The sequence below is a fragment of the Lissotriton helveticus genome, chromosome 2_1 (genome assembly GCF_964261635.1).
Source record: "Lissotriton helveticus chromosome 2_1, aLisHel1.1, whole genome shotgun sequence".
Lineage (NCBI taxonomy): Eukaryota > Metazoa > Chordata > Amphibia > Caudata > Salamandridae > Lissotriton > Lissotriton helveticus.
In genome coordinates, this window is record NC_136059.1 from 720,540,151 (window position 1) to 720,612,239 (window position 72,089).

Genomic DNA, 72,089 nt, shown 5'->3' on the forward strand with positions numbered 1-72,089 from the left:
GTGGTGTGGAGTGGAAAAACGATGGATTTGGGCCCAGATCTTTGGACTGGGGTGAATGTGTGACATTGATCCACATTCTGTCCATCATTGTTGTGTTTGCAGTTACCGCTCTAAGTGTACTGGGGATGCTCAGACGTGAGTCCCAGTTACTCCACACCACTGGAATCAAGCTAGCCGGGCTGATGAGAGGTGTTACCTCGAAACCGGGCCGGTCCTCGGATGCTTGTTTCCGTTCTGGGAAGGACATGGCTTTTGTAGTTCTGACTGGACTGTTCCCATGGGGCACAGGGTCAGCGCTGATTTGCATATTGCCATTGTCTAACCCAGGGTGGTGTGGAGTGGAAAAACGATGGATTTGGGCCCAGATCTTTGGACTGGGGTGAATGTGTGACATTGATCCACATTCTGTCCATCATTGTTGTGTTTGCAGTTACCGCTCTAAGTGTACTGGGGATGCTCAGACGTGAGTCCCAGTTACTCCACACCACTGGAATCAAGCTAGCCGGGCTGATGAGAGGTGTTACCTCGAAACCGGGCCGGTCCTCGGATGCTTGTTTCCGTTCTGGGAAGGACATGGCTTTTGTAGTTCGGACTGGACTGTTCCCATGGGGCACAGGGTCAGCGCTGATTTGCATATTGCCATTGTCTAACCCAGGGTGGTGTGGAGTGGAAAAACGTTGGATTTGGGCCCAGATCTTTGGACGGGGTGAATGTGTGACATTGATCCACATTCTGTCCATCATTGTTGTGTTTGCAGTTACCGCTCTAAGTGTACTGGGGATGCTCAGACGTGAGTCCCAGTTACTCCACACCACTGGAATCAAGCTAGCCGGGCTGATGAGAGGTGTTACCTCGAAACCGGGCCGGTCCTCGGATGCTTGTTTCCGTTCTGGGAAGGACATGGCTTTTGTAGTTCGGACTGGACTGTTCCCATGGGGCACAGGGTCAGCGCTGATTTGCATATTGCCATTGTCTAACCCAGGGTGGTGTGGAGTGGAAAAACGATGGATTTGGGCCCAGATCTTTGGACTGGGGTGAATGTGTGACATTGATCCACATTCTGTCCATCATTGTTGTGTTTGCAATTATTTATTTCATAGCATGACAATGCCCCAAAAGTCTGAGCTTCCGCAAGAAGCTCCGGGATGGTAAAATTAACATTAGAGGATAATAAGATCAAATCATCGGCATATATTTATTTATTTAAAGTTTTGTGTAGCGCAAACATGACCCATGTGGGTATCAGAGTGCTTCACATAGGATTAGGTAGCGAGCGGGACAAGTAGGGCAATATACATCAAGAGCAAATCAGATACAGGAAATAAAAAATATATAAATATTTAAAAAAACAGTCATTTGTAGGCAAGTTCAGCGCATTGTTCATTGGAGGAGTTTGTTCAGTAGCAGAGATTTGACTTCCTTTTTGAAGGCAAGGGTACAAGGAATCAGTCTTCTTTCCACTGGAAGGGAGTTCCAGAATCTCGGTGCTATGCCAGAGAATGAGTGATTGTAGGTTTTCAGCTTATTACATTTCTTGGGCTTGAGCAGCAGAGTTCCTGAGCTCCTTGTGGACCTGTAACCACCAGATAGCTCAAGCTTGTTAGTCGGGTAGAGTAGGGTGTTGAAGTGTAGTGCTCTATGCGTCATACATGCAATCTTTAATTGTATTCTAGCTTCAAAGCGAAGCCAGTTGAGGGGTTTCAGGTCAGGTGATATGTGATTGGTCTTCTTAGAGCCCGTGATTAGTCTGCTAGCAGCATTAAGAGAGGCTCTGATGGGAGCTAGACTGAGTTTCGGCAAACCGCAAAGAGTGGCACTGCCGTATTCTAGCCTGGAGATGACCAATGCTTGTACAGCCGCTTTAAAGTCATCATGTGGGAGGAAAGGTTTGAGTTTTCTTAAGATGCAGAGTTGAAAGTTTGCTCGTTGATCTGATGTGGCCTTGCATGTTTAGGTTTTTGTCTAGCACAACTCCCAGAGATTTAGTGGAGTTAACAATGTGAGGTGTACCGTTTAGGGCGGTGAGATTACAAAGCGATTGCAGCACAGTAGGGGATTGTGTAGCGGGTGCAATGAGGAGAAATTCTGTCTTGAGGGCGTTTAATTTGAGGTGGTTGGAAGAAAGCCAGTTGAGGGTTTTGAGAAGGGTTCCATTGAGCGATATGATGTCCTCGGGGAGAAGAGATTTTCATGTAAAGTTGGGTGTCATCAGCATACATGTGATATTGTATGTTGGAGGTTTTAAGAATTACAGTCAGAGGTCCCAGGAAGACGTTGAAGAGGGTGGGGGAGAGTGAGGATCCTTGGGGGACGCCGAGTGTGCGGGGACTCAGGTTGGAGAGAGATTGGTTGGATTTGACTCTCTGGGTTCTGTTGTCGAGGAAAGATGCCAACCATTTAAGGACCGTGCCAGAGAGTCCCATTCTGCGTTCAAGTAGGTAAAGAAGATTGTCGTGTTTGACAGTGTCAAAAGCGGAGGAGAGATCGAGCAGAATTAAAAGGCAGGTTTTCTTTTGGTCAAGTAAAGTCAGGGCGTCATCTACAATGTGAGTGATGGCCGTTTCGGTACTGTGGCCACTGCGGAAACCCGATTGGAATAAGTCAAGAAGCTGGAATTGTTCAATGTGTTTGCGGAGTTGTTCATGAACACATTTCTCCAGAAGTTTCACCAGGGTTGGAATGTTTGTGATTGGACGGTAGCTGTTCAGGTCATCTGGGTCAGCCGAGGGTTTTTTAAGAATAGGGAGCATCAGGCCTGCCTTCAAGCAGTCCGGGATCTTACTTTGAAGAAGTGAGGCGTTGATTATTTTGGACCAGAGTGGCGCAAGTGAACCTATCATTTTTTTAAATAAGTTGGGGGGCAGGGGGTCATTGAAGTGGTTTGAAGGTTTAAGGGTGGAGAGAATGTTTAGGATGGAAATGTCATTGAGGGGAGTGAAATGACTCATTGAGGCATTGTTCTTGAGTGAGAGGACCTGATGTGGGGTCAGGAGACTGGAGACAGGGTTGTCAGGAGGGGACGCGAGAGTGAACACAGCAGACCTTAGGTTAGATTTGATTTTGTTAGTCTTTTCCAGGAAGAATTCAGCCATAACATCACAGTTTGGTTGTGTGCGAGTTGTGAGCCGAGATTGGGTAGCAATGTTATTGAATTAAGATTTGATAAGCTCAAAAAGTCGTTTCGGTCAGTTTTTGGCATTGTCCAGTTGATGTTTAAAGAAGTTGGATGTCGTAGATCTTATGAGTTTGTTGTATCTACTTCTTAGTGATCTAAGAGAATTTAGTAGAGCTGTGGAGGGGGAGGATCTCCACTTGCTTTCAGCTAGTCTAAGACTGCGTCTGTCAGCATTAAGTCTGTCATTGAACCAAGATTTGGAGTCTTTAATGGGAATTCTTTTTAGTTGAAGGGGCACCGTATCATTCAAGCCAGAAAGCATGGTGTTGTTCTAATGGTCGTTAAGGACATGCACGTCAATCATGTTGGAGGGCGGTGGAAGGGAGAGATTGCATCGTTCAATGACCTCATTAACGCTTGTGGTGTGGAGCGGTCTTTTCCATTGTTTAAGTTTGAGTGGTTGCCCCGATTTGTGGTTCCAGCTTTCAGTTATCAGGAAGTTGATAAAAAGATGGTCAGACCAGTCACAGGGGAGAATGGATTTGAGTTGAATGGAATTGTGGTTGGAGATGATGAGATCAAGTGTCGAGCCTAATTTGTAGGTGGGGGAGTCACAGAACTGGGTAAGAGACATGTCAATAAGGACATTTTTTAGTGTTGTGACAGCCTGATTGTGTGTTTCATTCCAATGGAGGTTAAAGTCACCAAGGAAGATCTGGGGGGAGTGTCTGGCAAGGTTGAAGGAGATGGTTTCCATAACCTGTTCGATTAGAAGGAGGTTATCACCAGGGGGGTGGTAGAAGATGTGGAGGCTGCATAAAGGTTTGAGAGAACTGGAGATATCTATGCAGAGGTATTTGCAGGAGGAAAGATTGGTAGAAGGGGATTGTTTGGCTGAGAGAGAGTTGAAGAAGATGCAGGCAATGCCGCCTCCCAATTTTTTAGCTCAATCGAGTCTAGTAATGTTTTGATTAGAAGGGACTAATAGGTCAATGATCGGGCCAGGGGAGTCGTTGAGCCATGTTTCTGTGAGGATAAGGTGGTCAAGGTCTTGGGCTAGGATGAGATCTGCCAGGTCTCTGGAATGTTTCACAGCTGATCTGCAGTTAATTAGCAAGCTTTTCAGATGAGATTTGTGCAGCGTGTCAGTGGGGTGAGTGGTGGGGATCTGCAGGACGTTATTGGTGTTAATGGTATTGGCGTTGAGCCTGGGCATTCTATGTGGGTTGGGCGAGATGGTGCAGATGGGTTCCAATATACCATATTTAGGAAGTGTAGGGTTATGAGCAATTAGAGTAGGTGTTAGAGGATAGAGCAGAGCCAGACATGGTCGAAGGAGGGGTGGCGTAATCGAGGAGGAGGGAGAGAATATCATCTTCAGAGTATGGGGAAGTGTACTCGTGGAGTAGGGAGAGAATATCTGGTTCTGGATAGGGATTTAAGTATCTGGTAGGTCGAGACGGGGCGTTAGGGTAGGGGGTGGTGTTCGAGAAAAGGGCGGAGGGTTTCGGGCTAATTTCCTCACAAACCCATTTATTTGAAAATAAGTTATCTTCTGGATTAGTCTTAAACTCTGGGCTAATGGTTCTATATAAAAATCAAACAAAATGGGGGACAACAGACAACCTACCTAGTACCGCACCCTATTTTGACAACAGGGGAAAGGCTACCGTTAACCATAATCCGCGCCCGGGGGGACTTGTATATTTTTTTAAGAACCTCCCTGAAACCTTCGACAAAGCCAAGGATCTTCAAGATCCTATCCAAGAATTGCCAGTTCACACGATCAAAGGCTTTGGCTGCGTCAAGGTTAATGATTGAAAGAGGAAGATCCTGAGATGAAGCCAAATTGACTGCCTCAATTAAAGTATGTATCAGGTCGACATCTGCCGTCCCGGCAAGAAACCTTTTTGGTCCTCATGAATTATTGGACCTATGATCTTACAAAGCTGATTATTCAAGATTCCAGCAAATACCTTATAGTCAGCATTTAGTAACAAAATCGGCCGATATGACTGGCACTGAGTAGGATCCTTGCCGGGCTTTAGAATCAATGCAATAACTGCCTCATTCCAACAGTCGGGCAGGGGAGATGTACCATCCAGGATTTCATTGTACATTTTCAACCAGACAGGGATCACCTCCTGCCTCAAAATAGAGTAAACCTCAATCGGAATCGCATGCGGCCCTGCCGCTTTCCCTTTCTTGGCTGAATCTAATGCTGTTAATATCTCGCTCCCAGTTACTTCTAACGTGAGGCTTTTCTCACTGTCCTCAGTTTTGGGAGCTGTTTTCCTTTGAGCCACCCATCTATATGTCCCTCCTCCACCTGAAGGTCTTCCTGATATAATACCTGAAAAAATTGTGCAAAAGTTTGTTCTATATTCTCTTTAACTTCCAAGGTTTGTACGTCTACTATAATCTTTGCAATATAGTTATTAGATCTATTAACCCTACTCTTCTTTCCAAGATGTTTACCACAGATCTCCCCCTGCTCGAAATCCCTCATTTTACTTGCCTCCCATTTTTGGAGTAAGATCTCTTCAGACTTCAGTCTGCACTTCAACTGCAACTCCTCAACTCTCTATATTAGATTCTCGTTTTCTGTGCCGAGGGAGCAGCTCATCTTTAAATCTTCTTCTGCCCCTGCTATCTTTAGTTCTATATCGGCAAGATCTTTCCTCTCAGCCCGAACCCACCCCACAGCCGCCCCTTTTAGTATCCCTCTCAGCCAGGCCTTGAAAGTAACACAAACCACGAGTAAGGGAGCTGACCCCAAATTATCCCCCAACAAGTTGGATGTTTCAGATTTTTTTAAAAAACAGAGGTTGAGGGTTGCAGAAGAAATCTCCTATTTAAAGTCCACCTCCTCTGGGTGGGTGCTGTGGGGAGGTCTAGATTAAGAGCTATGGTACCATGATCAGATAAGTGGTGTATGGGCAGGTATTCAATTGAACTGGTCTGAGTGTTCCATAAATATATAGTAAATTCTAGAGTAATGGGAATTCTTCTTGCTATAAAAAGAGTATTCTCTACTCTCTCCCATATTTTTTCCGCCATACATCACAGAGATTGAAGTTTTTTAATATAGTGCATGAAATACTGTGGTGGTTTTGATTGAAAGGACGCATGGGTAGATAAATGATAAATGTATGTTGCTGAAAGGTTTGTTGAGAGTGAGACAGAGAGCCATGTTTGGATGGATGGCTAAATGAATGGATGGTGTCAGTGGTGAAGACTGGATTGAGAGAATGTAAAACTTAAATGGTGGTGAGTAGCAAAGCCAAGGGTGAAGAATAAAATACTAGAAGAACAATGCAATGATGAATGGAAAAATCCTTGGGAAGGAGAATAAACAAGGGACTCGGGTGCTCCTCTGTAGTGGTGTTTTTCACACCTTACTGGCTTGAAATGTTTTTTTTTATGTGTTTTGATTCAAAGGGTTGATGTGGTATTTTAGACTCCTCCCTGGACTCCCAGTAATTTTCAAGCGCTATATATTATGTATCCTTCTTACCTACCCATTATCAATCATCTACCTCCCTCCATACCCATGGCATATTTTTATGTGTTTTGCTAAGAGCATTGTTTACAATCTCTCTTTTTTCTCTCTCTTGATATATAGCTACTCCTGCTTATCCAAAACCATCGAACAAGCAGGAGATTGCAGCCCGGACCCGGCACCAGAAACTGGATGCCATCTGGGCCGAGTACTGGCGGCTGGTGGCCTTGAAGGATGAAGAGGCAGTAGCTGCTGCAAATGACCTATGACCCAGTCAGACCACAACAGCACACTGTCACTGCTGTCCATTGCTAGGTGCCCACCACCATTCCACCATCACTGCTGCTTTCCCTTATTTCCACAGATTTGAGGACTGCTTCAAGCTGAGCCTGGCCAATATTGAAGCCAGCCAGGAACGGATGGAGGGGCACCTTATGAAATTCCTAGCCCACCGTTAGTGGCCTCTTCAGCCCCTGTTTTAATACTTTTTTGAGTGGGTGGGACTTATTGTGGGGAGAGGATGGGCATGTGGGAGTTCGGGCATTGTTGAGTTTTATCTTTATTTATGGACAATTTTGTTTTTGGACTCATGGACACTACTTGGACATTGGTTGGGGTTAGGGAGAGGAGTGGGACAGTTGTGAGTTTGGCCGTTTATATTTGTTCAGGGAATACATTTTTTATAGTTTTACATTATGAACGATTAAAACAAATAGTGGGGTTATTGCTTTACTTCACACTGCTGCCTTCACCACAGCCAGTTTTTTAAATCTGCTGATACTGTAAACAACAAAATAGTTATGCTGTACCCTCCCTTGATCAACTACTATCTCTACCTAGTCTCTGCAGTCTGCTACTATATATTGTTAACCCCTAAGGTAATTTCCAGTGTGTAGAATGATTGCCCTACAACAATGAATCAATCAACCACAGTTCACTTCTTTTATCTGATTAGATAAAGTGAGGGCTGCATGGCTTCCCAAGGAGCCATGGTGGTGGTAGAAGTAGCAGCATGCATTGCTAGTGTTTTGGTATTGAAAGCAAAGCCATCAGAACTGAAGCAAGGTCTCACTCCCTCCTAGGTGAACTCGAAATGTAGGATAAGAAGACCGCTCATTGTAAGGCACTTAAAAATTGAAAAAAAGGTAAATTTTTTTATTTATTTTAAAAGTTTTGTACAGCGCGAACATGACCCAAGCGGGTATCAGAGCGCTTTACATACAGGTTGTGGAAAACATAGTAAGATAGCTGAAGGAGAAAGGGAAGAAAAAGAATATAAAGCAGGTACAGGAAAAGCAATATACAACAGGTATAGAATGACGTAGTGGCGGGCAGCATGGGCTGTAACAAATGTCAGGTAGTAGCTAACACAGGTAGTAGCTAACACAGCTAAACAAGATCGGAGGCAAGAGTAGAAAAACTTCTAACACAGCGCCTTGTTCATGAGGAGGGCCTTAACTTCCCTTTTGAAGGCAAATGTTGAGGGAATCAGTCTTGTTTCCACAGGTAGGGAGTTCCAGATTCTCGGGGCAATGCCAGAGAATGTACGATTGTATGTTTTCAGTTTTTTAAATTTCTTCGGCTTAATCAGCAGTGTGCTGGTGCTCCTTGAGGGCCGGTTGCAACCAGAGAGTTCAAGCTTGTTTTTCAGGTATAGTGGGGTATTGAAGTGTAGGACTCTGTGGGTCATGCATGCAATTTTCAAATGTATCCTTGCCTCAAATGGAAGCCAGTTGAGCGAATTCAGGTCTGGAGAGATGTGGTTGGTTTTCTTGGAACCAGTGATGAGTCTGGTCGCTGCATTTAGAGAGGCTCTGAGAGGGGCTAAGCTGAGTTTTGGCAGTCCGTAAAGGGTAGCACTGCCGTATTCAAGTCTAGAGATGAGTAGTGCTTGCACCGCCGATTTGAAGTCATCATGGGAAGGTAGGCTATGAGTTTTCTTAGGCTGCTCATTCGGAAGTTCGCTCCTTTGGTAGATGCTCTGATGTGATCTTGCATGTTAAAATTCCTATCTAACACCACTCCAAGGGATTTAGTGGAGTCAATTATGTGTGGTGTGCACTTGAGAGCGGTGGGTGAGGTTAGATATTTCACAACAGTGGGGATTTGCTTAGTGGGTGAGATGAGAAGGAATTTTGTCTTGAGGGTGTTTAGTTTGAAGTGGTTGGTGGCTAGCCAATTTAGGGTTTTGAGTAGGGTTCCGTTGAGTGAATTGATGTCTTCGGGGGAGGCTAGTTTCATGTACAATTGGGTGTCATCTGCATACATGTGATATTGTATGTTTGATGCTTTGAGGATTACAGTCAGAGGTTCAATGAAAAGGTTAAAGAGTGTGGGGGAGAGTGAGGAGCCATGGGAGACACCCAGAGCGCAGGGGCTGAAGTTGGATAGAGTTTCATTGGATTTGACTCTCTGCATTCTGTTTTTGAGAAAAGAGGCAAACCATTTAATGACCATGCCTGAGAGTCCAATTCTGCATTCCAGGAGGTTAACTAGATTTTCATGTGTGTCGAATACAGATGAGAGATCAAGTAGTATTAGTAGGCAGGTTTAATTCTAGTCAAGCAGAGTGAGAGCATCATTCATGATATGAGTGATGGCCGTTTCAGTGCTGTGGCCCGTGTGGAAGCCTGATTGGAATTAGTTGAGAAGTTGGAATTGCTCAATGTGTTTGTGCAGTTGTTCATGAACACATTTCTGTTTTGCAAGGGTAGGGGTCTTTGTGATTGGACGGTAGTTATTCAGGTCTTCAGGGTCCAACATGTTTTTTTTTAGAATAGAGAGCACAATGACAGTCTTCAGGCAGTAGGAATTTCACTTTGAAGAAGGGAGGCTTTGATGATCTTGGTCCAGAGCGGGACTAATGAGCCTATCATTTCTTTGAAGAAGTTAGGGTGCAGAGAGTCATTGAAGTCATTAGAAGGTTTCAGGGTCGAAAGTATGTTGAGGATGGCAGTGTTATTGTAGGGTAAGAATTGACTCCAGCAGGCATTGTTTGTGGGGGAGAGACATGCCGGTGTGAGAGGAGGCGTGGGTAATGTCTTTATTATATGCAAGCTTTGAAAACAAATGTCAATCACCAGAGACTAGACTACTAGAACAGACTCAGACATGAGAAGAGAGACAATAGAAATATAAGCAATGAAAAATGGTATTAATCAGAACAATAGTGACCTAGTGAAAGTTACAAAATTAAGTCGATTCAAGCTACGAATTGGAGAAGTTTAACCTTGGATGCAAATGAATACAGTGCCTAAATGGCGATGCTGGCAATGAGATGTTCCTCTGAAAAAAATATATTGTACACTGTGCAGGGGTGGCTAATATAATTTATTTCCAGTCTGGGCTATATAACCTGAAGAATAAGATTGTCACCCTGCACTGAGTTGGTGTTGCTTCCGCCACATCTGCCTTACCAAGTGTGTGATCAATTAATAGTGTCACACCTCAAATAAATCAAACACAAGGAGATGATGAATGGAGCACTGAATCTTTTCAGACACTCACCCCCAGATTTGGGTTAAATCCATCATCATTCTTTAGTTCATGTCGCCACCCCAGTTCAGACCCAACTATATGCAAATCAGTCTTGACCCTGTGCCTCATGGGAACAGTTCAGCCCAAACTGCCAAGCCAGGTATTCCCTGGACTGGAAACAAGTATCATGGGGCCGGTTTCAGGGTAACACCCCTCATCAGCCAGGCTTGCTTGAATCTAGTGGCAAAGTGAGCAACGGGCCCACATTTGGGCATACCCTGCCAACTTAGGGCAAACATAGCAACCACAAGGAGATAATGAATGGAGCGCTGAAACCTTTAAGACACTCACCCACAGCCACAGATTTGAGTTGGATCCATCATCGCTCTTTACCTAATGTCGCCACCCCAGTTCAAACCCAGCTATATGCAAATCAGTCTTGACCCAGTGCCTCATGGGAAAAGTTCAGCCCAAACTGCCAAGCCAGGTCTTCCCTAGACCAGAAACAAGCATCCTTGGACCGGTTTTGGGGTAACACCCCTCATCAGCCACACTAGCTTGAATCCAGTGGCAAAGTGAGCAAGGGACCCACGTCTGGGCATACCCTGCCAACTTAGGTGAACAAAGCAAACAAAACGAGGTGATGAATGGAGTGCTGAAACTTTTCAGAAACTCACCCCAGTCACAGACCTGGGTTAAAGCCAACATCGTTCCTTAGCTCACATTGCCACCCCAGTTCAGACCCAGCTATATGCAAATCAGTTGTGACCCTGTGCCGCATGGGAACAGTCCAACCTGAACTGCCAAGCCAGGTCTTCCCTGGACCGGAAAAAAGCATCCTGGGACCGGTTTCGTGGTAACACCCCTCATGAATCCAGTGGTCAAGTGAGCAAGGGACAGGGCTGTCTGGGCATACCCTGACGACTCAGGGTGAACAAAGCAAACACAACGAGATGATGAATGGAGCGCTGAAACTTTTCAGATGCTCAACCCCAGTAACGGATCTGGCTTGAATCCATCATCGTTCTGTAGCTCACATTGCCTTCAGACCCAGCTATATGCAAATCCCTGGGTATCATGCCTGTGAGCAGGTGGCACTGGTGATCACAGGCAGGGGTGAACCTTGCACCTCGCCCTCCACTCATGCCACTACACATGAGACAGGTACAATCAGTAACAGGGAGTAGGCACAGTTGGAGGACCACTGTATCACTCCAGCCGTAGTCATAAAGTGTTCTCATAGTATGATGTATGCGTCAGTGTATAGTATTTTATAATGATATAAAAAACACTGTGTGACACAAGAGGGGCTGTACTACTTTCCCTTCATTCATGACTACATAAAACTATTCAGTGGGCAGTCTCAGCCCAATTGGTAGCCTTTAGTCTCGGCAACAGGATTTGTAATCAATACTCCATCCGTAAATGTTTCATTCTTTAGAGCCATTTCTGCATGTAATCAACCCACTCAAATAATCAACCTATGCTGCCTTGCAGCTTCAGTGACAGCAGCCACTTGTGACAGGCTTTAGTTTGTACACAGCAGATTCATTGATTGCACCACTCTAGCTGAAGAAAATTGATATAATTAAACTATAAATATACAGAGTCACTATAAGGCTCTCTACATATAGAATAATCATACACGATATAAAACATTTATATTTTAAAAGAAATATGATTAGGTTTGATCAAATTATTGTGATGAGTTCATATTTGAATATTATTTAAAAATAAACATGAAAAAGTCATTTGTATTTTCTATCACCAGTACAATTGTTAGTAAATTACAATTTGTAAGTTGGTATATTAAATGTAAAGATATGCTTTTAAAGTGGTTTCTATCCTGTCCTCTGTACAGGGCCTTGTTATGTTACATTGCTTCCACTGATGTCACAGTGACCCTGAACTTTCCATGATGGAACTGCATCACAACTACCTGTGGCATGGAGCCCATTCCTCCTCCCCCTGGTAGGTATCTCTAATGGGCTCTTTCCCCGTGTCCCTCCATCTCCCACATCAGAATTAAGCCCCCATCTCCCCTACACCCTCATATGGCCCTTCCTATGCCCAGCTCACCTTTGGCAGTGTCATAGACAAAGAAGTAGGCTGCCCTGTAAATGATGATGCTCTGGACTGAGACGTTGAAGCCTTGTTACAGCCCCCTGGCCCCATCTGACTTCCAGATCTCGGTGAGGCAGTTGCCCAGGCCTGTGAACTCCCTCTGGCTGGGGCCCTAGCCCATGTCAGCAGCCAGCATGGTCCTGACAAAGTCCAGCAGGTACAAAAAGCAGAGAGTGGTGGCAACCGCTGCGCCAGTATAGGCCAAGTTGTCCAGGAAGAAGCACCAGAACTGGGTGCGCTTGTCTATGCCCCCCAGGAAGAACTACTTCTACTTGTCCTTGAAAGCGAAGTTGAGGGCCTGAGTGGGGAAGTAGCGGATTACGTTGGCCATGTTGCCCCTCCAGAAGGAGAGGAAGCACTGCTCCTTGGGAATCCTCCACACACAGTCCATGATCCCTTTGTACTACATTCAAATCCTGGGCACACGTGCGTAAGTGTACACATATGAGGTCACATGAACATAAGTGAATTGAAGAGTAAATATCATAAAGTTCACAGAAGTGTTGTTTCTTTTTCCTTTTAATTCATATCATGTAGAACAAAAACCAGCGAAAGCAACCAGCCGACACGTGTTTCGTCTAATTGGATAGTCCCGACGTCTTTTTCAGGGCTGGGAATGATTCAAGTAATGATATGAAAATATATATATATATATTTACACTTGTTGGGTGTGGTGATTCACAATGGAGAGTAAACTCTCACACAAGGTGACATAGGTGAAAGAACACCCATTAACTGTGGAAACCATGTACAACCCATTTATCATTACATGGTTCAACATATGGCATTATAATGTTACAGAATTATTGCTGTAAAGGTGATGTGATGCTCAAAATTGTGCATTGGCGAAGTGCAGAATACCTGACTGTGCAGCAGAAAAATATCACACGTAGGCTATATAAACTTAATATCATAGGGTGGAGATGCGAATCAATACAAATGAATACAGAGTAAGATCACAATGTATGTGGGATAGGATGACTCAGGCCAAAAGCTGCGAGAGAAGTGCTGAGTGTTGCGACTGACAATGAGTGGCCCAAACAATTTGATCCGAGATCTATATACCCGGAAGTGTGTAATGAAGAAAATAGAATGTGTAATGCAAGACGTAAAAAAGGAATAGGACTAAGGGCCAGGAAAAATGACTATGTGAAAAGGCAAAGGGACCCCTTGGAAACGTTCGATGGAGCTAGCAAGCGTGAAAGAGAAACTCTTAAGAAGGAAAGATAGTAGGAGGAGCTTGGCGGGCATCCGAGATGGCCGCGTGAGCACAGCGCTCCCCGGACCCCCGCCACTCCCGGCGTGATATCCTGAACTTATCCTGACTTTTTACGAGGATTTGTATAGAGGACACTGGGCTGATTGCCCTGGACTTTTTGGAATTCGATTTGGACCCGGGGTTCCGGAGATACGTCTGTTCGAACTTTCGGGCTCCACTCTCGAGGTACGCCCGGGACTGGGTGAGGCTCAGTGGCCGTCTTGAAGTTGAACTACAACGGCAGGGGGATTCGACCTGTGGGTCCCCCTCTTAAGTTTCGGTTTCGTTTCTGCCTCAGACTGAGACATCTGGCAGAGGAGCCTGGCCTGGGCTGCAGTCGGGGCACGGAACGGCTGTCGGGCCTTTGGCTAGCTTATTCTCCTATCTGTTGGCCCTTCTACTAGTGGTGCCCTAGCTGCGGTTCTTTGGTCCCGAGGCCCTACTTTCCTGTGGCCACTCCATCCAGCCTGGTTAATTGCCTGGTGACGCAGTTCTGATATGGCGGGCAGAGGGGACCGAGAGACTCGGAAGACCAAGACGCGCCTGCGTGGGGGCCCGGTCCAGTCTAACGTGATGGACCGCTACACCCATTCCAAGGGGTCCCCCGGAGCCGCCCTGCCCGGAGCCAGTAATGCTGATCTCACTGTGGACGCGTCAACGGAGCCTTCTTTACAGGACATCATGGGCGCCATTTCTGCTATGAAGGAGTCGATAGGCCAACAATATGAAGCTTTGGCCCACAAAATCGACACCGTGGCCATCGAGGTCAACTTGATTCATGCTGACCTGTCGAAAACCAATGAGAAGGTGAAGTCACTGGATCTTAAGTCATCCAGTCTCACGGAGGACGTTTCGGAGATACAGACGGAGGTCGGCAACCTTCGCAGGGTGAACGACTTCATGACCCGGCGCTTGGAGGACTTTGAGAACAGGGCACGTCGCTGTAATGTACGAGTGGTCGGAGTTCCGGAGAATCCAGAACCTCACTCTGTTGATCTCCTTGTTGAGGATTTGTTCTAGAACCACCTCTCTCCGTCTGGTCTGATGAAGTTTTTCGCTGTGGAACGTGCCCATCGTGTTCCGGGGGGCAAGGGTAAACCAGGTGCCCCGCCGAGACCTATTGTTGCGAAACTCTTCCATTATAGGGATCGGGACGCTATCCTGCAAAGCATCGCGTGTGAAGGGCCCGGTGGCCTTTGAGAACGCCACGGTGAACTTCTATCCGGACTTTTCTCAACAGGTCCAGAGACAGCGTATGGGCTTCCGTGATGTTAAGAAACGTCTCCGAGACATGGGGCTTCGCTACGCCATGCTTTTTCCGACCAGGCTGCGCGTTGAGTACAACGACCGAACCTTCTTCTTTGATCGGCCGGATTCTGTAAATGACTGGATGGACTCTCTGCCTGATCGATCTCCTGAGACTGAGTCCGCCGCCCACCCGGGTGGTGCTGAGGGTGGTGTGGAGAGCTGAACAATCCGCCTACGCCTGGGCCCTCGAATAGAGTAAACTCTTCAGGGATTTGATGCCTCAGTGCCTCTGCTGTTTGTGTATTCTCCTCATTATTTGTCTTACTCGGGGTGGCGGGTGGGCCGGAGCCTTTCCTCCTCCGGGGTTCTTTTTGTAGAATGGCGGTTCATGGGCAACAGGCATACTGCATGTTGGGGTGGCTATTTAGCATTTTGCAGGGGTGCAGGGTGGGGGGTGTTTTCTTGCTTGTTGGGGGGTGGGTGGTTGGGATGTTCGATGTTTTTGTGTTATGTTTTCAAGGCGAATCAATCTGGCTTCTGCTCCTTTTTATGTCATGCTCATTGCGGGGGGGTTTCGGGGTTGCTGTGTGGGATGGGGGGTAGCGGGTTGAGGCTGGTTTCGTGGAATGTTAATGGTCTGGGAGATCGCATTAAGCGGAGTGTGGTGTTAAAATGTCTACGCCGTTTATCTCCCGATATTATTTTCTTGCAGGAAACTCATTTGGTGGGCAATACTTGTCGTGCGATGAATAGGTGGGGGTATCGCCTTGCTGCACATTCGGGGTTTACCACGGGTTCCAGGGGGGTGGGTATCCTTATTCGGGCTTCCCTCCCCCTAACTATTGATGATGTGATCCTTGATGATCGGGGGCGTTATGCTGTCCTCGTGGGTCGCTATGAAGGTCGTACCCTCTCCTTGTTTACTGTTTATGTGCCCCCCGGCCTACAGACTTCTACCTTTGCCGATTTGGGCCGTGTGTTGTTGGACCTTCCTGATAGTACTCTTTTTCTTGCAGGCGATTTTAATTCTGTGATCTCTGGTCTGCAAGATCGCTACCCCCCTAGGGATACTCCTTTAGCCCAACAGTGGTTAGGTGGGTTTTTGGATACGTTTGGTTTGGTGGATTGCTGGAGGCTCCTGCATCCTACCCAGCTTCAATACACTTTCCATTCGGGGGCCCACGGGAGTCTGTCTAGACTGGATTATTTCCTGATACCCGCGGCGCAGACGCCGGCGGTGCGTGAGATCAGACACCTCCCCCGGGGCATCTCCGATCATTCTCCGCTCTGGCTTTGTTTTGAGTTGGGGGTGGAGGCGGTGGGCCGAGTGGCTCCAATTAACCCCTGGTATATTGCCTCCCCTGTGACCCGGAACCTTTTGACTAAGTCTTTAGATGCCTACTTTTTGGACAACGAGGGGTCGGTTTCTTCGGCGGTATCCCTGTGGGAGGCCTTTAAAACAGTGATTCGTGGGCAGGCCCTTTCTCTAATTGCTGAATCCAAGAAGGCTAGGAATCGGGAGGTGGTGGACCTTGAGATAGAGATTGCTGAGAGGGAGGCCGACTTAGAATCTGAGATCACCTCTGATAAACTCCACGCCCTGGGTCTGAAACAATTTGCTTATAAATCCTTGGTCACGGATGCGGCTAGACTGATGTTCCGGGAACAGCAGGGTCGTCTGTATGATGTGGGGGACAAAGCGGGTAAATTGTTGGCATGGTTGGATAAGAAAGAGAGAGCGAATCGTGTGGTGCCTGTGATTCAGTCGTCGAATGGTGTCGGAGTGACAGACCCGGTTGGAATAGTTGAATGTTTTGCTGAGTATTTTCGTGTGGTGTATACCCCTGTGTCTGGACGAGATGTGGCTGACTCTCGCCTTTTGTTGCGCGATATAGCTTTGCCCAGTGTTTCCGATCTGGACCGTGTCTCGTTGGAGTCCCCTTTTACTACGGATGAAATAGCGACTGCCATTCGTTCGCTCCGTTCGGGCAAGGCTTTGGGCCCGAATGGGTTGCCAATTGAGCTGTACAAGTTACGCCCTGACAAGGTAGCGCCCTATCTTCGTGCCATGTTTTTGGAGTCCCGGGAACGGGGTATTCTCCCGTATGACCAGCGTCTTGCCACGATAGTCGTTATTCCCAAGGACGGGAAACCGCGGGACCTCTGTTCGTCTTATAGGCCCATTTCCCTGTTAAATGTTGAGCCTAAGGTCCTGGCTAAGCTCCTGGCAACCCGCCTGCTGACGGTCATTAGCGACTTGGTTCATCCGGATCAGTCCGGATTTATCCCGCATCGCAACACGGCTCTTAACCTACGTCGTCTTCACGGCGCTGTTGCGAGGGCGGGGCTTCTGACGGAGCCGGCCATTTTGGCCTCGTTGGACGCCTCGATGGCTTTTGACACGGTTGAGTGGCCCTATCTTTGGGCAGCTCTCGAAAAATTTGGTTTTGGACCTGAATTTATTGGATGGGTGAAGTTGTTGTATGTGGAACCCTTAGCGCAAGTGGTGGTGAACGGTAGAGTTTCTGTCCCCTTTAGCCTTGGTAGAGGGACCCGTCAGGGTTGCCCCCTGTCTCCATTGCTTTTCGCGCTGGCCTTGGAACCGTTAGCGGCGTGGCTTCGATGGGAACCCTCCCTCAAAGGGATCCGTTGGTCACCGGACTTTGAAGACCGCGTCTCTCTTTACGCGGACGACATTCTTCTTTATTTGACATCCCCGCGTAAATCTTTGAACGTCTTATTTGATGTTCTTACTTCGTTCGGTGCTAACTCGGGCCTTGTTATTAATTGGGCTAAGTCCTGTGTGTATGTTCTTTTGGGTGTTTTGCCCTCTTTGCCGGCCAGATTCCCTATCCAGGTGGTCCAGTCTGGCTTCAAGTATTTAGGGATTTTTATTACCCGGGATTCCTCCCTCCGGTTTGAGCGTAATCTCCTCCTCCCGCTTCTTAGATTGCGACTGGATGTGGCCCGTTGGCGTAAGCTGCCCCTGTCTCCTCTGGGTAGGGCTGCTCTCTTTAAAATGATGTCTTTGCCGCGGTTCCTCTACGCCCTTCAGAATTCTTTCGACGATGTTCCTGCTACTTATTTCAGAGAAATCGAGAGTCTGCAAAGACAATTGATTTGGGATGGGCGTCCACGTATAGCCCTTGCGAAACTTACTATTCCTTGGTACGACGGGGGCATGGCACTCCCCGACATCAAGAGGTACTACTGGGCAGCCCAGCTATCGGCCATTAACCATGCGATGTACTCGCCGGGTCGCGATCCGGCGTTTGAGATGGAAAAGCTCCAGTTGCCGGGAGGGGACTTTAATAGAGCGCTATACTCCAGATCGGCCGGGCGCCATCTTGTGGGCCTGACCAGGGCAGCGGTCAACGTGTGGCGCGCAGCGAATGTGAGTTTGGGATGGGAGAATCGGCTGACGCTGGCGACTCCGCTTTATGCTTCTGAACGTTTGGGATGTCTCTGGTCTTCTAAGGGCTTTGACCGCTGGGATGTGATCGGGATTTGTAAAGTGGGTGACGTTTGTGTGAATGGTCGCGTGAAATCATTCCAGGCCCTTAAGGCGGAATACGACTTGAGTGATAGAGAGTTTTTCCGGTATCTGCAAGTCCGACATGCCTTGGCCTCGGTTCTGACTCCTGATGTGGCCCTGCCCGAGTCTTCCCCCCTTGAAGATCGTATACTAGATGGACATTTGCCCGACAGCACCATCTCTCTCATCTACAAGAAGCTGATTCATAATCGCGCTGATTTGTTGGTCCGACTCCGAAGGAGGTCGCCATTCCCGCCCGTCTTCGTTTGGTGCAACTTAAGATCCTCCACCGGGTGTATGTGACTGGTCCGCGTCTGGTCGTGATGGGTTTTTCCCCGGATGGCTTGTGTAAGCGTGGCTGTGGGATGAGCGCTACCTTTATGCACATACTTTGGGAGTGTCCTGTGGTGGCAGCTTATTGGGTGGATGTGCTTGCGTTGATGACTGAGGTGACTGGTGTTGACCTGCGGCCTGAGGCCCGTCGATGTCTGCTGAATGTGTGGGAACCCTCCAATTACTCTGTGGCCCAGACTAGATGGGCGACCCTGGGTTACATGGTCGCGAAGCGTGACATTGCGCAACTCTGGGGCGCGTCCCGACCTCCTGATGTTTCAGTGTGGGAGGACAACATGGACTGGTCCATGTTCCGTGAGAAGACAGTCTACATGGCTAGGGGCAGGCCGGGGGCGTGGACGAAAATTTGGGGTCAATGGAATGCGTACCGTGGAGAAATGTGTACCCCTCCCTTGGTTGCCACCTCCGATGTTACCCTGTCTCCTTAGGCTGACGTTCCCGAAATTTTTCGCTCTGTTCTAGGATTTTCCTGTCCTCCCTGCTCCCCCCCCCCCTCACGGCCTTCCCGACTCTCATTGATGTATTTTTGTTCTCCTGTTTCGTGACCTCCCCCTCTGCTATTTGGGCTGACTTGATTATTGCACTCGCCTTATGTTTGTGTTGGTTATTTTCATGTTTTATATAGAAAATTGTTGTATCCTGTTCTATGTCTGTAGCAATTTCGTTCTACGATTTGGCCTGACCTAGGAAATGATTGTTTATTTCATGTGTCGTACTATGCGACTTAGCGGCCAGCCCGTGTGGTTGTGGGCCCATCTATGTAATTTTATGTGATTGCTCAATAAAAGTTTTTAACCAAAAAAAGAAGGAAAGATAAAATTTTGCAGTGGTGTACTAATCTCCCAAAACCAGAGGTGAAAACAACTGCTCAAAGAAGAGTGATGTATCTGATTGTGTGACTACAGAAATGGATAATGAACGGAGCATGCCAAGTCTACCTATAATCATGGTGAGCGGATCAATATATTCTGCAAGGAATATGAATAACAAGTGACATCAGTCCGATTTACATGTGGTGATTAATGTATAAAGAGCCACGTACACAACATCAATTCATTTGGCAGCATGCGTGATTGTGGCAGGTGCAATAGTGAACGGAGAGTTCAAGTCAAGTTTTGTACACACCCAGGCAGTAGGATACTGTGCCGCCCAATTAGCTGAGCTGTGCGCTCTCGTACTTGTCCTTGAGTTTTCAGATCCGAATGTGACTACTCTCATTGTAAGCGATTCGTACTACTGTGTTCAGTCTTTCAATGACGACTTACACTTTTGGTCTCAAAACGACTATTGTGATTCTAAAGGCAGCGCAATCCAGCATAAAATGCTTTGGGTACGAGTTGCAGATCTTGAAGGACGTCTGCCTCTCACAAATGTAATATATACTCTTGGCCAGGAGCGTGTAGGAGTACATGTGGTTGGCAAGAGTTTAGCTGATGAGGCAGCTAAATCAGCAGTAGCCACATTTTCAGTTGCAGCGGTTACTAGGTCCATGAATAAGATTGATAATGACATATTGGCAGCTATTGCTGCTACAGAGAAGGGCTTCAATTACCCACAGGGTTTCCCTTCGAGATACTCTTATCACTTAAGTCCAATAAAGTCTCTTATGTGAAGATTAATGACGTTGGTGACAGGTTATTTGCCAACGTGGACCGCAGACTTTCACTGATAACAGCCGCACACAAAGGTTTAGCTTCGGCCCATGCTGGCATGTCTGTGACTGTCTCTATCTTACAGCAGCGTTACTGGTGGTGTGGGTTGTATAAACAAATCAGTCATTATGTGCTTTCATGTGACATTTCCCAACAGATGAAGCTGTCTACAGTAGCACGTCTACCACAAACACCGCTGTGTATTTCTAATCAACCTTTTGTATTTTTTTATTTTGATCACTGCGGTCCATTTTCTTCAGATACTGCCTATAAATTAATCTTAGTTGCAGTTGAGTTGTGCACACGTTTTCTTTGGGTGTGGCCTCAACGAACTGCTGACGCCCGAACTGTCATCAGGGATTTGATTGTCTTTGTGGGAATTTTTGCATGTGGCATTTTCCATTCTGACAAGGGTCCTGCGTTCGCCTCTAAGGCGTACAAGGAGGCCATGGGGTCTTTGGGAGTGCAGGTCAAATTTTCGTCTCCAAACAGACCTGAGGGTGTTTCAGTTGTTGAGCGAATGAACCGTGAGTTAAAGCAATCCTTGACAGGACAGCTAGGGTCCTAGGTACTAGTAGGAACTGGTTTGCCCATTTGTATAGCATACAACGTGCACTAAATAATCTCCCTAGAAGATCTCTGGCTGGGCGGAACCCATACAAAATGCTCTTTGGCATAAAAATGTTTGTGCCAGACCGTGACGGTCTAGACATGGCAGCAACTGCCGCATTCTTTGACATGGATAATCATTCTGGTGTATTGCAGAAGCTACAAGAGACAAGGGACAAGGGACAGTCTTGCAAAGGAACATTTACCCTCTGCCACAGATACAGCACTGCAGATTCTAGTAGTCCTCTGGCTAACCAAAGTCGGAGACATGGTCCGAGAGAAGGTGGAGAACAAAAAAGAGTTTAGCCCCTCTTATCGTGCACCTGTACCAGTGCTTGGCTTGAAGGGAACTTGTACAGTCATTTTACCACCACTTCCTGGACGAATAGACAACAGAAACGTCTCTGTGGGCAATATCAAGTTACAACATCTGGCCAATCCTGGATAGTATAACACCCGCGTCTTCATGTACAGCGATTTCCAGGAATCCAGTTTTGGGTGCTTCAGACACCACTCAGCCCGAAACTGCCATAGAGGTGGACTCCGTCAATGACCCTTTGCTAAACCTCCCTACTTCCGTCTAAATGAAGAAACTGAATGTGCTTATCCCGCAACCGAGTCATTGCCTGGTTTGCTACCAGATAGCCTTCAACAGTCCTGTTTCTCTTTTGACTTGAACTCAACATTATCCTTGACCCCTATCAAATTCTCTATTTTTGTGGCCTGGTTTAAACAAACGTACTTGATTCCACCTTGTACATACATTTGGATGGTCCTTTTTGTCATTTTTCTTTTTAAGGCGATTGGATTTGTGACATTCTTTTTCCTTCTCATAAATGATCACTAAATTCCTGAACCCTCTGCTGTGAAACTGGTCGATGGAACTTTGGCCCCACATTCGTCTTCACACATCATGAAAAGGGACATGACTTTTGTCAACATTTCCGCATGACCAGTTGCGGATGGCATAGTTTGGGATGCAGTAGAGTTTTAAATCCATGGCCCTACAGAGATAATGAATGTACCAAATGTAATTCGTGTTTCCATGGGTGATGTAATTAAATACAATATACGGTCTGATGATTGGGACATACATGCAATAAAATATTTGTTTTCAGATTTACATAAAGCTAATACATTTAGAAATGTTTTTAATTACACACAATGGGAGCATTGCCCAGTTCCATTGGAAGGTAGCTCAAACACTTTCTTGAGAAAATTTACATATTTTACTGATTTTTATACATCCAAACCTGTATCATTTTATTTTAACCGAAATGTTTCGTCCAATTCTAATGTCATGCTCATCCACACCAAATGAGTGTATTCACAATCCTTTATTAATGAATTGGCAGTGGGTGGCTATGATCTGTGGAAGGCAACAGTAGATCTTAAGTCTTTTTGGGGTTCTAGATCCTGGCAGGTGCAGGGCACTGAAGCTCTACATCGTGTGTGCCTCATTTTGACTCAAATGTTATTTTTAAATGCTTTGGTCTATCAGACTACGTGTTTTGGATTGGCTACTTCAAGACAAATGAATGCCCCTGCCATTCCTGCTCTGTCTGACTATCTAAACTGAACCAATCATACTGATTACTACAATTGATAACTTACGATCCCTAATTCAGAATGTAACTTTTGATAACACTCAACACTGTCGTCAGTAAAACAACATTTGTTGTTATTATCGGGTGACATTGATTTAACAGATTTTATAAAGGGGCCTGCTGGTAGTAGATCAAAACTATTTATGTACGCAAACTTCAATGAAATATGGATGCTGTCCCAAATAGAGGCTGCTTCCCGTTTAAGGGTGAACGACCAGGCTAATTTGATAAAAATCCTTGCTGTTGTGGATAATAGTATTAACACACTTTCCTCCCGCATTTATGCGTTGGACAGTATTGTTCCTCCTGTTGTCTATATTGTGCAAGATGATGTATCTGTTTTGTATTATGGACAGAATCAATTGTGTTCAGTGATGCAGTTTGCATGGACGATACATACTCTTAAAATGGGGAAAGTTCCTTGGGATTATTTAAACAAATCATTTTTATTTTTGGCTTTTAATTTAACAGACAAACTGCGATTTATGTCCTTTGAAGGATGCTACATACACTCTTTTACATATTGAAGAATTTAAACTTTTGCCTTTGTCAGTGGCCGAAACTGAAGCTACTGTCTGGCTCATTCACAGGGTAATAACCTTATTGTTAGCTTTGTTTGAATGTACCTCCTGCGTGACACATTACCCCTTAGGCCACTATGAACCCCTGGGCAGTGCTTTCCTTCATGAGATGTGGTTGTTACCATTCACTTATAGATGCTTGCTAGATGATAAAGAGGTTTATTTAACTGGGGAATCATGGGATTCAATTATAGGTCATTCACTAGTTTGCAAAATGATACAGTTGCACGGAGACTGTAACTTGAAGGCCCTGAACCTTGCATGCGTTCTGAAATGTAAATCAGTGGCAAGTATTACACCAACTTTTACTCTGCTTGCTAACAGTAGTTATCTCCTTTTGATTAATGTAGACTGCTGCGGAATGCTTACCGGAATCCCCTACATTGTGACAGTCTCACAATGTGTGGTTTGCTGTAGGAATGTGCTATTTCTACCCCCACACGGTAGGCTCGATAACTAACCCTGGGCGTAGTGGGCGTAGTGGGGCTTCGCGAAGCTACGCGAAGTGGGCAAAAAACTACGCCCACCCGCGCACTTCGCGTAGCCCCACTACGCGCCACCCGCCTACCTCCCGCCCTCCCTAAATGCTTACATTAATATATAAAAGAATTATAAAACCACTTACCTTGTCCTGACGCGTCCCCAGGGCTCCCGCTCGTCATTGCGCCTCCGGCGCGCGCGTCTTGGATGCTAATGCGCATGCGCGGCCGCCCGCGAATGCGCATTTCTTGTGAGAAATGCGCATGCGCGGGCGGCCGCGCATGCGCATTAGCATCCAAGACGCGCGCGCCGCCGGCGCAATGACGAGCGGGAGCCCCAGGGACGCGGCAGGACAAGGTAAGTTGTTTTATCATTCTTTTATATATTAATGTAAGCATTTAGGGAGGGCGGGAGGGAGGCGGGTGGCGGGCAACTTCGCTACACCCACGAAGTGGGCGTAGTGTTGCATGCTTCGCCTACTTTGCAAAGGGCGAAGCATGCCCACTTTGTGGGCGTAGCGAAGTTGCCCGCCCAGGGTTATCGATAACTTGGTCTGGCCTTCCATTCCGACCTTGAAGGCAGACTTCGACAATTTGAGCAAAATTAGAGCATTTTTATCCCAAAAAGAAGTTTTTCTCACATTCGCATGTGAAATATTCATCCTTCATGTGGCCAATACCCAATCAGGGGTGCAAGCTCTTCCTAATAAAGACCTCCCACTGTATTTTGGTGCTTTGATTCATACTATTTTCAATGCCTCTCATACTACCGGCTTGGCAATTTGTTTTTAAATTGTGGGCTCTGGCCTTGGGTCTTCTTTCTTCATTCTATTTTTTCCAGCGTCTTCGATGGGTCACCACTATTACTTGCCTTAGCTCCCTGGGTACTGCTGCTGATTTTCCTGCTACACAATGGCTGTTTTTCTTGTGGCCCTACACAGTCAAGACCGGGTGCAGATGCTTTGTAGCCGTATGCTTGAATGCTATCGTACTCTGCCCCTGGCAACACTGAGTGCGGCTTACTACTTGCGCGCAACCTGTTTTCACCTGCCTTGATTGCTCATTTGAATGGGCCTTGGAACTTTGCCTCTCCAACACGGTATCTCCTACACCAGATTTTGATCTGCTGATGAGTCCCTTAGTGTCCCATGAGCAAGAGTTTTCCAGTGTTGGGTGTTGGCCTGCGCAGCCATGCTGGGAGTCTTGGCACAATGGGATATTTGTGCAGCAGCACAGGATTTCCTACAGTGAAGTTACATCGAGTATCATGCAGGTTTACCTTTGATGGTGCTCGAGGCACCCCTGGTTGAGGACCATGTTTGCTCTTTCACTTTGCTTAAATGGATGGCCTCTCTTTTTTCTGACAATAACAATGACTTCCTCTTGGAGGCTGTTGCGACTTACTGCTCATACACTCTGATGGATTAACCTGACTTGATTTATTTTAATTCTCTTTCCACTTTTGTTGATATTTTGTATATGTCAACCTTGTTGAAAGACAAAATATATATTTTTTTCCTTTCCTACCCAAAATTGAAAAGCTGTCTTTGCAAATTTAACACGCTTCCCGGATTTGCAACACACTTCATAATTAATGCGCTAGATTCTGTGTCGGACTTCTTTAATTCTGTGTTCTGCATAAACTTATGTCCGATGGACAGACCAGGGAAGGGTGTAGTGAGGTCATAGAATTAACTGCAGACATTGCTATGTTGGCAGCCATCTTGGCGCTATTGCGCACGTTACTATTTGGCTTTATTCTCGTGGCTAGGCTGCTGGTGCATTCTCACATGAGAACCGTTTGCTTTTCACTCATTAAGCTACACAATGTGCTTCTAGTCTGCACAGCGTGTTCACGGTTGAAAAACAATGTATGCTGTTGATTCACTTTGGTCAGCCCCACACCCATAGACATAACATCGAACACAGCTGCACTTCTGAAAGTCAAGTGCTTTTAATATGGCATTGCATGCATGAAAAGGCACTTGGAGAGATTTATTCCAACGGCAAAGAGCTGTGCTTGTCCTGAGATGTAATTCCTTGCATCTAAACATTTAGTTATGGGGTCACCCTGACAAGGATCACTGACATAATATCGACGACACAAATATCGAGATACACAAATATCGAGTCAAAAATATCGATTGACAAAATATCGACTCCCTATCTTCAAACAGGTAAGTACCAAAATATCGACTCCAAAATATCGACTTACAAAAATATAGACTGTCAAAATATCGATTTTTTGAAATGTCTTAAAATTAAGTTAAAACTAATATAGTAATACATATATTTAATATAAACTTAGAAATAATTATTAAAAAAATATAATTTTAATAAATAATTTATATAATTAAAAAAATTATATCACCAAAAATTACACACACACATATATATATATATATATATATATATATATATATATATATATATATATATATATATATATATTCACTGAAAAAACCATAGGTTATAGACCATATATAGTTAGGAATTAGCATTTACAAAACCTTGAAAATTCACTGAAAAAACCATAGGTTATAGACCATATATAGTTAGGAATTAGCATTTAAAAAACCTTATTTTACTCACACAAAACCATTGAAATTCCATATATAGTTAGTTGCACTAACTATATATTGCGCACCCGCAATCCACTGCTGATCATGTCACATATTACATCATTCATGACATGGTCAGTGACATCACTGATGACATCACTGATGACATCTCAAATGACATCACTGATGACATCACTGATGACAACATCCAGTGACTATGTTTCTGTAAAGTTAAAATATGTCTTACATATTGAAGAATGAGTGGATGTATAAGTGTCTGGACGAAGGATTTAGTAGGTGCATGACTGAATGTATGAGTGAGTGATTAAATGTGTCTCACTGAGTGCATGGGTTAGTGACTAAACTGTCTTAATTTGTGCATCATTATGTCTGTTGTTCTGTAAACTGCTGCATGTGTTGATCAGTAGCTATATGAGTAACTATATGGGTTATTGATTGATTGCCCAAGTATTTGCATGGGAGACTGAGTGTGTGTGTGGCTGGATGGGAGGTGTGTGACTCTGTACAGATCAATGTGTACTTGTATCAATGATTGTATAAGAGAGTAAGTATGTGTTAGTATATGGTTGAAAACGTAAGGTGCTCTATGTTTAACTGTATAGAGTAGAAAATGGAAGTGTGATTGATTCTTTACAGGACTGACTAGGTGTGTGAGTAACTCCATGGATGAGTGGCAGAGTGTGAGTGTCTGTATAGGTGTATGAGTGCATATGATTGTGTTGTAAACATGAGTGATTGTATGTATGAATGATTGTATGGGTGAATGAGTGAATGTGTGTGTAGACGTAGGAATCAGTGAGTACGTATGTAGTAACTAGTATTGGTGTGTCAATGGTTTCAAAAATTATACTCTGTTTTTAACACTGGGTGAAACAGAGGTTATATTAAAATGTGAAGAGATGCATTGTATTGTCACATGAATAATATCATCAGTGATGTGGTCATTGATGTCAAATGAGATGTCATCAGTGATGTCATCAGTGATGTCATTTGAGATGTCATCAGTGATGTCATCAGTGATGTCACTGACCATGTCATGAATGATGTAATATGTGACATGATCAGCAGTGGATTGCGGGTGCGCAATATATAGTTAGTGCAACTAACTATATATGGAATTTCAATGGTTTTGTGTGAGTAAAATAAGGTTTTTTAAATGCTAATTCCTAACTATATATGGTCTATAACCTATGGTTTTTTCAGTGAATTTTCAAGGTTTTGTAAATGCTAATTCCTAACTATATATGGTCTATAACCTATGGTTTTTTCAGTGAATTTCAATGGTTTTTTAATAGCAAATATCATAAGCTGTCGAATGTCAAGTACGTGGTAAGTGAAAACATTTTCGTGTTTATGCACACTGATCTGCTTTGAATGGTGCCCCCCCCCCCCTCATTTCTATTAGGAGTACTCTCTCTTTGCAGATAGTGAAAGGTAGTTAACGCAGGCCTTTGCCCCCGTTGTAATCCGTCGTGCCTGCTTCTCTCTCCATTTGATTGATTGTTATCCAAGTATTTACTGTTTTAGAATTAGTTCTCTTTGGTTCATTCTCTATTTACAAACAAACACAGAGTCGCAATACTCTGTTTAGTCTTTGCAGATAACGAAAAATCGTGTAAAAAAAAGAAAAGGAATCGAGCAAAATCAGTAGGCCACTAATGGGATCTCTTTTTGACCTCGCTAAAATAGAAACATTAGGAACAACCCCTCATGACAAATACAAAACTAGTGAGATGAACTGAACTCCACACAATGATGGCTGCAAAACAGCTCGGCTCCGCCACCCACCCCGCCCAAAATAACGATAAAGAGCGGCTGCCATGATTGGTTGCGGAATGGCCACGACGGAGCTACGAAATGATGCTGCTCTCATGCTAACCCCAGCTTCAGTCTGAAACATCCAGAAACACTGTAGACTACCAATTCGATCAGTTCCGGTAGCGCCCCAATGTAACCCGGTAGAGAAGAACTAGCCCTCCCCTCTTTGACTGATGGTTCTTGTTGCCTGTCCCTTCTGTTGTCATTTAACAGAACTATTTAGCCTGCTGAAAGGGGTTGTGTTCCGACCGCTGGTTGGTGGAGACATTTTGACTATATTCTGGACCTGCGTTGTCGCGTAATGCGTCATATGACGCGCCGCGTTAGCGCATCCGGAAGTCATCCGGGGCGCGCAGCGCGTAACGTAAGCATAACAAGTCATGTGACTTGTTAATAAAACTTTTCATTGGTTCATTTTACTTTTCTTATTGTAATGATGAAAGGCTTGGTCATATGACCTAAAAATTACGCTTTTCATTACTTCCGAACATTATTTTTTCTTAAATATATGTTATAATGTTCCAGACTAATGTACTTTCCCGGAAATTTTACAACTGTCCTGCAAGTAAAATATATTCTTTTTTCGAGAAAAAGAGCGTTTCTTCGTCCCATGATGGAGCCGTTGAGCAAAAGAGGGTCGACCTGCTGTCTTAGTCGCCGATACGCCTGAATATGAGATTCTTATCGATCACTTTATGTTGCAGGAATAGAAAACACAACAGCCCTTGACCATTTATCTTTACTGCGTTCCTTCGTATTATACCTTTTACCCTTCATGTAATTGGTCTGCTTTATTTCACTTGCCTTTTAATGATTCTAAAACAGTGACTATTATTACAAACTTTACCAATGTATATACTACTACCATGTTTTCTTTTAAAAACCTTTATTGTGAAAATTTCATTATACAAATACGAGCCTATAACCACGTGGGCCGGCCACGGAGCAAACTGTAATCGTATGTGATGAGTAGACATTTACACTGTAGAGGAACGTAACGGGCGGGCCATTAGGTTGCAAGTACTAAGGTGTCTAACAGTTACGGAATCGGTGGACGTACATTTTATAATTAAAATACGACAGGGCCAGTTACAATAAAATTATCTAGATATACATTTGCGGGCAAGTACCATGGGTGACGTTAATTCGAACTTTCAACAGTACAGTAATCAATAACACATCAGAACTTAATATCAATAGGGATGTCGAAATATTCAATCAATTCTCGTCCCCGCCCGCCATGTGCTTCAAAACTGCATACGTATCTCGTGATTTCAAGGTTCTGCAACCAGTACACAACAAGGAGTTACGAGTCCCATTTATTCCGGCGCCATTTTGGGCGAGGACGGGCAGGTCCAGGATATAGTCAAAATGTCTCTACCAACCATCGACTATGATGATGTTCATATGCTGTATTTATTAGAGTAACACTCATCTGTCCACATGAAATTAATTTGCCACAATCTAAACATGTCATTTTAATCTTTCCAAAGTTCTTCTAAAAATTTGGGACCGTTTCCCTTGCCTCTGAAGCTCTCAGTGCCACTTCTTTGATGAATGTACTAGCAGGTCAGGGGTTCTCCTCCAAATCTCTCTTTTATGCAGCACTATAATTAATTGGTGCCACCTCTCCATATGACGATGCATGGTATAGTTACCACAACTACATTTTTTTTCGGTTCCTCTGGAGAGTTCATCGTGGCAGATGAAGCGTGTAACGTACCGGGCATTTACCTTTTTTTGCATGTACAGGAAAGGAAAAAAAAATCGAGCGTCCGAGTTCTAATGTGTCCCAGGGCCATTTTAGTGGAGGACATGATACAGCGATAATGCCCTGGATAAGGACACTTCCTTCGGGCACCCCACGCCGTCTTTCGGCGCAGCATTGTAGGATGGCCACACCAGTGCGGCAACTTGCTAGACACCACCTCGGTGCCATCCGGATCTCGGCGCCCCACTGCAGATGAACTGCCTCCACATGGAGAAGCGGGAGAGGCTCGTTTGCGCCGCCTCCCCCCCCCCCTTCGGGCACCCCACGCCGACTTTCGGCGCAGCATTGTAGGATGGCCACACCAGTGCGGCAACTTGCTGGACACCACCTCGGTGCCAACCGAATCTCAGCGCCTTGTGTTGTCTTCCATTCCGAAAATATTGTTGGCAGCATTTTGAAAGGAAAGACAAACAGCCGTTTGTGGCCCTCACTACACCGTTCTCCTAGTGAGTCTCACATTGTTACATTTAGGAAGAATGTTGAAGAGTAGTATGTTGAAAATCTGAAGCCATTGTTATACAAACTCTCAACCAGCCTTGGATGGAAAAATCCTGAAGAATGTACAAACTGAAAACCAGTTTTTCTCTGTATAGCATCAGCAGCAACGCTTGAGTCAGCTTTGTGTGAAGCCGCCATTTTGATTCAATCAATAGCGTCCCCCTGCACACATTCAGGGACCTGGTCGTGTCTTCAGGTCAAACGGATTGTGGGACAAGATGCACAAAGGAAAAGGAAAAAAGTTCCGCCGGACCCCGGGAGGTGGCCGCCTATGTCATGGGCGATCTTAGGCCACACCAGGGCAATAGTGAAGCTGCAGCAGGTGCAAATAAGCTTCAGACAGTGTTACAAGCGCTGCTCAGAACTCTCAACTATGACACCACCTCGGTGCCATCCGGATCTTGGCGCCTTGTGCTGGTTCCGGCCTATTCACACATCGGTCCGCTACTGACGCCACCTCACAGGCCAACGGGGCACCCCACGCCGACTTTCGGCGCAGCATTGTAGGATGGCCACACCAGTGCGGCAAATTGCTGGACACCACCTCGGTGCCATCCAGATCTCGGCGCGTTGTGCTGCCTTCGGCCTATTCGCCACAAGTGCGCACGCAACTCAGCTGCATAGCGAGTGAAACACCAAGGGGCGCCCCACTGCAGCCGAGGAACCTCCATCTTGGGGGCGACGCACAGCATCACATTGCTTTCCAATGCAGTCAGATCCTCAAACAGCCCCCACTGACTGACGCGAACTCACAGGCCAACGGGGCGCCCCACGCCGACTTTCGGCGCAGCATTGTAGGATGGCCACACCAGTGCGGCAAGTTGCTGGACACCACCTCGGTGCCATCCGGATCTTGGCGCGTTGTGCTGCCTTTGGCCCCATTCGCACATCAGTCCGCTACTGACGCCATCTCACAGGCTAATGGGGCGCCCCACGCCGACTTTCAGCATTGTAGGATGACCACACCAGTACAGCAACTTGCTAGACATCACCTCGGTGCCATCCGGATCTCGGCGCCCCACTGCAGATGAAGTGCCTCTCAACTATGAAACCACCACTGTGACATCCGGATCTTGGCGCGTTGTGCTGCCTTCGGCCTATTCGCACATCGGTCCGCTACTGACGCCATCTCACAGGCTAATGGGGCGACCCACGCCGAGTTTCAGCATTGTAGGATGACCACACCAGTGCAGCAACTTGCTAGACATCACCTCGGTGCCATCCGAATCTTGGCATCTCAACGCCTAGTGGTATCTTCCATACAGAAAATATTGTTACGCTACCTTTGGCCCCATTCGCACATCAGTCCGCAACTTAGACATCACCTCGGTGCCATCCGGATCTTGGCATCTCAGCGCCTTGTGGTGTCAGTCAGAAAATATTGTTGCGCTGCCTTTGGCCCCATTCGCACATCAGTCCGCTACTGACACCATCTCACAGGCCAACAGGGCGCCCCACGCCGACTTTCAGCATTGTAGGATGGCCACACCAGTGCGGCAACTTACTAGACACCACCTCGGTGCCATCCGGATCTTGGCGCGTTGTGCTGCCTTCGGCCTATTCGCACATCGGTCCGCTACTGACGCAAACTCACAGGCCAACGGGGCGCCCCACGCCGACTTTCAACATTGTAGGATGGCCACACCAGTGCTGCAACTTGCTGGACACCACCTCGGTGCCATCCGGATCTTGGCGCGCTGTGTTGCCTTCGGCCTATTCGCACATCGGTCCGCTACTGACGCCGCCTCACGTGCCAACGTATTTTCTCCGCATTTTATACCCTATGCCGCATAACAGGTCATGTGACTTGTTTATAAAACTTTTCATTGGTTCATTTTACTTTTGGTTTCCTAATGATGGAAGGCTTGATCATATGACCTAAAAACAACACTTTTCATTGGATGAAAACTTTTTTTTTTTCCAAACGATGAAAGCCCCACCTTGTTTCTGGATGTTTCAGTCTGAAGCTGGCGTCAGCATGAGAGCACCACCATCTCGTAGCTCCGTCGTAGTCATTCTGCGAGCAATCATGGCAGCCGCTCCCCACCAGAAGCCTGCAGGAGTCGGGGCCCCCAAAACTTTTGATGAATTCTCAAGGTGGAGGGGACGCTTTCGAGAATGGGGTCCAAGACCTAGCAGACAAGCGTCCGATTTCCAAGGTGTCCCAGGGCCATTTCAGTGGACCAGGCCCAAAAAGGAAAGAGCCTGCCGCCATTTTGAGAGTCCTGTGACAGCCGCCTATCGCTGCACCGCAAGAGTGGGCGCAACTCAGCTGAATTGCGGCTTTTGACACAGTGGACCAAAAACGGACGGAATGGCAACTGAAACGGTAAAGGGGCGCCCCACTACAACAGATGACACTCCACCTGGAGAGGCCCGTTCACGCCGCCTCCCCCGGGGCGCCCCACGCCGTTATTCGGAGCAGCATTGTAGGATACCAAAACCAGTGCGGCAACTTACTGGACATCACCTTGGTGCCATCGTTCTGCTGCCTTGGAACTATTCGCACAACAGTTTGCTACTGAAGACCCACCCCCCGCGACGCCCCACGCCGTTATTTGCTGGGTGGCAACTTACTAGACATCACTTTCGTGTCATCTAGATTTCAGCGCGTTCTGCTGCCTTGGAACTATTCGCACAACAGTTTGCTACTGATGACCCGCCCCACGCCGGAAATCTGGACGTTGTGCTGCGTTGGGACTATTCGCACAGCCGACCGCTACTTCGTTGTTTTTCCCTAAAAATGTTTATATGTTATTACTATTTTTGTTTTCTTGTATATATTTATAAATTATTAAAGTTTTATAATCTTACTACTTTGTCGGAGTGCTATATATTTTTAATGTGACACATAATTGTAAAAACTTTGATGTACAAAGAGTCATCCCTGGAATCTTCCGCTTCACGCTCGGTCCCCTCCCCAATCACAATACAGGATGGTTTTCAGATAATAGCAACGCTTCTGCTGTGACGGATCTCATCGAGTGTGGGCCTTGATCTACTATAACTCCTTTGAAGAGGGGTGAATCTTTACAGCTGTGGCCATAAACTACATCTGCAGGGCTAGCTGATACCCTAGGACCAGCCTGGACAATCGGACACAGAGGAAAAGGAGTGTCAGAGGGTGCAGTAGTGAATAGGGCGAAAGGGAGGTGTCGGGCGGGCACAGGGTGTGATTCTCAGGAAAGAGCAGCGCAGATGGGGGGAGGTTTATTACCCATACATAAGACAGAGAGCGGGGGTGACCACTGCCTGGGGGAGATGCTTGCGAGGGTGGGGAGCCATGCTAAGGATCGACAGCGTGCACAGAGTGGGTCTGGTCAAGGCATCTAAAATGGCTGCCGTGCACGACAAAAGTGTGGCATTTGAAAAAAGACAAGATGGCGCAGACAATGTTTTTCAACACTTCCTGATTTCCTTCGAATCGAACGTTAACAGACGTTGGGGCATATTACCAAAGTTAAGCGATATTTATCCCTAACGATGCATTGCAAAGATTTTTTTACCGTCAGAAATTATCGCAGATAAACCTTGCTATTATCAAAGTTTATCGCAAATACGATAAAAACCGACCGCAATGCATTAATATCGCTGAAAACTCAGCGATATTCATGCATTACCGAGCTAATCCTCTTAGCCATGTTATCCACCTCCCATAGGATAACATGGCTAAGAACTGCTCAGGGCAGCTGTTACTTTTTGGAGATATTCGCGCTTATCTCGAATATTTCCAAAAGTTGATAATAGGAGATAGCGATGTTAGCGACTGTTTCCAGTCGCTAACATCTTGGCATGCCCACTTTGCATGTCATTAGTGATAAATATCACTCACATGCAAAGTGGGGCCCAAGATGGTCGCTATCTCCTACTAGCCGTCGCTAACTGGTGTTAGCAACAGCTAGGTAATACAGATATAATTTTATCTCCGCGAAGCGGAGCGCTGTTACAGATATATATCTTGTTTTTGAACGTTAATTTCTCAAAATGCACTGAAGCACATATATTGAGACCTAGCAAAGGCACATCGGGCTACCAGTCCCTAATATTTTACCAAGTTTCGTGCAAATCCATTCAGCCGTTCGATTATTATTATTATTTATTTTTTTTGCCCCGCGGGGCACTTTTAAAACCTCCACATCAAACCTAGGGGATCAGCGAGGATCTACTATGCCCCCTTATGGTCATTTGCCCCTTCGCTTTGGCCTCCTCTTGTCTCTCGATCCTACCGAGAGACAAGATGGCGGCCGCTACGGACTGTTTGGAATGTTTACAGACACCGGAGAGCCAATCAGCTTCGCTTCGCAAAGCTCCGTAACGCGAAAAGTACGCGAAGCGGTGCGCTGTTACAGATATATATCTTTTTTTGAACGTTAATTTCTCAAAATCCACTGAAGCACATATATTGAGACCTAGCAAAGGCACATCGGGCTACCAGTCCCTACAATTTTGCCAAGTTTCGTGCAAATCCATTCAGCCGTAAGATTATTATTATAATTTTTTTTTTTTGCCCCGCGGGGCCCTTTTAAAACCTCCACATCAAACCTAGGGGGTCAGCGAGGATCTACTATTCCCCCTTATGGTCATTTGCCCCTTCGCTTTGGCCTCCTCTTGTCTCTCGATCCTACCGAGAGACAAGATGGCGGCCACTACGGACTGTTTGCGGCCACTACGGACTGTTTGGAATGTTGACAGACGCCGGAGAACCAATCAGCTTCGCTTCACAAAGCTCCGTTGCGCGAAAAGTACGCGTCCTAGGCCGCTGCCCGGTCCGCGCTTACAGATATATATCTTTTTTTAAACGTTAATTTCTCAAAATCCACTGGAGCACATATATTGAGACCTACAAAAGGCACATCGGGCTACCAGTCCCTACAATTTTGCCAAGTTTCGTGCAAATCCATTCAGCCGTTCGGGCTAAAAGTGAGGCCAACCGCCCTATGGAAATTAACATGGGAAAAACGCGTTTTGGGACCCCCCTTTTTTCTCGGCCCCCCCTTGACGAACCCCCCCCAAATTTTCAAAGGCTGCTCAGAAACAAAATGTGCCATTTTCCTGAAAATTTCAGCCAATTCCGTCCACAAACGGCAAAGTTATTAGACATAGAATTTTCAAAAATCCCATAGAGAAAAAATCCTAACTATATATACCTACTGGCGACCGCCAGTAGGTATTATATATATATATATATATATATATATATATTTAAACATATTATTAAATAAACATATATAACATTTTAGAAAATGTTTAAAATTTATTGTTACAACTATAGTGAGTTCAACATTAGCAAAAGTGTTGGATAGCGTAGAGGTAAAATTTACTACTCCCACTCCAGTGGGTGCAACAGTAGGGAAAGCGTTGGATAGCGTAGAGGTTAAAATTACTATTCCCACTCCAGGGATGTATGACGTTACAACGCATACTTTTACAACGCCTACCATTACAACAAAACTTTTACAACGCAAAAACTTTTACAACGCATACATTTACAACGCAAGATTTTACAACGCATATACCTTTACAACGCATACCATTACAACATAAGTATTGGTAAGTATATAATAATTTTTTGAATATAAATTAATAAAAAATATTATAATATAATTTAATATAATTTAATTGTATTAAATAAATGTAATTTAAATGTAATTTTACTTTATTTTTACAAAGTACCCCTGTACCCCAAAAACCCAAAACTGACCCTGAACCCTAAAAATACCCCTTTACCCATAAACTGAAAACTGACCCTGAAACCTAAAAATACCCCTTTACCCGAAAACTGAAAACTGACCCTGAACCCTAAAAATACCCCTTTACCCAAAAACTGAAAACTGACCCTGAACCCTAAAAATACCCCTTTACCTACAAACTGAAAACTGACCCTGAACCCTAAAAATACCCCTTTACCCCAAAAACTGAAAACTGACCCTGAACCCTAAAAATACCCCTTTACCCAAAAACTGAAAACTGACCCTGAACCCTAAAAATACCCCTTTACCTACAAACTGAAAACTGACCCTGAACCCTAAAAATACCCCTTTACCCCAAAAACTGAAAACTGACCCTGAACCCTAAAAATACCCCTTTACCCAAAAACTGAAAACTGACCCTGAACCCTAAAAATACCCCTTTACCCAAAAACTGAAAACTGACCCTGAACCCTAAAAATACCCCTTTACCCAAAAACTGAAAACTGACCCTGAACCCTAAAAATACCCCTTTACCTACAAACTGAAAACTGACCCTGAACCCTAAAAATACCCCTTTACCCCAAAAACTGAAAACTGACCCTGAACCCTAAAAATACCCCTTTACCCAAAAACTGGAAACTGACCCTGAACCCTAAAAATACCCCTTTACCCAAAAACTGAAAACTGACCCTGAACCCTAAAATTAAAATATTTATCAATTAATCAATTATAATTAATTACCAATTATATTTTAATTAATTACCAATTAATAATTAATTAACAATTAATTTTAAAAAAATATCAATAAATAAATTAACATATTTAATTAATTATAATTAAATTACTTCCCACCCTATTCCCCTATAAACCCACAACCCGCTACAGAAAATAAATTACTAAAATTAAAATATTTATCAATTAATCAATTATAATTAATTACCAATTATATTTTAATTAATTACCAATTAATAATTAATTAACAATTAATTCTAAATTATTATCAATAAATAAATTAACATATTTAATTAATTATAATAAAATTACTTCCCACCCTATTCCCCTATAAACCCACAACCCGCTACAGAAAATAAATTACTAAAATTAAAATATTTATCAATTAATCAATTATAATTAATTACCAATTATAATTTAATTAATTACCAATTAATAATTAATTAACAATTAATTCTAAATATATATCAATAAATAAATTAACATATTTAATTAATTAGAATTAAATTACTTCCCACCCTATTCCCCTATAAACCCACAACCCGCTACAGACTTATATTACACAAAAAATAAAAATTATTATTAACTTACCTTAAATTCGATATTTTTGTTGTCTATATTATGTCTAGTTGATATTATGTCCATTCTATATTTTTGATTCGATATTATGTCCATTCTATTCGATATTAATTTTCTCTAGTCGATATTTTTGTTGTCTATATTATGTCTATTCGATATTATGTCCATTCTATATTTTTTACTCGATATTCTGTCCAGTCGAAATAATTGACTCGATATTATGACTGTACACCCCTGACAAAGCCTAGAGGTCTTCTATACTTATAATAAACTAGCTTATAGAACGGGGAAGGTGGTAAGGCACAGTAGTCCTGTTTCCACTGTCATTATAATATGATTTCCCCTTTTGTGCTTTATGAAATTGTAACCATGCTAATTATATTATTCATAGGCATTTTGCTGCTTGTGTTGGCTAGTATACTGCATTGTAGAGCACGTTAGTTAAAATAAACATTTTCAACTATATCGTGTCTCTGTTTACTCACGTTGTGGACAAGTATGAGTGTATAAACAAAAGAGTGCTCTTCTTCCTGCCATTCCTGAGAGGGACAGGGTGTCGTTTTCCAGGATGTTTAATCATTGGTAGCTTCGCTGTAGTACGGAGAACGAATGAGACCCTATAGCTAGTCGGATTGGGGTTCTGGGCACCGAGGTAGGTTTTCTGGTACACCACTACACACCGAGGTCCTGGTTTCCTGCGCATAGTTCTGTGTATGTGCAGAATCCCTGAAACAAATTTACCAACAAATAATTTTTTCAAAAAAATAAATAATCATAAGTAAAGTTACCCTCAACGATATAATAAATTATTATTAAATTGCTATCTCATTGCTCAACCAAAACAAACAAAGAACATATGCAGTCCTACAGCAAAAGCACACTAGATGCCTACACAAAATGGCGACCAGCCACATGGTCACTCACAAGTCACAACAACAAGAGGCAGGAAGTCTGTAAAACAAACAGGACATGCAGACCTAGGGACAGTCCACTGACTATGCAAAATGGCCCCTGGTAAGTGGCCACATGGCATCTGGAACAAAGGCAAATGGTGGCCTATGGCAAACACACAAACACACACACTGGCCAGATAAAGCAGGCTTGGTAAAACAGAGAAAACATCATTAATTCAGCAGTGTCAGAACCGAAAATTATTGGGTTAAATATTTTTTTTACAACCACACACATCCTTCAAAGGCATTACCCTTACCCCACCTAGACCTATACAGTGTTTGCATGGAAAAAAACAATAACATGACACAGAATATGTTTTGTATTTCAATCCAAATCCACCCATGGCCTAAATGCTGCAAACACCACAGACACAGTTGTTTCATGCACCCCTGCCTAGCACTGTGCCTACTGGTTGGAAGGCCAATCGGCAGACTAGGTCACATTGTGAATTCAATCAATATTGCAAATGTATTAAAAACATGGAGAACATGTAGTAAACTGTGAAACATTTTTCTTTAAATAAAATGCAAAGAAATCAGTGACAATACGCCCCTACTGAAACAACAGACCATCCATCCCAATATTGGTTTTTTTATCCATCAACAGTACTAATAATAAATCCAGGTGCATGGCCCCAGACAAACAAACACCAGTTTTTTAACTTACTTGTAAAATCTCAATTACAAAAGTCCTTAAATCCAATGGTTTATGTATCAGCAGACACAAAGAGTGATCCTTCCAGCTCCAAATCCAAATGGAAAGTGACCAGTAGATGGACAAAGCACTGGGAGGAGCCTGCTGGACAGGAACAGGAAGTTGGAGACTCTAGAGCACTTCCTTCAAGGTTTAAAAAATGTAAAAAAAAAACAAAAAAAAGACCCCTTGAACAAAATAAACACAGCCAAATGTCAATTCAAGGACGTTTTTAACTCCAAATCATCAGTTTGGGACACTTTTGATGCTTCTCAAGGAAATAATCTTCCCCAGATTGCAGTTGCGGTAGATCCTGCACATTCAGTATCGCGTACAGCAGAAAACAAATGCAGGAAGTCGCTGGAATGCCTGAACGATGTGTTGGCGACTGTGAAATCTTGTGGAAACATGCAGTTGGCTAGCAAAGTTTGTGGCACCCGTGAATGATCCTAAAAATCTCATGAATGATCACGAGAACTCATCATGTTGCTCCCGTGCACATGAAAAGACATTTCAAGTGTGCAGCCCCAAAAAAACTCTGCTATATTGCGGAGTGTGAAGTTTAACGGTAACTCCGCATTCTCCGCGATACGCAGAGTTGCCCAATTCCTCAAACTCCTGAATGGAGTGGAGTTTTATACCTGGGCTTACTTAGCACCACATTAAAATCATTATCCACATACAACCCTTGCAGCAGGTGGGGGTGCATGGTGGAGAGGGAGTACTTCTCAAGTGGGGTGAGGCCGAAATGGGTTCCAGTTGGTCCACCATGAAAAGCTCTGGGCACCTGTATCCTGGTGAACATCTCTTTCACCCACCTCTTCTCATCCTGCCACTTGTTCTTGATGTGACATTCTGGACATCCTTTCCCAATGCACTAACTGAAGTTGGCAACTGGTGCTATAGGGCTGCCATCTGTGTTGCTCTCCTGTAGTATGGAGAGGGCCCATGCTGCTTTTTGTAGTTCCTCATTACGAATGTGGCAATCATATTCGTCTCCTCCTCAGTGTAATTCTTCTTTCACTTTAAATGTTGCATGCTGAAAGAAAGGCAAGGCACAGAGCAGGCGGGCGAAGTGTTGGTGTGGAAAAACCAGAGCCTCAAATGTATGTGCACTGCTTTGATGTGGTTTGTACAGCAGGGGTTGCAGATGGTATTAATTGTCTGCAGTTGTATAAAATGACACTTGCTCCACCCGAGTGAGAAGATTCTGGTCCAAGTGCAGCGAGTCTGGAGCAAGTGCGAAACTCGTAGTTGTAAAGACACTGCTCGTAAGTCCCTTTGTGAATACCAAATGTTGTAAACTTGCATTTTTGGTTTAAGTTTACCTTTGTGAATCGAGCTCTTTGTTTATAGAACTGAATTTCCAAAAGCTGCCAATAATACTTCAAAACACCTAGAATCTGCAAGTGCACAAGATCAATAAGAACAATTCAAATAGCATAGAATACTACACAACACAGTCAATCTTAAATGAATAATTGTAGAGGCAAAGATGCTTGCAATGGGCAGTTGAATCAAATAAAATCTTATATAAATCATTGTGTGACAGAAGCCTATAAACAAGAATCTTACTATAGTTTATTACAGATAATGCATAAATTACCTGGAACACCAGATTCCAATTTCCACAATGGCAACAGAATCATTGCACCATATTCACTATGGAGCACCGTGGTACTGCTGCCACAGGACATCCTTCAGGCAATGACCAGAACAAAGACACTACTCTGGTGACACAATGGTAAAATAAGTTGTGGTAACCTGCATTTGTAGCTAAACCACTCTAGAGGGACTACTGTGAGCACCAATCTCGAACAAGCCATTACAGAATGCTAGCATGTCTGTGATTTCTTAGACGGCCAGTAAATAGTGGCTTCCATGGATGTACATTTAAGATGCCCATTAGAAGTTTTTGTGGTGAAAATTTCAACGGAGGCTATCCGGACAGGTTGCTGGCGACATTCCGCCCTGAGTTAACGCATACTGACCACAAGTTAATGGTGAGGAAGAGTGATTTGTGAAGAACAAGAATAACAAAGCCCCATGAGAATCATTTCATCAGGCTGTTACTTCACTGCGGCATACGTTCTAAACCACACCACACTGCACCATTGGTTGGTCTGACAGAATATCAAGGAAACAAATATTGTGTGCACAGAATATTGTAACACAAATATTGAGAACCTACATATCATAAGTACAATGAGGTAAGTATATATTTATTATTCTTAACACCACATCTATAGACCTTGACAATATCTATTTCATCAAGGTACATATGTGAAGTTAAGTTTAGTTAAAGTTTGCTTACCCATAGAAACTTACCTTCACAATATTTTAGTCCTCGATATTCTTGACACATATTTTGTCCACATGATATTTTTGCTCCGCTATTTTGTGTAAACACCACACCATTGGTAAGGTCTGAAAAGTGATTTTTTTTCTAGGAATAGTGAAAAATTTCAAAATATCACAAATTGTGAAGGCTGCCTCTGCCAAGGGCCACCAAAACAATGATGAAAAAAAGAAACTGACAATATCTAGCAGGGCATTCGAGTTCTATGTGCTGATCCAGCCAGGGAAACAAGTACTGCTCCCTTGTAAATACTGACTCACCAAACTACAACTAACACATGACCCAAAGTCACTTTCAGTTTGGCGCATGCACAGAATTCTGGTGACAGCAGAGAGGGCTAGTTAGATGCAAACAAAAACGTATCTTTCTTCATAACAGAAAGGTGTTTAACAGCAGAAAGACCAAATGCGGCCCGCAAAGGAAGACTCTAAAGCCCACTTTGGCAATTAGGAAATATGGAAGTAAAAGACAGGAGGGGTCTAGTTAGTCCGCCTAAGACACCTCAGATCTGCCAGGGAATGCCACTATTTAAACAGTACCTGGATTCCCAAAGGAGCTATGGTTTTAACAAAAAGCCACATCTGGCTTCAGTACCTGGAATCCTATGAAGCTAGGCTAGTTTTATGTGGAATTTTCAGGTAGTAATGTTATTTGGGTAATGCAGCATACCCCATAGGAGCACATGCAAAGCTGAATGACAAAGAAGCGTACTGCCTTCTTAGGACACTCGATTGCCAGCAATCACTGTGTCCTGATATGATCACTTTGTTGTCCCATCAGTGACCATCGGTTACTTGTCCTTACCATTGGTATGCCACCATCATGCACCCGTCACACCAACTAATGTTGTGTGCAGGGCCGGACTGGCCGTAGCCGGAAGAGTGGGGGGCGGTTTTGGAGTGGTGGGGGACATATTTTTTTTACTGGTGGTCGGTTTTGCTGCAGTGTGGCAATATCGGCCCCCTGTAACAAAATAACAATAGCAGTGTTTCCCACCAGCACCTCCTTGCTCTCTGCCCCTCTCTCTCGCAGGGACCAGTCCAACTTAATTGCCAGGGATGGTTTGCATTCTCAGTACGACTGTGGTTGAGTGCTCTGGGCTGCAGCAAAATAGACAGTGTTCAGTGCAACAAAGATATTAATTACCAGCAGAGCTATAGCAATGCAAATTAACACTAAAAATCAATACACATGACTCTCACATGTGTCATTAGATAATCTCTTGAGTGAACTTGGCATTCTGCAACCCAGCATGCTTTAATGCATTGAAATATACTTTTTCTTGCTTTACTGTTCAGCTCAGAGAAAAATAGATATTTTGCGATACTACCTGTGCAAATCTATTCATCTGTAAGTATCATGAAATATTATCAATTGGCAATTGAGATAACACCATAGCCGCCTGTTTCCAATTACCTATTATAGTTTATAGCACGCTTCATAAGTTTTAATGTTTCCCTCTTTTGATGATGAATTATAAGACAGAGGCTTTCCGCAGGTAATACTCATCCACAATACAGCTCTCAAGCTCTAGCCTCCAAACAATTACAAATGCAGTTGTTATGTATATATGAGTATCTCAGCTGCAATCCTGCAAAATTAACCAGGATCGTAAAAATGTAGGATGTTTTATTTTTCACTCTTCCTTTTAACCTATTAGCAAAAAATCACATAATGTATTTCCTATCTCTTGTCCTTCTTTAACCAAATCCACTGAACGACCCCACTGCCCTTTTAAATTTGTAAAATTATTCACACTTTTAGCCATTTATAGGGGTATATCAAGTACAGAATAGTTTTTCATTTGCCTCCTTTACAACAGTTGTTATGTTGGACCGGAAACAAGCATCCTGGGACCAGTTTCGGTGTATTACCCCTCATCAGCCAGCCTAGCTTGAATCCAGTGGCACAGTGAGCAAGGGACCCATGTCTGGGCGTACACATCCCACTTAGGACGAAAAGTGCAACGCAAACAACTGATGGACACCATGCCGAACAAATCATACGTTCAACCCCAACAAAGAGATCTAGGTTAAATCCATTGTTCTTTTCTCAATATGCCAAGTCAATTTAGACCCAACCATATGCAGATCAGTCATGACCCTGCTCCTCATTAGAATAGTCCAGCCCAAACTGCCAAGCTAGGTCCTCCCTGGTCCAGAAACAAGCATTCTGGGACTGAAAATGTTTCTGCTACTATATAAATTGTTGGTTGTTATCTGACTCATATATTCTGATTTGTGAAACAACCCCGCAGTACTTGGTGAGAGACCCAGCCCTCAGGCTCCAATTGTACATGACCCAGTGTGTGTGTAGAGGATGGCGTTGAACACGTGTAACTATACATCAACACATAGATGTTGGATACTAATTCACTGTGTTCCTGTGAGTGAAAACTAAATCATACAAATAAATCACTGCATGCTATCTTGAGAGGTTTGACTGCTTGTGCATTATTTTATTTTGTTAAATATTTGCTTCTTGTAAAGATGGAAGCAGTCAAAATACAAAATTACAACAACATAAGTGAATACCTATGAAAAAGGATTGCAATATTAGAAGATACATCTGTGAGTAAAAAAGATAGATTTTTGATATTATATAAAAAAGGAAGAAAGAAAGAGGGAAAAGATTAAAGAAGAAGAGAATAGCAAAACGTATAAAGACTAGGAATGAGATGAGTGCAGAAAAAGAAAGTTTGTGAAAGGTAACCAGTATATATCAGAGTTAATCTTTTAATGCAAAGTAGTAAAAGCAACAAGATATATTATATGTTCATCACATACAAAATTAATTATGTAAGCATAGACAAGTTAGAAAAAATCTTTCCAAATTTGGTCTAGGAGTTAGAGATTCAAAATAAGATGATAAAAATTCTAGGAAAACAGTTTGAAATGTAAATCGGATGCTATATTGAAAGATTTGTTAACCTTTAGACCAGGCTGATTTCCAAAAGCATTAACATGGCAACAATTGTATAACATGTAATAATGAGCCATTTTCTTTAGAGCAAGACCAGCAAGAAGGCAGGGCAGAAGCATCAAATTTAGCTAATCATTCTGGTGTGATGACATATTTATGGTAACAAATATCAGTGACTGGGTGATGTGAGCATCTTTGGAGGTTGTAAATAATCAAAGTCATATTTTATCCAAAATTTGGGGCATGAAGGTATTGGACAAATTAGTTTCCCATATCAATTCCGAAGAACTTTTAGTTCCAATAGAATTTGGAAAAGGGGAGTTTCTCTAATTGAGTGCAGCGTTTGGAACTGCACCATGCTCAATGAAATCAATACACATATCTGGTACTGGTTTAATGGTTCAGGGTTCATGTGGTATTTGGAGAAAAAACATTAGAGAGAACATGTAGTCAATGTGTACTCCTCTATAAAGGAAGGAGGTAAGTGGTATTGTGTTTGTATGTCATCAAAAGTAGCAAAAGTATCATCATTGATCAATTGATGTACATAAGTTATACCCCTTTCTTTTCAATGTTTAAAATCGAAAGACCTATTACTAAACAAAAGATATTTGTTATACCATATGTAGAAATGTAAAAAACATCATGGAAATGTACACTTATCAAATAACAGTCTTTTGAATAAACAGTGATAATATTTTAAAACAGGATTTTTAAATATGAAAGTACAGTTAGACATAGAATTAGTTTCTCTAAAGGAAATATTATCAGTACAGGATGTTCAAAATGTATCACATTGATATAGGTTGACATACAGAATCCTGGGTTTAGGCATACATTTGTCTGATTATAAAAGAGGAATTGTATAATCTGAAATCTGATAATCGAACACCACCTTCAGATTTTAGATATTTGAGCTATACAAAGGAATTTTTTTATTCCAAAGAAATGTAGTGCAAATAGAATCCAGTAGCGTAAAATAATACTTGGGAATCTGAAATGGCAGCATGGAAGTAGTATACAAAATATTTGGGAAAATCATAATTTTAATAATGTTTAGCCTTCCCTATTATGATAAGAATAATGGGGACCAAGGGGAAAGCAACATTTCTATTTTTGATTTCAACATAGTGAAGTTATGACCTAGTGTTTCTCTTAAATTGGAGGATAACCAAATGCCAGGGTATTTACATTTTGAGGTACACCACATAACATTAGTATTGGGGAACATGTAGTGATAACACAGGGAATTTAGGAGTAACATTTCAGCTTTATTAAAATTAATTTTTCAACCAGAGATACTGAAATGTAAGGATATTTAATTTAAAAATAGGTCCAGAGTAATATCATCTGTGTAAGCAGACAGGTTAACTTCCATGGTTCCTTGTTTGAATCCTGAGATGAAAATATTGCACCAAATTTGTTCTAAGAATGGTTCCAAGCAGAAAGCAAATACAGGAGGGGAAATTGACAGCCTTGTCTAGTACTCCTATGTAAATCAAATAAAGGAGAAAAACAGCCGTTGACAAAAACACTAATTTGGTATTAAGAATGCAATAATATGATATAGTAGATAAGTCTTGGACCAAACCAATAAAGACTGGTAAACATAAATTGCCATTTAATACAATCTAAAGCTTTCTAAGCATCCAGAGATAGAGAGGCGGGAGTGGACCCACAATATTGGAAAACATTCTAGCGTTATCTTGTGAAATGTATCCCTTAATCAAACAAGATTGATCAGATTTAACAAGAAGAGGGACAACAGACTCTAGTCGAGAAGCAAGAATCTTAGAAAAGATCTTACAATCACAATTGAGAAGGAAGATAGGTCTATAGTTTTACAAAATCAGGGGTCCATATCTTGCTTAGGATTGAAAGTGATCAAGGTCTCCAGAAAAGAATCACTAGCTTTGGAGTCGGAAATAAAAGAATCAAAATGTTCTAGCAACTTGGGAGCAAAAAAGACAAAGATGAAAAAAGTTCAATAGAAAACCTATCAGGTCGGTTTTTTTTCAGGGCTATAATAGCAGCTAAGATTTCCTGAAGGATAATGTCTGCTTCCAATTCAGGAAATGTATCTGGAATGCTAGGAGGATGGGGAGATATTGAAAAAAATCTTTGGAGAATATGTGTGGGAGGGGCGATGTGCTCAGTGTATATATTGTTTTTAAATGATTGAAAAGAATTCGAAATATCAGTATTAGAAACTAATACTGAGCCATCTAATTAAAAATGGATCCAATAGCCTTTTTAATTCTTAAGTAGTTAGCAAGCATTTTACCAGCTTTATTGTGGCAACCGTGAATTTTCAGCAGTAAATTACAGGCATCAAATGCACTCATATAGAAGGAAATATGCAAGAACTTTTTAATAGAATGATGCTTCCAACCCTGTGTAGCACTGTGCACTCCCTACTATGCTTGCACTTCTGGTCCCTGCTGTAGACCAGTGTGGCCTATCTGGGTATAGCCACATTCCACCAATATCCACAGCATGATGCTGAAGACTAGGGACTGCTTGAGTTTGGGGTTGGCCATTTTAGTTCTTGGATAGTTGACTTTGGTCTACATTTGGCAGCTGGTTTTTCCCCAGCTCTGGAATATTAATTGTCTGAAAATACCTTGGCACTCTGCGGCAGTGACCAATGCTCAATGAAAGATCCATGGAAGAGATAATGTAGTTATGAAGGGCAGGTTGCTCTCCACTCAAAATGGACTAAGCACTTTAACTAGCCCTGGGCTGTTTAGTACCAAGACTACTAACTGTGTCACAATGTTCTTCAACCTGTAACTGTTTGCTCTCTGCCACCAAAGTCCCTTTTCGTCACTTCAAAATTATCAAACATTCCAATGTATCCAGCTGCTTAATAGCAGTAATTGCCCCAATGGAAGGAACTAGGGAGATTGAAAACGCAGGGGCATATTTATGAAGGCTTTGCATTACCCTTTCACCACACATGGGTGCACAAGGGCGACACATAACCAAAGTCAGATTTATAAAGCCACGCAAGGCCACTTTGCATGGCCATGCATAGCCTGATAAATCCAGAGTAACGCAATGCAAGGCAACGCAGTGTAAATTGCTGTGTTGCGTTACTCAAGCCCAAGGACGCATTCTAGGTGTGGAGTGTGGGTGTTCCCAGGCATACACTCTTGGATTCTGGTGTCATGGTTCGCGGCGCTGGCCGCTCCCTGCCATCCCCGCATGCACACACAGAGGCACCGAAACACTCACTTCCGGGTGAGGGTCCGACCCGGTCTAGTCGTTGACAGCCGGCCTGAGGATCCCGAAGCACTTCCGGGGGAAACGCTTAACCATCGCGTTTCCCGCCGGTTCAGGGCTTCGAATTCTACCCTGAGGAGTTTCCTGTGTCACGGCTTGGATGGAAGCGCCGTTTCCTTCCGACCATCGGAGCCGCGCTGGAGCGCTGTCTTGCCGACTGTTGTCACCGCGCTGCGCCGTCTACCTCAGATGGTAAACGCGGCGCTGGACTTTGTTCTTCGTTTGTTTCTTTAGCGCAGGAGCGCTTTTTTACTTTCCGTGTGCACCACCGCGCTGGAGCGCGAGATAGACATCTGTGTCTACCATCAGTTACCTAGTCACGCAGGAGTTCTGTGTGACAAAGGGTAAGAGCTCAGGAGTGCTTTCATTTTGGGTTTTTCTTTTCGTTTGAACATTGAACAGTACACTCGTACTTTGAGCATTGCACTTTGAACATTGGCTTCTCCATCGCGCAGGAGAATAGCTCTGCTGGACTGAGCCTTGTAAATAGTATAGTTGTTTGCTAAGGATGCCAACAAACTAGAGACGGAGACTTGCTTTATGTTCACGCGCAGGAGCGCTTTCCTTTTAGTTTCTTCTTGGTTATATCGCGCTGGAGCGCCTCCACCTGGTTATCCTTGTCAGAACCTGATTGATGCCAGAACACCACAAGCAACATAATCACTGGTGAGTTCACGGCAGGTTGCTTCTGTGTGTGCTTGGGGGGTCTACGCAGGAAGTGGGAAAGGTGGTTCCTTCTGACCTGGTTCTTTTCTGCTTTCCCAGCTGACCCTGAGATCACCGCAAGCTCCACCCCTTTACAAGCCTCTGCATCCTGGCTCCCTTCCCTGCGTCCATCTCATCCCTGCTGGTTCTTTCACTCCACGAGGGTCAGGTGGGTACAGGGGCGGGCGCTCTTGTCGTCTCTGGGGAATAGCTTCACAAGCAAAGGTAAGTCTTGTGAGGCACTTGACGGAATTCGAAGACCACGTTACCAATTCCGCCCAGGCGACATGGGCGACCCGGAGGTCACCTTGCAAGACATAGCTGTCATGCTGGCTGCCATGCAGACCGAGAATCTTGCCTTGCGCCATGATATAACAACCCTACAGGGCCAAATGGCAGCTGGGGTCCCCAGTCCATGGGGTACCACTCCTAGTCCTAGAGTCAGACAAGAAGGTCTGCTGAGACAGCCTACGTTTACCTTTGGGGGGTCCTCTGCCGCCACCAACCAAGACACGGCCATTCAGGTCGTCACTCCCCACCCAGTACAGTTGGCACCACCCGAACGCTTCTATGGGGACAGTACCAAGTACGGAATATTCATACACCAATGCCAATTGCATTTCATGGCCAGGATTGCGGCCTTTCCCGATGATGCATCCAAGGTCGCATACATACTGTCTTACATGGGTGGAGACGCCGCTCAGTGGTCCATTGCAATGGTGGAGAACGACGATCCCATGCTCAACCATCTGCCAACATTCAAGGAAGCTATGCGGCGGATGTTTACTCGCCATACCTTTGTGCAAGCCGCCGACAATGAACTACTCAGCCTGAGACAAGGCAACCAAGACCTGCTACATTACATCACCATGTTCAGCAGGCTTGTCATCGAGGCCCACTGGCCTGAAGATAAGAAAGTATCTGTGTTCTATCGGGGATTACGTGACGACTTGAAGGATCTCATCTCGCAGTATCCCAATCCGCCTGACGAAATCGGTCCTTTCATCGCCATGGTGGTGAAAATGAACTTCCGACTGCAGGAAAGAAAGACAGATAAGGGGAAAGGCAGCGACAACCGTCTCTTGTCCTTCGGGGACAAGGGCTTCGAGAAGGCCAAAGAAGAGCCCTCTCCCCAGGGTGAAGCGTCCGAACCCATGCAGATCGGCGGTATAAGAGGGCCCTTGACCAGTCAAGAACGGGAAAAAAGGAGGAAGCAGAACCAGTGCCTGTACTGCGGCAAAAGTGGACACTTCGTAAGGGAATGCCCGGCGAAACTAACGAGACCTCGGGCAGAAGGCCTTTTGCCTTGCCCGTGACCAAGGGAGACAAGGCGGGAAACGAGACAACCCAGTAGACAAAGGGATTCGTCCACTGGGTTCTTCTTCTTGTACATCAGCGGTCCCCGCAGTACATGACGGCAGTCGTCATGTCAGCATAGAAGTGTCATTAAGGAATCTGGCGGGCAGGACATGGATGGTAACCGCCATGCTGGATTCCGGCGCGACAGGCTGCTTCATCGATACAGCGTTTTCCCGTGCCTTGGGCATAGAGACAGTGTCGAAGGCTCAACCTGAACCCGTGAAGGCTGTGGACGGAACCGACATGACTTCCGGCCCTATCAGACACCGAACAGAGAACATGACTATGTCCTTGTCTAACAACCACGCCGAGTCCATCTGTTTCGACGTCATTGACGCTCCTCAGTTCAAGGTGATATTGGGGTTGCCGTGGTTGGTGAAGCACAATCCCCGCATCGACTGGGTGTCCCAAACCATACACCTCGAATCGGAACGCTGCGGTAGGACCTGTTATGCTAAGGACGACCGGCTAGGAGCTCGCTCCATACAAGCACGCACGTTGCCAGTACAAGGCATGGGAATGGTTTCCCAAGCAGACATACCGAAAGAATATCTGGACCTAGCCGAGGTGTTTGACAAGAAGGGGGCCAACATGCTGCCACCCCATCGGTCGTTCGACTGCCGAATTGATCTGATTCCCGGCTCCACGTTGCCATGCAGCAGGATCTATTCGCTCATGGAAAAGGAGAACATCCACCTCTGCTCCTATCTGGACGAATACCTCGAGAACGGGTTTATTCGTCACTCCAGATCTCCGGTTTCCTCTCCTCTTTTCTTCGTGTCGAAGAAGGAAGGGGATCTGAGGACCTGCATAGACTTTCGCGCGATGAACACCATCACCGTGAAAAATCGGTACCCGCTTCCGCTCATCTCCAATCTCTTAGACCAGGTCAAAAACGCCTCCATCTACACGAAACTGGACCTACGGGGTGCTTACCATCTTGTCAGAGTCCGGAAGGGAGATGAATGGAAGACCGTCTTCCGGACGAAGTTCGGCCTGTTCGAGTACCAGGTCATGCCTTTCGGTCTCTGTAATGCCCCCGCAGCGTTCCAGTTCTTCATCGATGAGGTGTTGAGGGACTTCATTGACATCTTCTGTATCGTCTACATAGACGACATCTTGATCTACTCAGAGACCACCGAAGAACATATTCAGCACGTGCGCTCCGTCCTACAACAGTTGGAGAAACATCGATTGTACGTGAAATTGGAGAAGAGTGTTTTTCATGTTACGTCTGTTGAGTTCCTGGGGCACATCATCACTCCGGCTGGCATCCAAATGGACAACAAGAAAGTGGAAGCCATCCTGTCCTGGCCTACCCCGGAGTCCATGAAAGGAGTCCAACGGTTCCTCGGTTTTTCCAACTACTACCGTCGTTTCATCACAGGGTTCTCCGAAATGGTGGCTCCCATCACACGCGTGTTTGCGCAAGGGGGTACGGTTTGGTTGGGACCAAAAAGCAGACAACGCCTTCCAGGAACTGAAGAGGCGTTTTACCGTAGCCCCGGTCCTGGTACACCCCGACACCGAACAACCCTTCATCGTGGAAGCAGACGCCTCGAAGGACGCCATAGGAGGAGTGCTGTCACAAAGGAGCACCAGCACAGGACTATTGCATCCGGTGGCCTTTTATTCCAAGAAGCTCCTACCCGCTGAACGCAACTACACCATGTCAGACCGGGAGCTCCTGGCCATAAAAACTGCGTTCGAGGAATGGCGCCACTTCCTGAAAGACGCCAAACACACAGTGACCATCTACACAGACCACAGAAATCTCCAGTTTCTCCGATCAGCACGTGCCCTCACAGCTCGACAGATCCGATGGACCCTGTTCTTCAATGAATACGACTTCATGATCACGTTTCAGCCAGGGAAAGACAACGCCCAGGCGGATGCTCTTTCGCGTCTTGGGGAGTCCGACGAGGATGACGAAAGCCTCGAGCCGGTCCCCATAATACCGGAAAAACACTTCCAGGGCATAGTCGCATCTACGAAACCGTGCATGAAGCAGGCCGGCCAAAAGGTCCCAGGTGACGACAACGAAGGCGTGACACTGGTGAACGGATCGCAGTACAGGGGAGAACAATTGTACCTCCCTGAGGCACCCGAACAGAAAAAAGCCCTTGGCCTGTGCCATGATCATGTCCTCGCTGGCCATCCTGGCTACCACAAAACACTAGATCTCGTACGGCGACGGTTCTGGTGGCCAACGTTGGTAACCGACACGAGAAACCATGTGACGAACTATGCCGTTTGTCTGCTAGGCAAGAACAGATGAGAGCCCCCTGTTGGCTTTCTACGTTCCATTCCTGTTCCACCGTATCCGTGGCACACCGTCTCCATGGATTTCACGGTCGACCTCCCTCTCACCAAGACGGGTCACACCACGGTTCTCACCATAGTGGACCACCTCTCCAAGATGGCACATTTCGTACCCTTGTTGAAATTGCCCTCCGCAGCGGAACTGGCCTTGATCTTCGTGCAGGAGGTGGTTTGCCACCACGGCATTCCATCCGTGGTCATAACGGATCGGGGACCGCAGTTCGTGTCCCGCTTCTGGAAAGAGGTATGCAGGATCCTCGAGATGGACGTACGCCTGTCCTCAGCGTACCACCCCCAGACCGATGGTCAGGCCGAGAGAACTAACCACACCATGGAGCAGTACCTCCGATGTTTGCTGCTTACGGTTGAGAGGGAGTGGTCTGAGGTCATCTGGATGGCAGAATACGCATATAACAACAGCAAGCACTCGGCCATTGGCATGTCCCCTTTGTTTTGCCTCCACGGACGACACCCTCGCACCACAGCCTGGGAAGACACCCAAGACAGCCGGTTACCCACAGTGCGGTCTTATCATGACTCCCTGCGCAGACTCTGGCAGCAAGCGCGGTTCGAACTCGCCAGGGCTAAGGACACCTACAAGGAACATGCTGACGCCCATAGAGAGAGAGAACCCGCATACCGCTCGGGTGACAGGGTTTGGCTTTCCATCCAGCACCTCAACGTGCATGGACCCAAGAAGCTGTTGCCTCATTATGTGGGACCCTTTGTCATCGAGAAGGTGGTCAACCCTGTGGCCATGAGGCTTTCTCTTCCTCCGCACATTAAGATCCACCCGGTCTTCCACGTCTCCCTTCTGGGTGCTGTCCATTCTGGCTGCTCTGTTCCCTCTTCTCCTTCTCCAGTGGTGGTGGAGGACCATGTTGAGTATGAGGTCAGGGCTATCTTGGGGTATCGTCGTACCAGGGGTAAGCTGTTCTACCTGGTGGACTGGAAAGGGTACGGTCCCGATGAACGGTCCTGGGAGCCCTTGTCCCATGTGCGCCATGCTCCTGTTCTGGTCCGTGCTTTTCATCTGAGTCACCCTCTGTGCCCTCGCCCTGCCTCTCCTTTCTGGTTTCCGGGGGGTTTGGGGGGTTCTGTTCTGGGGGGGGTGCTGTCATGGTTCGCGGCGCTGGCCGCTCCCTGCCATCCCCGCTTGCACACACAGAGGCACCGAAACACTCACTTCCGGGTGAGGGTCCGACCCGGTCTAGTCGTTGACAGCCGGCCTGAGGATCCCGAAGCACTTCCGGGGGAAACGCTTAACCATCGCATTTCCCGCCAGTTCAGGGCTTCGAATTCTACCCTGAGGAGTTTCCTGTGTCACGGCTTGGATGGAAGCGCCGTTTCCTTCTGACCGTCGGAGCCGCGCTGGAGCGCTGTCTTGCCGACTGTTGTCACCGCGCTGCGCCGTCTACCTCAGATGGTAAACGCGGCGCTGGACTTTGTTCTTGGTTTGTTTCTTTAGAGCAGGAGCGCTTTTTTACTTTCCGTGTGCACCACCGCGCTGGAGCGCGAGATAGACATCTGTGTCTACCATCAGTACCCTAGTCACGCAGGAGTTCTGTGTGACAAAGGGTAAGAGCTCAGGAGTGCTTTCATTTTGGGTTTTTCTTTTCGTTTGAACATTGAACAGTACACTCGTACTTTGAACATTGCACTTTGAACATTGGCTTCTCCATCGCGCAGGAGCGCTGCTAGGAGAATAGCTCTGCTGGACTGAGCCTTGTAAATAGTATAGTTGTTTGCTAAGGATGCCAACAAACTAGAGACGGAGACTTGCTTTATGTTCACGCGCAGGAGCGCTTTCCTTTTGGTTTTTCTTGGTTATATCGCGCTGGAGCGCCTCCACCTGGTTATCCTTGTCAGAAGCTGATTGATGCCAGAACACCACAAGCAACATAATCACTGGTGAGTTCACGGCAGGTTGCTTCTGTGTGTGCTTGGGGGGTCTACGCAGGAAGTGGGAAAGGTGGTTCCTTCTGACCTGGTTCTTTTCTGCTTTCCCAGCTGACCCTGAGATCACCGCAAGCTCCACCCCTTTACAAGCCTCTGCATCCTGGCTCCCTTCCCTGCGTCCATCTCATCCCTGCTGGTTCTTTCACTCCACGAGGGTCAGGTGGGTACAGGGGCGGGCGCTCTTGTCGTCTCTGCTGGATAGCTTCACAAGCAAAGGTAAGTCTTGTGAGGCACTTGACATCTGGTGCATTCCGCGATTTACCAACACTGATAAACCTGGAATGCGTCAACATGCTAGACCGCCCCAGGGAAGGCGTAATGAGGAGAAATATGTTTATTTCTCCTAGTTTGTCCTTTTTCTACATATGCTGCATACTGAAGAACACATAGGAAGAGGAAAAAGCCTTACAGGAAACAATACTTTCTGCAACACAGGCACCCTTGAACCCCCATCCAAGGGTGCTTGCATTGATGCTAGGCATGCAAAAGGGCGCCAGCACAAAGAAAGGACAAGAGTGTGTTGTATTATGTTAAATACGGCTCATTCTGCCCCTTCCCTTTCATGCAGCGCAGCAAGGTGGCTTGCTGCACTTTGTGAAAGCTACATAAATATGGCCCTCAACATTTTAGTAATCCCCTTAACCTCAAGACCAATATTCAGAGCACTTGGGGCTAGTAGGATAGGCAAGAAAAGTATCACGGACGTGTCAAGTATTGAACCAATAGTATTAGTGTTAGGCATGGTTAAGCACACATAAAGTGCAATTCGGATGGGAACTATAACCATTGTGTTTCATTTGTCACACTCATATGCCCGAGCTTTCAAGTCTTATATGACTTTTTCATTTGTTCCTTCTTACCACTCACTTGCTACTTTATTGTGTTAAATAAATATTTATGAATTTGGATATGAAACATAGGCCTCATTGTATCCCTACTTTTATCTAACTGTTTATATGCTCTTTGTAAGGGACCGTTCTCCTTTTATAAATACATGTAGCCCGGGTCCCTTATTACCCATGGGTTTCCCTTGTTTAACATAAACACACTCTGTTAGACACAGGCATGGTGGACGTTGCAGTACCCTACCCTTACCCTGGTAATGTTCCCTATTAACAAAAGACATAATTATGTCGACATTTTTGAAGGGACGAACAACATTGGTGAACTAATCTGGAAAGAATTCCTGATGTTTTTAATGATATTTTTGATAAGTTCAAGAAAAAAATCCTTTCAAACCTTGTTCGAGCCTCAGTATAGCAAAGCGGATGTAAGAATTCTGGCGGATGGGGTAGACGAATTTCAGCACTTATATAAGGAAATATCTTGTATTCACAAGGATGCGGCTAAATTGGATCAGACATCTTGTGGATCTAAACTAACCGGGTAAACAGACTATCTCTTTGCCTACACACACATACACACGTTTATACGATGAGCTGTATAATGCAGACCACTTTAATAAACGCCCCACTATATGAAGTGACAACCACACAGAGAGGGTCAGGTCCATAAAAAAACATTGCATCTTATCTTAAGGGAAGTAATAAAATCTGAAATATGTTGACCTCTTCATAGGGGAGAAACCTTCCCCTTTTATTTTTAATCCTACACATTAGGGACACGAATACAACATGTAGTACACAACAGTAGACAGTGTTAATTGTCATACTACTATCCACGCTGTCTTCATCAAAGCCACACCAGTAATGTCATTAGGGCACTGATAATGTAACACCTCAAGCGCTCCTCTGTTCTACCACTTCCCTTTTCTCTTTATCAGTGTGGGGGGGGGGCTAATATGACACATACCACACTCTAGATGGGTGAGGGCTTTTGCTCTATTATTTGAAACAACTTTGCGCCAACCAGCCTAATAGGATATTCAGAGACATTCAGAGGCTACCGTAGATTTTCTATTGGGTACTTATTTTGTGGTTAAGTTTGTAAACTTGGGAGTGTGGCTCAGGTGTCCCTTTTTCCTTCCCTTCTCCTGCTGTGATTTATGTTTACCATTAAACTGCCTTTTAGACAGTATCTCTGCCCTTCGGTTCTCAGTTGGTGAGACCGGAATTTTACAGACTTAGCACACACAATTGCGGTTCCTACAAATAAATTGGGGTATGTAGACATGCATAACAACGTATCCGCTAAGGCATGAATGTGACAACAGAACACACAGTGTAAACTCACTTACTGCTCTCGAGCCTTTCTTATGCATAACAATCTATCTATTGCAATGTCCCTGTTTGGCGACTTTGCTGTAAAACATCCACAGCGATACATTAGAACATAACTCAAATATGCCAGTCGTAAAATAAAATATAGCAACAATAACAAAAATATTTCTTTAGTAAAATATATTTATTCTTCTCACTCCCTTGTTGACATTGTTTTATGTGATAATGTGGTGTGCACAATACCATACCGAATACAATTTAGAAACTGTGATTCATGCTGCTTGATTCCGTTCTGGGATTTAAACTTAAAACTTGTCAGTTTTGTTTCCGTGAAATAAGCGCACAACATTGAAATGCAGATTGGCTGTAGTCAGAAAGCATTTGTAATCTTACAGCAAGTCCATTGTGTTTATTTTCCAGGGAAACCAGGTAACGTTATGCTGCTACTGGGCATTTTATTTTAGTATTAAAACGCAAGTAGGGCTGAGTGGCTTTAACTCATTAACTACAGTAAAGAAAATGTTTCCTTTCTGATCACGATATTGATTTTGACCAACATTGTGTAAACAAAATCTAAGGTACATATTTATACACAGAAATGTAAACAAGACAGATTCATTTTAAAGATTTTGTGGGTCCTGAGCAAGACATGGTTTAAGGGGCCCTGTATGGAAAAATTAAAATTGTATTACCTAGTTCCTACTATTTCAAGCCTGCATGCTGCAAAATTATACTAAATTATATGTTCAACTTTAACAAGGTCAGACAGGGACAGGTGAAATGTGTCTTGCTTGGGCACTCAAACATCCTTAAATTGACAAAGGGTAGGGAGACAGAGCCAGAAGTAGAAGTAAGCAGAGAGGGAGAGAGGTTTAGATAGAGAAATAGCATAGACATAAGTCAAGTAAAGAGAAAATCCACTGTCCCACAAGGTCCCTTCAACGGGGGCGTCCTGGGTAATTTCCCACTGTCCCTATACCCGAAAATGTCTCTGATGAAAGGAAGGCAGGAGTCTGCTCAACTGCATCAGATTGCTGCTGCATGTCGAGCATGTGACCTTACAAATCAGCAACTCCAGCAACACCACCTTGGGGTGCACAAGGAGGTCTGGACCTCAGAACTTCTGTCTCAGTGCCAGCCACACCACAGCAACCTTACCCACTACATTTACTACATTAACACCTGGAACACCTCCTGCAAAGACACAATGACCCCGTACAAAATTCCCTCACAATTCGGCCAAGCCACAGCAAAGAAGGTAAACAAAAGACCTCCAACTCTTCAAACACCAAGCAAAGTGTTGGATTGCTGTTGTAGAGACTCCATGATTACAGTGACAGAGGCAAGTACAATTCAGTCCTCCGGATCTACCATCAATCACTCAGGGCAGCCAGGTACGCTACAATCAATAAACAGAATGAACAACACCACCAACTCAAAAGAAATCTTTATCATAGTGAAAAATTCACACCCTCACTGCTAGCTCCACAACCATCACCACATCAAAAGAACTCTGCACCTAGCTCTTTCAATACTTAAGCATCAACATTACCACCATTTACAACAACTTTGCACCCGACTGGAACTTTCAGGTCTCGCCATTCTCCAATCTAATGTAAACAATCAGATATATTACTGTCATGCAGGGACGCTACAACCTCCGCAGTGCTTCCCAACTTGCCCTACCAGAATCTACCCCACAAAGGAATTCACTGTTGGTACATTGGTGTCCTGGGTATAAAGGGGATTTCGGGAAGATAAAAAATGCTGTTTCAGATATATGTCTTCTTGGACTGCTGAATATCTAGTCTTTCTTCAACGGATATCCAAAACAAAATAGTATTATTTAACAAAGCTTACGAATGTAACATTGGAAATGCTCTCACCTGAAAAACTTTTATACCTGCTGCTGATTTACAACTATTTTCTCGGCTATCTTTTCTCTATTGTAAATATAGCAATTTGCAAGATTAACATACCCTTGTAATGTGTAAATAGAACTGAATACATTCAAATTGTAAATAAGTGTGTTTGCACCCACCTCTCTGCCAAGGATACTTGTGAGAAAAGAAAGGTTCAGAACACAAAATCTAATGAACAAATAATTCTCTCGTCATACTGAAACTGCGAAGAGCCAGCACAGAACATTTCTCCATAAACCACCAAAGATTTTAAGTTAATTGAGTGTCCTTCCAAGTGCCATGACTAGTGACTTGCAATCCTCTGAAAACTAATCTCAAATGAAACAAAGTTCATCTGAAAGTACATCAAGTCTTTCTCCGTATGCCATGATTCATAGCCTTGGGTACTTTGTAAAACTAAACTCCAAACTAAACAATGTTCACAAGACAAATGTGTACATGCAGTTCCTTACCAAACATAATTATAAAAAGTTTACAAGTGTCATAAATGGTGTGTCCTGCTTCCGGAATTTTAAAAACGGCTTAGTTCATACAATTTTCATTTTAAATAAAATGTTCAGGAAATCAGGTTTGGGAAGAAAGTAGCCTCAGAATTGTTATCTTAATGAAACGTTCAAAATGACTACTTCATTCAACATCTTCTCAGACAAATTTGACTTCCTGAAAACATTGACTGTGGCTTGTCTCACCAATTCATCACCTTTTGGTCACCATGTTGGAATTATTCTACTGCCATGCGTTGTTAAGTAAATCAACTTCAATGTTATCAAACATCAAAACACCTCTGTTATTTTTACATAGGAAGCAAATTAACCATTTAATGTGATTATCTCTTGTGACTGCCACAATATCCACATTTGCATCTTCATTAACAATAGTGACATCTGATGAGATGCTCACTCCCCAAAAACTGCCCTGACATGCTGGCCTGCCATCACCAATCTGGAAACAGCCTCCACCATGCATTCCGTCTACTCAGGAACCTCCTTGGATCTATGCCCCTACTTCATCTTGACCAAAGGAGATGACTCCATCTGCAACCCTCTCATGCCAACCCTCAATTATTTCCTCTCCACTGCCACCTTCCACAAATCCTGGAACCACGCTACTATCTTACCCCTCCTGCATTTCAGTGGATCTAAAGACATTGGAAAAACTCTACAGACACATTTATTACTCATCTACCTGGCCAAAACATTGGAAAAACTCATCAGCAAGAGACTGGCTGATGACCTCAAAAGCAGCCACCAGCTGGACCCCGCACAATTAGGATTTAAACTGAACAATAACATGGATACCGCCCTCATTGCCCCCATTGATGTCATTCAGCTCATTATGAATAAGGGGGACACAGAGGCACTCATCCTTCTAGAATTCTTGCCACCTATGACACCATCTATCACCCCATCCTCATCCAATGCCTTCGCATCACTTGAATACACAGACTTGCACTCCGTTACCTGAGCTCTTTCCTCATTGGATGCAACCAAACTGTCAGAATACCTCATACTCATCCTTTACCGTCAAACTGATATGCAAAAACAGTTGCAAAGAAAGCTCTAGATAAAAAAATACAGAGACAGAGAGAGACTTGAAAGAGAGCATCACATGAGTCAAAAAGAGCTGGCCCAAAAAGTCAAACAGCTCTCAGAGTCCAGCAGCATTAGTGGCCAATGGAGACAAAAGGGTTCACTTACTCAAAGACCTGGTGTTGAATTATGTGGTGGAGGATGATATTTATATGCAGTTTGCAGCATGTGAGGAGCCCTGGGTATGCATAGGGTCCCATAGGTGGATTGAGGGGGTTATTCTATGGAAGCACATGACAAATGGTACGGGTGGGGGATACCCGGCTTGCCCTAGAAGAAGTTGACCAGATAAACTATGCCCCCATGAAAGCGGATCTTTTCACCAAGTTTGGTCTCATCCCAGAGAAGTACAGCTTGAGGTGCAGGGATGGTCACAAACTGTCTAACCATCTTGGGTGGGTTTTGTCGATTACTCCAGTAAGGAACTGAATGGTTGGGTGAAGAGCAGCAAAATGAGTGATTTTGTATGGTTGTATAATCTAGTTCTGAAAAAGCACATGCTCAGTAAATGCTTAACAGAATTGCACGAACACCTGAGAGACTCCAAGCTCATTATACCCAGGAAGCTTGCACAAGATTTGTACCTCTGAGTTAGTGCCAGGGTGTTAAAGAAGGTACCTGGGAGAATTTCCAAAAGGGCAGATAGAGTCTTGTGTTGTGTTTTTGCTTCATTACTATTTGAGTGCTGCTTAAATATTTTACACATTGCCTCTGAGTTAAGCCTGACTTTTTTTGTGCCAGCTACCAGACTGTTAAGCACAGGTTAATCTAGTGACTCTTAAGGTTCACCCTGACAGGACTGTGGCTTCTACTTGAGTGCGGTTCTCACCCCTCTCAACTAAAAACCCAATTTCTTACAATTATCAACTGTGTAAAACTCTAGAAAATGAACTTGCTAACCTTTGGAAAAGACATTTTCCCTCTGGTCTGCAGCTTGGTGGCCCTCAGAACAATGACTAACGCCCATCCTGTCAAACTCAGCAAAGAACCTAGGGATCAGGATCAAGAACCAACAATGTCTATCCAGGGCTACATTGTCACTCTCTCTGCTTCTACACCCTCAAACTCCTTAACCCCTTCGACGCTCATGACGAGCTGGGCTCGTCATGAGGTAGCCTCCTCGCACGCTCATGACGAGCCCAGCTCGTCATGAATAATGGGTTTTTAAAAAACTCAGCGCAGCAGGGGAAAATGCGCCGCAACGATGCGGTTAAGAACGTTTTCCGAATGCTCCTCTAAATTACCCAAAGATCCATCACTCAAGCACTTATCATTAGCAAACTCGCAATGGAAACACCCTGGACATTATAATCACCACACAACTCTCCAAAAGACCCCAGATCATTCAGAGCAAAGCAGTCAAACTCCCTCTCAAACTCCCACAAAGGCATCCTCTTCAGTCCTCTCATCCACACCTACGGAGCAATACAAACCAAGGCCCCACATACCTGAACATCTACATGAATTTCCATAGCATGACCAGAAACCTCCTACTCGTCCGTGTCCCCCACTTCCGAAGAGTCAGAGCCTTTTCTTAGCTGTCTATTGAAGCCTGGAACAACACCCTGATACACATTAGAGCCACCTTAGAGCTCCATCGCAGAATTTCACTATTCCAAAAGGATCCAGTCAGGGCAAGTCCTCCCCTTGTTAGGCACCAATTGTAATATGATAATAATAAAAATAAAAAAACTCCTCCCCTTGTTAGGCACCAGGATACACCTCCACACCTTTAGGTGATATGCACACCCCACATATCATGATAGCATTACATAATAAAGCATGGAGTAAGACAAATAGGTACTGCAATCAAGGGAAATGGGAATGAATAGGGAGAAGTGACAAGAAGGTACAAAAGCAATAGCAAATGGAAGACTGGACGGAAGAATGAGAATAAGTCAAGAATGATAAAGGAGAAGAAAGGGACAGAAAAAGGAAGGAAGAAGGAAAAGAAGCAAAAAAGGATCTAAAAAAGTTTCTGACAGTGCCTGTTATTGAGATTGCAGATATTTTATCATCTGCATGTAAACTAGAAATTATTTTGCTGTTTTGTGGGAACACATACTAGACATTCAATATAAACAAGCATTTATAAATTGGTGTGACTTAGTTAATGGACATGTTAGACTAGGAGAGAGAGACACGACCGTTTTGATGTGAGTGATGAATAAAGTCCCAAACAGTTTGACCTACAATAAGAAACTGATGTTTTGTGAGCCCTTAATCGTTATTCACAAGAATAAATGAATGCCTCTGCTTTCTATGTATTTAACTGGAACACACAGGGGTTTGAGTCAGGCTGAAGCTGTAAGTTGACTCTCTGAAGGTTTTTGCCTTCAGAGTTAAAAACTAATTTGCCAAAGTGCTGAAACTTTAAAGATTAATAGGATGAAGACTCATATGTCATAGCTTTTTCAGGTAAATTTGTGTGGGGGCGTGGCCTGGCACGTTCCTATTGGATGCACTAAGCCTGAGCTCTGTAGCGCTACATAACAATCCTACATAATCCTCCTCTTATGAGTGATCAATAGCCTTAAATCTTGGTCACCTGATATCCTGATTCCCACTACAGCCCGCACATACCTTGAAATCCTGACACTGACGTGCCGTAGAGACAGAATGACACTGCAGTCTGGAAGGGTGCTTTGTGGTAAGGAGTGGATCTGAGGCTTAGCACTGCGGCAGGGCAGCGGAGTGGAAACGGGGTGGTTCTGGAGGACCTGCTAACCAGGGGGAGCCCCGGGAGTGCCCGCTGAGCCCATCGGATGAGGCAGACCCACAAGCCCGGTCTGGCCTGGACAGAGTCACCCTCGGTGGAGGAGAGAAAACTCATGTACAGCTGGCGTGGACCCCGCCCGTGAGGTGGGTTGCCTTGGAGTCGCAAGGTGAGAGGAGCCCCAGCGGCAAGAAGCAAAGTAGGTCTGACTAGGATTTTCAGAGGGAGATGGATCCTGCAAGGCTGCAAGGATGCTGACTGACAAGGGAGGCCGAGGTGAGCTGGGGGTGTGGCACCGAGTGTCAGGCAGTGCCAAAGGTAGGCATACTTGAGTCGTGATGAGATAATGGGCTCCTGGGGGTGACACTCGCAGAGTGTTTACCCCCAGGCAGTTTCGGGCAGTGGTACGCCCCTATGTCGCATGCGGGTCAGGGGCTGCGGAGATTGGCCAGGGGTCACGAGACCTGAGCTTTAGGCTCTAGCGTCTTCGTGCGTGTGATAGGGGAAGGCGAGGGAGGCGGCGGAAGTTTGTCGAATTCTTGTGGCGTCTAATAAATTTGTCGTCATGGAGCACGCTTCCGCTTCAGTGCGAGAAGCGCTCCGTATGCTGGCCGCTGCAGGACGGGGAGACCTGCTCATGCCGGGCACGCTATCACAGGCGTGGGTCAGCTTGGAGCGAGGGGAGCGTCAGGTGGCAGGCGGCGTTTCAGTAGCGGTTGCTGCATGTTTGTCTAGTGAGGGCTCGCAGTCACCATCAGATAAAGATGAGCCCTCGCAATTACAGGACATGAAGAGCAAGAATTCTCCTATTACGCAGGTACCGGCTCCTGAGTCCCAGACTGCCACCAATGAGGCAAACACTTAGAAAGGAATGCGGGGCAAAGTGTGCACACGTGCAGTACCAACTATCACTATAAATAGACGGTCCAATTTTAAAAAGAGCAAACTTTTGACGCAGGTTCGCTCTAAGACGGCTGATAATGGGCAAAATACTCCATCTGGTGGCCATATTGAGAATAGGCCCACCTTGCCTGCTGCTACAGTGGATGCCAGCAAAAACTGCTGTATTTTCGGCAGATTTAAAGCAGGAGACATTGGTCTTTCACAGTCAGTTCAGCTAGAGAGGGGTTTAGCACCTGTTATATTGTCTGAACATGGCGATGCCCTTGTGAGTCAGGATGTTTCCTCCAAAGAATTGGAGTGTGGGCAGGTTTTAACCATGCACAGCACTCATGTGTCTGATACGTTTAACGACATGCCAGGTCCAGGACATTTGTCTTTAATTTCTCCAGACATTCCTGCTCAGTTGGGGGTGACTCAAGGCTATGGTTCCAAGTGCCTCGAAAGGCAGGGTAAATGGGTGTGGATTCCGCAGGACATTTCAGATGACCGCAGGTTGTTGAAATTGCAGGGGAACTTTACTAACACGACTGCAAAATCAGGCGTTTTGCAGTCCTCCGAGGGCACAATACTGTCAGGCACAAAAAAGGGCAGAGGGAGTGAAAAAAACAGGCATCAGGCGTCCTGCACCACCAGAAGTAAGAACGCAAGGAGTATTTCAGCAATATTTCCTACACCATTGGATGCCAGGAGAGCAGCTCGATTTAAGACAGTTGTTAACTGGAGGGAGTTTGATGGCGGGTTGGGGATGGTGAGCTGCCCGGTAGTAGTTGTAGGGGTGGCAGCGGAAGTAGGGAGGGGGTGGTAGGTTCTTTGGCACAGGATGAGGATGATGTATCTTTAGAGGAAGGGGAACTGTCGGATACTGATGAAAGGGAAATTGGTTTGGATGAAAGTTTGGAGGGAGCGGGGGGTGTGCTAAAGACTTCTCCAGCTTATATTTTCTACAGAATACCCGATCAGACAATGATACTTCTGGAAGTCATCAGAAGAAGCAGAATAAAGGGGTGAAGCATGGTCCATTGACAGAATATCAAGCAATGAATAAGTCAGGTGAGGATCCATTACGGTTTCCGAAACGTTTAAGAATAGATAAGGGTGTAAGTACCGATGAGGCGCATTCTGATGTTTATTTTCATAGTGACACTCATGACGGTAAGCACGGGGGTACAAGTTCAGACACAGTTCCAACATCAATAGTTGAAGGGTCTGTAAGCCAAACAGAATCTGATCCTAAAACGGCAAGCATTTTTAAAAGATTACCCTATATGGGTGTTGCCATGCCTTTGGGCGCTCATTTGAGCAAGACTACGAAGGACAGGATATGGAAAGGGGATTTCATTGATGTCTTTAAACTGCTTCACAGGTAGATACAGGCTAAAGAAGGCTCTTAGGAAGAGGCTTGGGAACTGTCAAAAAGGCCAAGGGTGCCTACCAACATAGATTCATGAACCTCTGCTTTTCTCATATTTTCTAGTGTGTATTGTGAAAAGTTTTCTGAAAGATCGGTCTCTCTTTCTAAATATATTGATCTCATTAGAAAGGTGTTAGACCTGTCTGCCTCTGTGAGTTCCCTTACCATTATTCTTTATTTTGTCCCTAGTGTTATCAGTTTTTTTCCTGTAATGTCCACCTGGATTTTGCTAGTGTTGTCTGGGGGCTAGGTGTTCCTTGACGCTATTCCTCCATTTTCTCTTTTTGAGGCCTAGCCTACCTCCTGGAAATTGAGGGAAACCAAAGGACCTAAAATGGTGGCCAGCAACTGCCATAACGGTTTACTTAGGGAGGCTGACCCATTGGACCAAGTGAGGAAAGTTCTGGAACCCTCTGGCATGTTCTAGTAGTCAGGGGCTAGCCTATAAAAGGCCAAGTCCAGGGCGGCCATTTTGTAGTAAACACTGACCAGAGGAGAGTGTAGTGGTCAAGGACAGGAGGGAGGCAACTAAATGAGGAGGACAGCGCTTCAATAGGGAAAGATCGTCCTGTGGGCCGGCTATCGCCCTATACTGATGCTGACCCTCTTGGTTTGACTGAACCCTGACCTGAAGGACCCATAACTAACTTTTAAGCAGGTCCAATAACTCTACCTCACCAAGGTGCTGGAGCGTGAAACTGCCCTAGAGACTGCCAGAAAGTGAGAGTTACGCTTCAAAAGGTGGTTGCCAACTTAAGAGAACTGGAACCTCTCACCGCTTTGCTGTGGGAGTGAGTATCCCCTCTGCGGGAGTGACGTTGTGTGCGAGACATCAGCTGTCAGCCCTGGGTCCGAACCCGACCGCTGTGGTGAAGGCGGGGCTCAGCAGAGGCCGGCTGACAGGAGGAGGAGATCCGCGGTGACGCTGCGAGAGAGGCGGCGTCCGGAACCAGGAAGACCCCTGCGGCGTCGGAGGAGGTGCGCCCGAAGCGAAGGAGGCTGGTCGGAAGAGGCGGAGCCTGTGTCGGAGGGATCGCGGAAGGAGGAACAAGCGCCGCTACGGTCCCGCCGGAGGAGCAACACGAACTGACAGAACCAATCGATGCAAACTCCAGCTGAGTCCTCTCAGGGTCCCATAGGTGGATTGAGGGGGTTATTCTATGGAAGCACATGACAAATGGTACGGGTGGGGGATACCCGGCTTGCCCTAGAAGAAGTTGACCAGATAAACTATGCCCCCATGAAAGCGGATCTTTTCACCAAGTTTGGTCTCATCCCAGAGAAGTACAGCTTGAGGTGCAGGGATGGTCACAAACTGTCTAACCATCTTGGGTGGGTTTTGTCGATTACTCCAGTAAGGAACTGAATGGTTGGGTGAAGAGCAGCAAAATGAGTGATTTTGTATGGTTGTATAATCTAGTTCTGAAAAAGCACATGCTCAGTAAATGCTTAACAGAATTGCACGAACACCTGAGAGACTCCAAGCTCATTATACCCAGGAAGCTTGCACAAGATTTGTACCTCTGAGTTAGTGCCAGGGTGTTAAAGAAGGTACCTGGGAGAATTTCCAAAAGGGCAGATAGAGTCTTGTGTTGTGTTTTTGCTTCATTACTATTTGAGTGCTGCTTAAATATTTTACACATTGCCTCTGAGTTAAGCCTGACTTTTTTTGTGCCAGCTACCAGACTGTTAAGCACAGGTTAATCTAGTGACTCTTAAGGTTCACCCTGACAGGACTGTGGCTTCTACTTGAGTGCGGTTCTCACCCCTCTCAACTAAAAACCCAATTTCTTACAATTATCAACTGTGTAAAACTCTAGAAAATGAACTTGCTAACCTTTGGAAAAGACATTTTCCCTCTGGTCTGCAGCTTGGTGGCCCTCAGAACAATGACTAACGCCCATCCTGTCAAACTCAGCAAAGAACCTAGGGATCAGGATCAAGAACCAACAATGTCTATCCAGGGCTACATTGTCACTCTCTCTGCTTCTACACCCTCAAACTCCTTAACCCCTTCGACGCTCATGACGAGCTGGGCTCGTCATGAGGTAGCCTCCTCGCACGCTCATGACGAGCCCAGCTCGTCATGAATAATGGGTTTTTAAAAAACTCAGCGCAGCAGGGGAAAATGCGCCGCAACGATGCGGTTAAGAACGTTTTCCGAATGCTCCTCTAAATTACCCAAAGATCCATCACTCAAGCACTTATCATTAGCAAACTCGCAATGGAAACACCCTGGACATTATAATCACCACACAACTCTCCAAAAGACCCCAGATCATTCAGAGCAAAGCAGTCAAACTCCCTCTCAAACTCCCACAAAGGCATCCTCTTCAGTCCTCTCATCCACACCTACGGAGCAATACAAACCAAGGCCCCACATACCTGAACATCTACATGAATTTCCATAGCATGACCAGAAACCTCCTACTCGTCCGTGTCCCCCACTTCCGAAGAGTCAGAGCCTTTTCTTAGCTGTCTATTGAAGCCTGGAACAACACCCTGATACACATTAGAGCCACCTTAGAGCTCCATCGCAGAATTTCACTATTCCAAAAGGATCCAGTCAGGGCAAGTCCTCCCCTTGTTAGGCACCAATTGTAATATGATAATATTAAAAATAAAAAAACTCCTCCCCTTGTTAGGCACCAGGATACACCTCCACACCTTTAGGTGATATGCACACCCCACATATCATGATAGCATTACATAATAAAGCATGGAGTAAGACAAATAGGTACTGCAATCAAGGGAAATGGGAATGAATAGGGAGAAGTGACAAGAAGGTACAAAAGCAATAGCAAATGGAAGACTGGACGGAAGAATGAGAATAAGTCAAGAATGATAAAGGAGAAGAAAGGGACAGAAAAAGGAAGGAAGAAGGAAAAGAAGCAAAAAAGGATCTAAAAAAGTTTCTGACAGTGCCTGTTATTGAGATTGCAGATATTTTATCATCTGCATGTAAACTAGAAATTATTTTGCTGTTTTGTGGGAACACATACTAGACATTCAATATAAACAAGCATTTATAAATTGGTGTGACTTAGTTAATGGACATGTTAGACTAGGAGAGAGAGACACGACCGTTTTGATGTGAGTGATGAATAAAGTCCCAAACAGTTTGACCTACAATAAGAAACTGATGTTTTGTGAGCCCTTAATCGTTATTCACAAGAATAAATGAATGCCTCTGCTTTCTATGTATTTAACTGGAACACACAGGGGTTTGAGTCAGGCTGAAGCTGTAAGTTGACTCTCTGAAGGTTTTTGCCTTCAGAGTTAAAAACTAATTTGCCAAAGTGCTGAAACTTTAAAGATTAATAGGATGAAGACTCATATGTCATAGCTTTTTCAGGTAAATTTGTGTGGGGGCGTGGCCTGGCACGTTCCTATTGGATGCACTAAGCCTGAGCTCTGTAGCGCTACATAACAATCCTACATAATCCTCCTCTTATGAGTGATCAATAGCCTTAAATCTTGGTCACCTGATATCCTGATTCCCACTACAGCCCGCACATACCTTGAAATCCTGACACTGACGTGCCGTAGAGACAGAATGACACTGCAGTCTGGAAGGGTGCTTTGTGGTAAGGAGTGGATCTGAGGCTTAGCACTGCGGCAGGGCAGCGGAGTGGAAACGGGGTGGTTCTGGAGGACCTGCTAACCAGGGGGAGCCCCGGGAGTGCCCGCTGAGCCCATCGGATGAGGCAGACCCACAAGCCCGGTCTGGCCTGGACAGAGTCACCCTCGGTGGAGGAGAGAAAACTCATGTACAGCTGGCGTGGACCCCGCCCGTGAGGTGGGTTGCCTTGGAGTCGCAAGGTGAGAGGAGCCCCAGCGGCAAGAAGCAAAGTAGGTCTGACTAGGATTTTCAGAGGGAGATGGATCCTGCAAGGCTGCAAGGATGCTGACTGACAAGGGAGGCCGAGGTGAGCTGGGGGTGTGGCACCGAGTGTCAGGCAGTGCCAAAGGTAGGCAGACTTGAGTCGTGATGAGATAATGGGCTCCTGGGGGTGACACTCGCAGAGTGTTTACCCCCAGGCAGTTTCGGGCAGTGGTACGCCCCTATGTCGCATGCGGGTCAGGGGCTGCGGAGATTGGCCAGGGGTCACGAGACCTGAGCTTTAGGCTCTAGCGTCTTCGTGCGTGTGATAGGGGAAGGCGAGGGAGGCGGCGGAAGTTTGTCGAATTCTTGTGGCGTCTAATAAATTTGTCGTCATGGAGCACGCTTCCGCTTCAGTGCGAGAAGCGCTCCGTATGCTGGCCGCTGCAGGACGGGGAGACCTGCTCATGCCGGGCACGCTATCACAGGCGTGGGTCAGCTTGGAGCGAGGGGAGCGTCAGGTGGCAGGCGGCGTTTCAGTAGCGGTTGCTGCATGTTTGTCTAGTGAGGGCTCGCAGTCACCATCAGATAAAGATGAGCCCTCGCAATTACAGGACATGAAGAGCAAGAATTCTCCTATTACGCAGGTACCGGCTCCTGAGTCCCAGACTGCCACCAATGAGGCAAACACTTAGAAAGGAATGCGGGGCAAAGTGTGCACACGTGCAGTACCAACTATCACTATAAATAGACGGTCCAATTTTAAAAAGAGCAAACTTTTGACGCAGGTTCGCTCTAAGACGGCTGATAATGGGCAAAATACTCCATCTGGTGGCCATATTGAGAATAGGCCCACCTTGCCTGCTGCTACAGTGGATGCCAGCAAAAACTGCTTTATTTTCGGCAGATTTAAAGCAGGAGACATTGGTCTTTCACAGTCAGTTCAGCTAGAGAGGGGTTTAGCACCTGTTATATTGTCTGAACATGGCGATGCCCTTGTGAGTCAGGATGTTTCCTCCAAAGAATTGGAGTGTGGGCAGGTTTTAACCATGCACAGCACTCATGTGTCTGATACGTTTAACGACATGCCAGGTCCAGGACATTTGTCTTTAATTTCTCCAGACATTCCTGCTCAGTTGGGGGTGACTCAAGGCTATGGTTCCAAGTGCCTCGAAAGGCAGGGTAAATGGGTGTGGATTCCGCAGGACATTTCAGATGACCGCAGGTTGTTGAAATTGCAGGGGAACTTTACTAACACGACTGCAAAATCAGGCGTTTTGCAGTCCTCCGAGGGCACAATACTGTCAGGCACAAAAAAGGGCAGAGGGAGTGAAAAAAACAGGCATCAGGCGTCCTGCACCACCAGAAGTAAGAACGCAAGGAGTATTTCAGCAATATTTCCTACACCATTGGATGCCAGGAGAGCAGCTCGATTTAAGACAGTTGTTAACTGGAGGGAGTTTGATGGCGGGTTGGGGATGGTGAGCTGCCCGGTAGTAGTTGTAGGGGTGGCAGCGGAAGTAGGGAGGGGGTGGTAGGTTCTTTGGCACAGGATGAGGATGATGTATCTTTAGAGGAAGGGGAACTGTCGGATACTGATGAAAGGGAAATTGGTTTGGATGAAAGTTTGGAGGGAGCGGGGGGTGTGCTAAAGACTTCTCCAGCTTATATTTTCTACAGAATACCCGATCAGACAATGATACTTCTGGAAGTCATCAGAAGAAGCAGAATAAAGGGGTGAAGCATGGTCCATTGACAGAATATCAAGCAATGAATAAGTCAGGTGAGGATCCATTACGGTTTCCGAAACGTTTAAGAATAGATAAGGGTGTAAGTACCGATGAGGCGCATTCTGATGTTTATTTTCATAGTGACACTCATGACGGTAAGCACGGGGGTACAAGTTCAGACACAGTTCCAACATCAATAGTTGAAGGGTCTGTAAGCCAAACAGAATCTGATCCTAAAACGGCAAGCATTTTTAAAAGATTACCCTATATGGGTGTTGCCATGCCTTTGGGCGCTCATTTGAGCAAGACTACGAAGGACAGGATATGGAAAGGGGATTTCATTGATGTCTTTAAACTGCTTCACAGGTAGATACAGGCTAAAGAAGGCTCTTAGGAAGAGGCTTGGGAACTGTCAAAAAGGCCAAGGGTGCCTACCAACATAGATTCATGAACCTCTGCTTTTCTCATATTTGCTAGTGTGTATTGTGAAAAGTTTTCTGAAAGATCGGTCTCTCTTTCTAAATATATTGATCTCATTAGAAAGGTGTTAGACCTGTCTGCCTCTGTGAGTTCCCTTACCATTATTCTTTATTTTGTCCCTAGTGTTATCAGTTTTTTTCCTGTAATGTCCACCTGGATTTTGCTAGTGTTGTCTGGGGGCTAGGTGTTCCTTGACGCTATTCCTCCATTTTCTCTTTTTGAGGCCTAGCCTACCTCCTGGAAATTGAGGGAAACCAAAGGACCTAAAATGGTGGCCAGCAACTGCCATAACGGTTTACTTAGGGAGGCTGACCCATTGGACCAAGTGAGGAAAGTTCTGGAACCCTCTGGCATGTTCTAGTAGTCAGGGGCTAGCCTATAAAAGGCCAAGTCCAGGGCGGCCATTTTGTAGTAAACACTGACCAGAGGAGAGTGTAGTGGTCAAGGACAGGAGGGAGGCAACTAAATGAGGAGGACAGCGCTTCAATAGGGAAAGATCGTCCTGTGGGCCGGCTATCGCCCTATACTGATGCTGACCCTCTTGGTTTGACTGAACCCTGACCTGAAGGACCCATAACTAACTTTTAAGCAGGTCCAATAACTCTACCTCACCAAGGTGCTGGAGCGTGAAACTGCCCTAGAGACTGCCAGAAAGTGAGAGTTACGCTTCAAAAGGTGGTTGCCAACTTAAGAGAACTGGAACCTCTCACCGCTTTGCTGTGGGAGTGAGTATCCCCTCTGCGGGAGTGACGTTGTGTGCGAGACATCAGCTGTCAGCCCTGGGTCCGAACCCGACCGCTGTGGTGAAGGCGGGGCTCAGCAGAGGCCGGCTGACAGGAGGAGGAGATCCGCGGTGACGCTGCGAGAGAGGCGGCGTCCGGAACCAGGAAGACCCCTGCGGCGTCGGAGGAGGTGCGCCCGAAGCGAAGGAGGCTGGTCGGAAGAGGCGGAGCCTGTGTCGGAGGGATCGCGGAAGGAGGAACAAGCGCCGCTACGGTCCCGCCGGAGGAGCAACACGAACTGACAGAACCAATCGATGCAAACTCCAGCTGAGTCCTCTCATCGTCGGCGCTTGAACGGGTAACCGGAGCGCGTAGGCAACTCCCGCCGAGTTCAGTTCGAAGTAAGCTGGGAAATCTGTGGGGAAGTGGGAGGCGGCACAGCGAGTGAACTGTGAACACTGACTCGCCGGACTAAAGAATAACTGCAAATAGACAGCCCGGCTTCGGGACATTAACCTTTAGAGTCCTGATTTAACCCACTTGAGAAACCACTGAGGTATTGAGGGTGTGAGAAGGGAAACGGTGCCCCGAGTAAACGAACCCTCGGCACGGGTGCTAAGAACCGGACTACAGGGTGAAAGTAACAGCCAGAGATCATTGTACTATTAACTCCTCAGGGCAGTAAATGACCTTTAAGAGCCAGAACGTCCCCAATAGAAGTAGAGCATAAAAGTAGCAATAAGAAAGTGTAATTAATTTGCCTGTCTTCTTTTGGCCGTATAGCTGGCTGTGACCATTGCCAGGAACGCTGCTGGGGGTAGAACTCTGTGGAGCCGTGAGCTCG

The 72,089-nt window shown here is 45.2% G+C and overlaps 1 pseudogene; it reads right to left on the bottom strand.

Annotated features, from left to right (window-relative positions):
• Positions 1-11,080: 11,080 nt before the first annotated feature.
• Positions 11,081-47,311, bottom strand: LOC144820155 (ADP/ATP translocase 1-like; annotated as a pseudogene).
• Positions 47,312-72,089: the final 24,778 nt, after the last annotated feature.